At 34.8% G+C, this 72,089-nt stretch overlaps 1 protein-coding gene and 1 long non-coding RNA gene across 4 annotated transcripts; one reads left to right on the plus strand and one right to left on the minus strand.

Annotated features, from left to right (window-relative positions):
• Positions 1-33,710: 33,710 nt before the first annotated feature.
• On the minus strand, positions 33,711-34,659 carry LOC145137914 (22.0 kDa heat shock protein-like). The gene has a single exon (XM_079072054.1). The coding sequence runs from the start codon at positions 34,467-34,469 to the stop codon at positions 33,897-33,899; it is 573 nt and encodes a 190-aa protein (XP_078928180.1). The 5' UTR covers positions 34,470-34,659; the 3' UTR covers positions 33,711-33,896.
• A 5,032-nt stretch (positions 34,660-39,691) lies between these two features.
• LOC145138809 (uncharacterized) lies at positions 39,692-42,067 on the plus strand. 3 transcript variants are annotated; one of them, XR_013721730.1, is made up of 10 exons: positions 39,692-39,880; positions 39,976-40,044; positions 40,135-40,480; positions 40,573-40,644; positions 40,718-40,765; positions 40,895-40,961; positions 41,236-41,435; positions 41,542-41,639; positions 41,765-41,817; positions 41,890-42,067. It is a non-coding gene; the product is annotated as an uncharacterized LOC145138809 (long non-coding RNA). The 3 variants fall into 3 exon arrangements; XR_013721729.1 differs by having other exon boundaries at positions 41,893-42,067; XR_013721731.1 differs by having other exon boundaries at positions 39,692-40,013; positions 41,893-42,067.
• The last annotated feature ends 30,022 nt before the right edge of the window (positions 42,068-72,089 follow it).

The raw sequence follows: 72,089 nt of genomic DNA on the forward strand, positions 1-72,089 counted from the left end.
TAAACTTATTTACTCATTTGCAATATATTTCTATTTATGGAAACTTTATTTCCCATGAGAATATGAACGTTGCATCTCATTTGGGCAACATACTTTATCTCTCATGATGACAATGAACTTTGTTTATACAAACTTATTTACTCATTTTAACAATATACCTTATTTATGGAAACTTCTATTAAAACTTTGATTACGATTCATGAAACCAATATTATTTTTAACCTGTGAGTACTCACCAACTATTTTTATAGTTGACGCTCGTTTTACATGCTTTTTCAGGAATCATCGAGTAAGTGGCACTTAGGGATACATCACTTTTAGGAGCATTGGCATGTGTTGTATTTCAGTTTACATTGTAATTTCTTTTAAAAATTTGTTCAAACCCATTGTAAATTTGTAATGATTTTTAAAATATGGTTGGTGTTGTCTTTTAACTTTTGCTATGAAACCCTTTATACTGCCACGCCTCGTGTTTCCGCTTTAGCGGGGTGTGACATAATTAAGGAAAATTAATGCGAGACTGGAAACGGTTATAGTAGAATTATGTTCAAAACAATTTTCAACTCGAACTTTTGAAAAACAAAATTTTTCGGTGTAGGTATGGGCATTGTATATTATATGCATTCATCTAGGTACACTTAGAAACTAAGTGCACTTTTATCACAATGTCTTTATTTAGAGATATTCTTATTCCTTATCAAGTGCTAGGCTAACCAGTTAGGTTATATCACTAGCCACTCTAGGAGCAATCTACTTAGTACCGAGAATGAGTATTCCTTGGTAGCTATTGAATTTATACGTAAGGTTAGTAGCTAGATAGACACTAGTAATAACCCTATGTCGAAACCAATAGCAATTATACCTCAATACCTCTTTATCGTCTTCGTACTAGAGTTACAAATAGGAAAAGCGTTCCGATACCGACACTGATGAGAATTGGAGCATCGCGTAAGGAGGTAGATGAGTCGCCACTAAGTAATCAATTGGATACCATTGGCAGACATTACGGATTCGACTCAAGAGGAGACACGGAGGTTTAACCCATTATTACTAATATGTGAGACTTTTTTTTCTACGTTACGATTTAGCTCTAGGTTGTTTCCACCGTGAGCTTAAAACTTAACATAGGATATCCCTTTGACCCAAAATCTTTTCTTTACATAGTTCTTACCCTACCATCTTTTATTCGAACATCCTAATTCAAGCACAAACCATTCCCCTTATGGCAAAATTTAAAAGGCTAAGTTCGAGACCCCCAAATACACTAGTGATTATCTCGAATATACCATCATCTTACACTTTCCAAATTAGTAACATGTTTCACACCCAACATCTAACCTTAAATTTTCATTCCCAATAAAACACCACACTACTTCGTTGTACGAATCCTCCCTACAAATTTTGAATCCTCCTTCGGACCTTCTTATTTTCATACATTCGTTTGAGCCTTAGAGACAATACTAACATTTATATCGTTATAAAGGATTACATCCTCTTACGTCGTGAGCCAGACGCCAAAACCATAACTTAACCATTCACCCCTATAAAAGGCCGCAAAACTGTATCTACACCATAAAACGTTTTACAAACAATTTTTTTATTGTCCTTCATTTTGGGGAAAAGCCACCGGTACGCGCCTTATACTCGCATAAGTATTAGGTACGACTACTTACACTAACCCAATTTGTCCTTTCTTCTTAATCTTTCACCAAACCTATTTCACTTCACCAGTTTTATTTATCAACAATACAATAATTTGTAACCACTTCATATAACTAATTAGACCTTTCCTAACAATGTAAGTTATATTTCTCGCTAAATACAACCAACTTTACTTTTGACAACTTGCTTTAACTAAACACTTTTCTTCAAAACTCAATTTAACCACTATTGGTTTTAGCCTTGCTATTTAAATTTCATTTAAATTCCATTTCAATAGATAGATGTGATTTTTAAGGGCATATAAACCATTTTCAACCTTGATTACCATGTTGGCACGTTTTAAAAAAAAATAAAACTTAAAAACATTTTCTTTTATAAAAGTGTTTAAACTCTATTCTATAAAACTTAAACATATGACATCGATGTTCATGACACGGGCAAAAAGCTTCATTGGGCCTTTCAAATCACGTTTGTTTTGACTCTTTTTGACGCCTTTCTCATTTAGGCATTGTACTTTACTTAAATGTGTTTTCTTGAAATCCAATATGATATTTCTACAACTTTCTACTTCAAACATGTTTATAGGACATCTCTATTTCCTAAATTTCCAACATATATCATTTGTTATTTTATTTCAAATTAGTTTTATAATCTATAAAGTTTCTAAAATTTGCAGCATTTCAAAACTTAGTGTTCATTTTTAAATTTCCGGTGATGCACTTTCAACAATGTATAATTACTCTTCTAAATATATTGAGTCTTTACCTTATCCGTTTTAACCGTTGTTTGACTTTAGTCTAAAAGGTCAAAACTGTCAGATTTTCAATTACCAGTTGTAGTGCTTCTTCTTTTTCATAAATGGAGTTTAACCTAATAGATGACACATGAATTTTTAGCAAACCTTAGCAAAACACTTTAAAACTTCTGCATGTCTATGTAACCATCAACATACATCGAGGATTGAAGTTTGAAATATATCTCAACCTAAGTTTTAAATCTACTTACAAATATTGTCCTTAAAAGTTTAGCAATAGCAATCATTGTTGGTGCTACCTTCCATTTCTTTCCCCCGCACTTTATTTATTGCTCTCTATCTGGTTTGAGGTCTTGCACACCCATAATAATAACATAATACATGGTCTAACCTTGTTTTTGTCTATTTTGATTCCCTTAGTACCATATTCATATGCATACAGACTAGAAGTCTACCCTTGTCAACCTAAGCGATTAATACATGTATACTCATAAGGCATTCTTTTAACTTGGTCAACTTTGATATATTTAATTACGTCTTTTATCATATACATTTTTTTTATTTTGAAATCTACTGTATACAAGTAATCCTTATTCGCATTTGCTCTTTCGTTCTAAATTCGGAAACTTGATTTAAAATGTAATTTTCATTGTGTTTTCCTTACAATAAATACACAAGATGAATACCCTTGTGCTTATCATTTTTATAAGACTGGAAAGTATACGTGAATGATATATTTTCTTATTTTTCTTCTTCTTAAAAACATAAAAAGTTTTAAATATTATGATCATTTATCCTTCAAATGATTGTCTCTGGTAGAATCACTGAATTAAGAATGCACTATTTTCAAAGATCGACATGTTTACACCTTTCTTAAAATAACATTCTACTTTGCAATTTGCAGTGAGTTCCTAAACTCTCAAACTTGTTGTCATAAATATTCTGACTCCTAGTAATCTTGAATTTGTCCTGACTTAAACAATTGGACATTAAAGTGTAATTCCAATATTTCTATACAAATTCCCTTAATGACGACTTAAACCTTTAACCTTAATTAGTCTTTATATTATTTTACTACTTCGTTTGATCGTCACTCATGTATCTTCATTCTCTTGGAATTATTACACATTTTGATAATAGTGAGATTACTTATCATTTCTAAACACTCAAAATGCTATCTAGACAATGTGATTTAATTAATCATAAACTTTCGTCGCCTCCATTTGCAACAATGACTCTCTAAATATATATATTAGAATATGTATTTACTGTAGAGAGAGTAACGGTAGTAGTAAAATTAGATTCAGAAATCTTTGGCCATTTTGTAATTTATTTTGTAGACGACACTTAAATAGTCTTTACATTTGAAATGTACCAAAACTTCGTTGCCTACTCTTAGTACGTATCTTTAGGAACTTACCCTCGATCGCTTCTCTTTCATTCGTGTTACCCCTTCTTATTGCAGAATATATATTTCCTAGATTTAGTATCCAACCCAGAAGTAAGCAAATAGTCCCTAATCTCTTCTTTATTAGGCGGTGAATTTACAGTTAGTGCTGATTTAGAACGCGACTTAAGGATCAATGCGGACTTAACGCTCAATGTAGTTGGTGCTTCAGCAAAACTTATAGCATTCTCTTAATTCAGATAATATCTAATTAGATCATCTTTTTCGTCTAGGTCGCCATGGTTGGATCATGATTCCATGAACCAAATTTCCCACAATATAGACTGTAGAACTCGAATTAGGGAAACACTAATTTGATTATAGCTAAAAAGTTGGGCTCTTCCCTTGATAAATAAACCCAAAATAATCAAAGAGTTATTCAAGTCACCACCTATCCAACTATATAATTGTATTTGGATGAGTTCTAATAGAATACATCACGAATTGAATTTCGGGACGAAATTCTTTCAACCGGGGGAGACTGTAACAACCGTCAAAATTCGATTCGGTTATAGATTTCATAAACTTAGTTGCATGTGTAGGGACAACACATACTAGACTTTATAACTAGGAGCTATGTTATAACCTACTAGAAACTTGGAAACAAGTAGAACCGAAGGATAGTGTACTTAGATTACACATTGGTATGTGAATTCTACAACTACTTAATTGTAATGACTATCAATATTCAGGTAATTCCTTGAATTGAACATCTTTGTATGAATCATGTAGACTCATCATGCACTTGACCTAGTAGTAGAAATTAGTTCTGAGTCTCATATAAACTTAAGTCAAAGTTAAAAACCAGGACTAGTATACTTGATTCTTTCATTTTACTTGAATATCAGAATCACTACATAGAATGCTAACAAACTGACAAAAACAAATCCCCAACATTTTCATACCTATAAAAGAGTTATAATACCATAAAATGATTTGAAGTCTCAAAGATTCAGTTTATATTGATGTCCAAAGATTTATTAAACTCCAAAACCCTAAAAGCCATAAAACTCATATTTATAAACTTTAACTTTAAAAATTCTATATAAATAATTATGAACCTTATAATATTGTCTTATAATAATTAAAATTATGAAAATGAATTCAAGGAAAATAAAATTTAACTCATTAACATTGACCCTTAATTAATAAATCAAAAATCAATGTTTTATGAATAAAAACTTAATTAGAGTACATATTTTATAAAAGGATTGAGATTTTTATAAAAGATTTGGATTTTATAAAAATGAAAGAGAGAAAATCTCCCTCATAACTCCAAAATTTCGTTCTCCCTTCCCCAAGTCTACTCTTCCCCAAGATATTAATCATTTTACACCAACTCCACACTCTATCTTCACTTTTCTTACACTCTTTCTCTCTCACACTCCATCACTCCTTTTCTCTCTTCTTCTCTCTCAAACACACGGAAATTCCAGTAAAGTGCAGCCATTTTTACAAAAAAAAAACTTCTCCATTTTGAAGTGTTCATCAAGGTAAACCCGAAATCCTTTATTCTCCCTTCATTTTCCGTCATAACTTTGTGTTTTCATGCATATTTTCTACTTCTACACCATTCTATGGATGAATTATGAATCATATGTTCATAACCACGATTTTTATGATGATGGTGGTAGTATTTCACCGAAAAACCAACATGCATGTGATGATCTTCAAGCTTAGATGCTAGATGATCAAAGTATGTTGTTAAAAGGCTTTCAAATATGTCATAAAAAAATTATTCACAAATAAATATCTAAACCTCCTATTCTGCTCAAATCCGATTTTTCCCAGAATTCAGACAACAAAACAAGATGATCTGGAAATTTTCAGAAAATAAATCATTTTTCTCGATTTATTGTTATTTTTGCAAGAAAATAGGGCAATAATTCATATAAAATATTTTGATTGTCAATAAATTATGGTAAATTCCGGATACGACCTATGCACTTCGTAAAGATTTTCCATGAAGTTGCATGCATTTCTAAGGCAGTTTTCAGTTGATTTCTAATTTATTTTTGTTGAAGGGAAATAAATAGCAAAATACAGTTATGAATGTCCAAAGCCATATTTCATAATTTTCTCATCTTCTAGACATCATAAACACTCTACGAAAAAGTTTCCATATTTTCCCAAGAGAATTTCTTGTTTTTCCCGATTTAATGAATGTTTAAGGGATTAAATTGATGAAAAATAGCTACACTTATCCAAAAATGATGAAACTTTACCAGAACATCTTATATTACATTAGGATGCTATATAAAAAGTTGCATGATTTTTCTCTTCCGTATGTTGTTTTGTTTCTATTTTCCTAAGATTAAATACACCATTAGACTCACATTTCGCCATTCTTTTCGTAATCCCATAACAAAAGTGAGATTAAACTCCATGGTTGACCTGGTTATTCCATTGCGATTGCATTTGTAGATGAGTTCGTTCAAGCGATCATAGTAAAGTTTGATAGATTCACCTTCCTTTTGTTTGAACTCTTTCAATTCCACCAAACAATGCTTCACAGAATTGATTTTCGTCTTTTCACTCCCTTGGAACTTCTCCTTAAGAGTAGTCCAGATTCTTTTGCAGATTTGCAACTATGAACGTAGTTATAGACAGCCGGTGGAAGAGCACCACGAAGCTCTCTGATACACCTCTTCTCATTCTTCTTCAGCCTCGTTGTTTTCTCATTAACACTTTGAGTTGTAGTAGACGAAACAATTGCTTGAAAATTTACTGGAGGAAGAACATTACCAGTAATACAATCCCAAAGCTCTTCATCTAGCCCATTCAAATAATCTTCCATGCGGTTAGCCCATTGATCATAATACTCTGGAATAAGCATAGGAATATTTGTTGAACATCCTAGCAAATGAGAAAAAGACGTCATCGTGTTCATATTGAAATTCATCATTGATGTACGGACGAATTCTCAGAAAAACTTCAGAAATTTGAAAATTAATGGATGAATTGAACAGAAAAAGCAAGCAGAACACTCGATTAAACAAACTAGTTGCAGAATCGAATCACAACTGAAGATCAAAGATGATTTTCAATATCAATGGTGCGGAAACTTTTGAATCCAAGACGAGACTCAAAATACGATTGATACATAATGAAAATCAGATCATTGCAGTATGATTCCTGCTCTGATACCAAATGTAGTTGTGACTTAATCGAGCAGTGAAACGATATCAGAAAACAAACAGAATTAAGAACACTCAGAGTAAATATAATCTTGTTTCAGCTCGTATTATGCTTTTCAGATACAAAGAGAGTTAGACAGAAGTGTTGCCAAAATTTATCTCTAGTCTAAGTATCATTCCCTATTTATAGGAAAGTGAGAGCACAAAAAAAATACAAAGGACTAAACAATACAGTTTCGAAAACAACAATGCCTTTGCAAATAACATTACATTAAATCACGAACATTCCAAAACTTTCGACACCTTACAACTAACTTCGACTCTTAACACCAATACTGGCTTGGAATGTCTACTGAGAAGATAGTACAAATTCGAGAACGACTTAAAGCCTCCAGAGACAGACAGAAAAGCTACGCAAACAAAAGGAGAAAACCCTTGGAATTCTAGGTTGGAGACCGCGTCATGTTGAAGGTTTCACCCTGGAAGGGCATGATACGCCTTGGAAAGCATGGAAAACTAAATCCAAGGTACATTGGACCGTTCGAGATTCTTGCTAGAATCGGTCCAGTAGCTTACAAACTCAAATTACCTCAAGAACTCAGTAACATACATACTATCTTTCACGTGTCTAACCTAAAGTAGTGCTTATCCGACGAGACTATTGTTATCCCACTCGATGAAATCGAGATAAACGAGAACCTTAACTTCATGGAAGAACCAGTAGAAATCCCAGACAGGGAAGTAAAGAGAACCAAAAAAAGTCGTATCCCGATAGTGAAGGTTCGCTGGAATGCAAAACGGGGACCTGAATTCACTTTGGAGCGGGAGGATCAAATGAAACAAAAGTCTCCACATATTTTTCCCTAGTCCTAGTGTATCTATATAGTCTTAACTTCGGGACGAAATTACCTCTAACGGGGGGATAATGTAACAACCCGTAATCTCAAATCAATATAAGTTGAACTTATTTGAATAAAACTTTAAACTACAAACATATGCATGTAAATTCATATCATAACATTAATACCATAGGAACTTGAATGCCTTAAGGACATGTTTATATAATTCATTTTATATACATACCTTGTAAATCAAATTTCTTTATAAGTTATGAACACTTATATTGAAACTATACATTTATAACTCAATATACAAGTCAAGATAAGTTAAGGGATTAAAGTTTAAGGCACAAAATGACACACCACAATGAGTTGAAGGTCCAAGAACATCTAGAAGATGTGTTCACGGTTGGAAAGCAAACCGTGAACCCTCTTAAAGGGTGCCAACCGTGAAATCAAATGAAGCAAAGACCAAACTGTGAACACATTAAGAAGCAAAAGTCAAACCGTGAACAACTTATAAAGTGGAAGTCAAACCGTAAACCCTTCACCATTTGATATTTCTAGACCGTGAACACTTCATTTTAGAAGTGTTCAACCGTAAGCCCTCTTCAAATATCTTCAAATCTTATCTAATTCAACTTGCCAATGTGATAAAATACAGTTACCAACGAACATATCACATCACACCTTATGAGTTTTCTTTCATATATAAGGTGCAAATGAATTCATTTGCACATTCAATAAGTGTAAACACCTTCATTCTCTCTGAAAACTTCAAGCCTTAATTCTTCATTTCCTCTCAAGTATCAAAGCTTATACCCAGTTAAACTTCAAACTTCAACACACATTCAAGAACACATTCGTATCTGCATCCACACATTTCCAATAAATTAGTAAGTTGCTATGAATTAATTTATTCTTTAAAAGACATTTAACATATATATACAACTAATCCATACATAATATTACGTGTATAATATTATTAGGATTCGTTTGTTAACACGTGTTCTAACCCAAAAATCGTCACTACCACTTCGTTATCACCCAAGAACACACATACAAGGTGAGTTAATTCCCCTGCGTTTTTACTATTTTTCACTGTTTTAGGGGGGAATAGAAGTCTAACACAAGGAAATTGTGTTTACAATCAAATGTTTTCTATAAATTTCTAAAACGACTTTAAATTACTGAAACTCTTTTAAATATTGTATAACTCTTTTAAATGTTTTAAAAACTCTTTTAAACTTATATTTTTCCAAAAATCATATATATATATATATATATATATATATATATAAGATTTAAAGGGCTTAGGACTAATAATTCGCTTTATTTCCTTTTCCTTGTTTGGATGTGGGCTTAGGGTAGTATTATTTGTCCGAATGTCGTTTCAATGTTATATATATATGAATATATAAGCTATTTCAATCAAATTCATTACCCTTCGTAACATGTCGAGCAAAGGGGGTACTTTCATGAATATTACATAACAAGCAGAACCTGAATATAAATTATAATAGGTATAATTGATGAAACTCTCAGACAATTTTCACTAGTCAAGTATATAGGGTTTAACTATATATATACTCTTGTACAAAATTCTTTATATATACTTTACATTTTTAATTATATTAAAAATACATCGTACCGGGTCGCATTAATGGGGTAAAAATACAACATACCAGGTTATGCGCGAACGGGGTACAAATACATCGTATCGGGTTCACATTAATGGGGTACAAACACAACGTATCGGGTTATGTATGAACGGGGTACAAATACATCGTACCGGGTTCGCATTAATGGGGTATAAATACAACGTATCGGGTTATGTGCGAACGGGGTACAAATACAACACACTGGTTTAAAACAAAGAAAAACATAACATTATTGAAAACAACTCTTTTATTGTTTTACTGTGAAGTAAATCTGTGTACACTAATACATAGTACAACAACAACACTTCTAAGTTTGGTTTTATGGTATTAAAACTACTTATCAGTTAAAATAGAAAATATTGGATTTTCGGGAACAGTAAACATACTCACTATTTCAAGGAACATAAAACAAGCTTTTAAACATAAATACTTATGCACTCACCAACTTAAATGTTGATACTCTCTTTTTAAAATACTTTCTCAAGGAATCAGTAGACAGGTACATCCCTGGGATTTTGAGAAGACGGAGCAGTATAGAGTCACGTCTTCTATCTTTTGTTATATAACTTTTGATGTCATATATACAATGACTTGAATACATATGTAAAAATTATACTTTATTAATGCAATGGTTGTTGTACTTTGATTACTATGATGCATGTGTTGTGATACTTAACATGAAGTCATCCACCCTGTGGACGTTTCCGCCGCTCCGGTTTAGGGGTGTGATAAATTGGTATCAGAGCCTTCTTTATAGTGAACTCAGTATATCAAATCATAAAAGATATACAACTATAAATACATTGGGGCTAAAGAGCTCTGACTACAAGTATACTTTTAAAATACAAGTATTTTATAAGAAGTATACTAACAATCATACATACAAGAACAACATCACAATCATAACAACATAAAAGTATTTGGATGTTGGACACTGCAGTTAAACTTGGACAGTTATGTAATCATATCTGGGATAAATATAGCCTGGTCAACTATATTTATTTGAGATATGACCAACATGTGTTTGGGAGTGATGGTAGTGTTGTGACAAGTCTAAAACATACCAACTCTACATATACAGAAGAACTCTAGAACAAAACATAAAATTTAAAATACTATAGGAGTATTTTAGGCAATATAATACTAAGAACCAACTATATGAAAAACAAAGGACTCTTGCTGGTAGATCTATAAGTACTAAGTGTATACATTACGGTTATATATAATTAAGGTTTTATAGACTTAGAAGTTGTGGTTTAGCTTCACTTCCTTTTCCTTGTTTGGATGTGGATATAGAGTATGATCATTTATTCGAAGGTCTATTTGACCTGAGTTATATATAATTGGTATACACTTTGTGGTTATAGAAGGACCCAGTATGAGTCATATCATACAGAATACATTAATTGTTAACTGTAAGTTTTCTTATATGGAAACTTGAAAATTGTTTACTTATCTTTACTAAATTTATTAGATGTCTCTTATATCCCTATTCTCGCATACATAACATGGCTGGATTTCATCTACCGGGAGACCCGTACATTCCTAATCAAGGAGACGGTGGTTGGATAGAAGAAGACTTCGAAGAAGATTTTCCAAAAGATTCTAACTCTGAACCAGAAGTCTATAATCCTCCTCAAATTACCCAAAATCTCAATCCCCGTCAGAACTTCCAAGGTCCGACACCACAGTGGGTAGTGAACTTAGATAGGTAGAGTCATGAGCAAGGTCAGGACCGTCCTTAAAATGGAGAGCGAAGCTTATACAACCTTAATGAAGGAGGCTCAGCAGATAGAGCCCTCCCTGTGTTAGTTCGTCGAGTTTCGCGTAACGATAAACAAGGAAGAACTTCCATCGATCGAGTCATGCAGGTTGATGCTACCACTAGAGTCAACATGGTTCGTCTTCACCACCTGATTGAAAAACATGAAAAAACCAGGAATCATATTGAAGCCTTGCGAAGGGAACTGGCTGAAAGCCGAACCAAAGTTAGAGAACTACGAGAATGTCAAGTGACACTAGAAAGGCTTATGTTTGCAACAGAACGCCAGTTGGCTAAATCCAAGGCTAAAACTAGTAGCAAACCAAACAACACTCCTTGTGAGTAGAGCATACTCTACTCACTCTTTGAATGTAGTTTAATTCTACGTATATACACTAGTAATGTTTTCATGTACATAGTACGACCTTGAAATTTCATTTTTCGATAGGTCGGTATGCTGTCAAAGTTTTCTGTTAAGTTGGTATCTTGTAGACCTACTTCAAGGTCAAATTTTCCGAACTCTATATATCTAATATACCAATGAAATTGATAGGCATCTTATTTCCTTTGAAAAATCACTATCCAATTTCTTGTTATCGCTTTGCAAGTTATTCCTTGTGGTAGACTTCTATATAAACTCCTTTCAGAATTCATGCTGAACTAGTGTATTTAATTCAAAGACATCTGATTTATAATCACTATTGATGTCTTACTACCTTTTTATCTATTGATTCTTAAAGCAAAATATGCCTCCAAGAAAAAATCCAAGGCGTATCAATGTCAATGCAGCACCAACAGCACCTCCAACTCTGCCGCCGCCTCCACAGTTTGACGTTGTTATGTTTCAGGCAGTGGCCATTGCAGTTGTGGCAGCCGCCATGTCACACATAAATACCACCGGTACCAGTGGATCTGGGAGTGGTTCTCATCCCTTAAATCATGGTGAAACTCATGGACACCCACGGGAGTGTTCTTATAAGGACTTCAAAAAAGCCAAACCTATGACCTTTAATGGGACTGGGGGAGTCATGGCACTAACTCAATGAATAGAGAAAATTGAAGCAGTCTTTGAAATCTGCTCGTGCCCTGAAGGTAGCAAGGTGAAATTTGCTGCCTGCACCTTTTCTGACCGAGCTCTTACATGGTGGAACGGCCATGTAAAGTCACTAACCCTTGTAGTGGCTAATTCCATGAGCTGGGAAATCTGAAATCGTTAATGATGCAAGAGTATTGTCCTAAGGGTGAGGTACAAAAGCTCGAGTAAGAGCTTTGGGGTCTTACCATGACAGGTACAGACATAGTAACTTACACCAATAGATTCAGTGATCTAGCGATCCTATGTCCTGGAATGGTTCCTCTGGAGTGCAAGAAAATCAAAAGGTATATCTGGGGGCTGTCACCTCAGATCCATGGGAGTGTGTTAGCTTCAAAACCTGTTACATTTGATAGTGCCAAACAACTGGCACATTCTCTAGTAGATCATGGAGTTCGTCAGGGCTTCATGACTATTGCTCCAGAACAACCCAAAACAAACAAACAACAACAACAGCAAGAAAAAGTCCAGGAACAGAAGGAAGGGTCAATCTTCCCATGAGCCTTCCAAGAAACAACAAATAGTGGCAGTTCATGCTGCTACTATTCCTGTTACCCCTATCCCAGCAAAGCAGTATGTTGGTAAATTGCCGAAGTGCAACAAGTGTAATTTCCACCACACTGGAAATTTCTGTGAGATGTAATGTAGAACTACAAAAGAAAAGGGCACACAACCCAATTCTGTAGGTCACCTCCGCAACCGATCTCTCAAGTTCCTGGCGTTGGAGTAAGTCGGGCGTCTTATGAGTGAGGTGAAACTGGACACTTCAAAAAGGATTGTCCAAAGCTGAAGAATGCCGGTGGCGTGGGAAGAATATTAGCTATTGGTCACGAGGAAGCTGTGGCAGATCCTACTATTGTCACGGGTACGTTTCTTCTCAACAATTCATACGCATGCATTCTATTTGATAGTGGTGCAGAGAAAAGCTTCGTGAGCCATAAATTCGAACATCTACTTAAACGAAATTCCCAACCACTAAAATATACCTTCACTGTAGAAATGGCCAACGGGAAAACCGATTGCACTAACAACATATACATAGGATGTACCCTTATTCTAAATAACTTTTACTTCACAATCGACCTGAGTCGGTCTCCATAAAAAATTTTGACGTCATCATTGGTATGGATTTGTTAAGTCCTAATCGTGCCGACATCCTATGTTATGAGAAATCCATTCACGTTACTCTGCCAAGTAACGAAACTCTTATCATTTACGGCGACAAACCCAGTGCGAACCTACAAATCGTCTCCTGTATCAAGGCACAAAAGTATCTTCGCAAGGAGTACTGTGCTTTTCTAGCTCACGTGATAGACAAGAATCAAGAAGTGAAAGACTTCGAGAGCATTCCTGAAGTTTTTAATTTCCCCGACATTTTTCCCGATGATCTTTCAGGAGTCCCTCCTAAAAGGCAAGTCGAATTCAGAATCGACTTAATTCCTGGAGCTACCCCCGTAGCCAAATCACCTTATCGTCTTGCACCGGCAGAAATGCAGGAACTATCCTGCCAGCTGAATGAACTTCTTAGTAAAGGATTCATTAGACCAAGCTTCTCACATTGGGGAGCACCGGTCTTGTTCGTGAAGAAGAAGGATGGATCTTTCCGCATGTGCATAGACTATCGCGAGCTAAACAAACTTACCAACAAAAACTGATACCCTCTACCACGGATAGATGACTTGTTCGACCAACTTCAAGGAGCAAGCTACTTTTCAAAGATTTACTTAAGATCTGGTATCACCAGTTACGAGTTTTAGAGGAAGAGGTTCCCAAAACAGCCTTCCGAACTCGTTATGGTCACTACGAGTTTGTAGTGATGCCTTTCGGATTAACAAATGCACCTGCAGTGTTCATGGACTTGATGAACAGAGTGTGTCGTCCTTATCAGGACAAATTCGTAATAGTCTTCATAGACGATATCCTTATCTACTCACGAAGTGAGGAGGAGCATAGTCAACATCTCCGACAAGTCTTGCAAACATTGAGAGCAGAGAAGCTATATGCGAAGTTCTCAAAGTGCGAATTTTGGATTAGGAAGGTAGGTTTCCTAGGTCACGTGATCAGTGAAGAGGGAATATACATGGAACCATCCAAAATAAAGGCAATCGAGAACTGGTCGGCACCCAAAACGCCTACAGAAATCCGTTAATTCTTAGGCCTTGCTGGCTACTATCGTAGATTCATTCAGAATTTCTCCCGAATTGCTAAGCTACTTACCACCCTGACTCAAAAGGGTGTGACTTTTAGCTGGGGAGAGAAACAAGAAACTGCGTTTCTAACTCTGAAACGAGCCCTGTGCAGTGTACCTATCTTGTCTCTTCCAAAAGAAACATAAGTATTCGTAGTATAATACGATGCGTCTAACAAAGGGCTAGGTTGTGTTCTTATGCAGCCAGGAAAAGGTCATATCCTATGCCTCGAGACAGCTTAAGACACATAAGGTCAGCTATACAACTCACGACCTTGAACTGGGAGCAGTGATATTTGCTCTGAAGATCTGGAGACACTATCTATATGGCACGAAATGTACAATATTCACTGACCATAAAAGTCTTCAGCATATCTTCAACCAGAAATATCTGAACATGAGACAACGACATTGGGTGGAGCTACTAAATGCTTAATAATGCAAAGTTCGTTATCATCCCGGTAAAGCCAATGTAGTAGCTGATGCCCTAAGCAGAAAAGAATACTCGGGACGTCGAGTAAAGTCGTTGACCATGACAATCCATTCACACCTGTCCATACAGATCAAAGAGGCTCAACTTGAGGCCTTGAAACCCGAAAATGTGGCAGGTGAAACTTTAAGAGGAATGGATAAAAACCTCAACATCAAAGGTGATGGAGCCCGATATCTCATGAACCGGATCTGGACACCAAAGATCGGTGGTTACAGAGAGGTTGTCATTAACGAAGCACATAAGACGCGATACTCCATTCACCCAGGTTCAAACAAGATGTATCTGGACCTTAAGAAATTTTATTGGTGGCCAAACATGAAGGCTGAGATTGCTACCTTTGTAGGCAAGTGTCTTACTTGTGCTAAAGTCAAGGTAGAGTACCAAAAGCCTTCAAGTCTACTACAACAACCGGAAATCCCCGAATGGAAGTGGGAGCGTATTACGATGTATTTCATAACTAAGTTACCCAAGACAATGGGTGGTCATGATACCATTTGGGTAATCATCGAAAGATTAACCAAATCCGCACACTTCTTACCAATAAAGGAAACTGACAAGATGGAAAAGCTAACTAGAATATACATCAGAGAGATAGTTAGACTACATGGTGTACCAATTGTTGGATTAATGTCTAAGTCCATAACTATATTTAGTATGTACTTGACCCGACCCGGCATGGTCCATTTGGGCTGCACTTCACCGGCACAATTTATATGGATAGTCTTTTGAGAATAGTATATTTATGATTTATATTAATATATTATAAGTTCTAATATATTAATATGGAATCATATTATTTAATTAGTATTGATCAAGAATTAATTTAGAATTAATTAAGTGATCAAAAAGAACTAATTAAATATGGACTCTTATATATATGGAATGGGCCAAGTTCATTTAGGTTGGGCTAAGCTTTCATGGATGGTCCATGGAGCTTTTAACCCATGGATCCTATGTAAATGAAAGGTCATGGGTATTAGGGTTTACATGGATGTAACCCTAATCCTCCATAATATATAAAGGGGTCCTTGGCTCACAAAATTGGGACAAGTGTGTGAAAATAAGAGTGGGCTGATTTTAGTGTGCATACATATTCTCTCAAGTTCTTCCAAGGTGTTTTGGTGATTTGTGATTCCATTTGAGGCTTCCACACTATTGGGGCTAAGCTCTTAAAGCTTGAAGACATCAAGCTACATCAAAAGGTATGTCATCTAACTAGAACTTTGTAGTATAGGTGCTTCATAATATGCTAGTTAGGATGAAACCTTGGAATAGTTAATATTTGCATGTATAATAGAGAAAACATAGATCCAAGGTTTATAGGGTTGCATGTACACCATAAGAGTGTTAAATGCTCAAAACCCAACAGTGGTATCAGAGCCATGGGTTGTTTTCTGTTATATTGATGCAAATGTTTTATTTTCAAGTTGAAAAAAAAAGAAAAAAAAACATGACGTTTGTCAAATTTTAAGATAATTACTTGTTTTGTGAAAAACGAATTATTTGTAAAATTTGAATCATTTGTTATATGAGTTGAATTAGGTCAAATTTAGTAAAAGATAAAATGATATGATTATTTTATTAGTTTTAAAAGTTTGATCTAAATGTTTTAAGGAGTTACATATTTTGTCATAAAATTTTGGAGCTCAAAAGTTTTTTTTTAAAGTTGTGATCTTAAGGGTTTTTGAAACTTCCATAAGTTATGGATATGAAAGTTTTTTTTAAAAAAAAAAAAAATTTGATTCAAAGTTTTTATGGAGTGACAAAATTTGGTGTTAATGTTTTAAAGAATTTCATAACTTGTTCTTAAGTTATGGAACATTGAAAGTTTCATCATAAAACACCATTAATTCCATAAGTTATGGAATCCAAAGGTTTTCAAGAATTACAAAACTTGCCCTCAAGTTTTGGAATTTGAGAAAAGTTTTTTATGAAAAAAAGAATTGAATTCTAAAACTCTTTGGTTCATAACTTAAACAATTAATTAAATGGTTTTAATTTTGAGTTTAATAATTGGAATTATGATGTTTTGTTGAATAGTTCAAATTAACTCTTATGGACTTCATTAATAGTTAATTAAAGCGTTTAATTAAAAGAGTATTATTAATCCATAAATATATGGTTTGAGTTTAATTAAATTAAAAGTCTAGTTTAATTAATAGATTAAACCACCAAGTATTTTAAATGTCTAAAATACACCCTTATATTATTATAATATTAAAAGTTTAATATATTATATGTATAAGAGCAAGTCGTCTTACCATTAGTAGGCCTCATTCACGAAGCCGGTCTATAAGGGGGGTATAAGGTTACTGCCTATAAAATGGCAGTTTAATGGGTGTCCACTCTCACTCACCGCTTCCTTGACCGGTGGAGGGTCGTTAGCCGAACAGGTAGGACAAGGACTATAATTCTCCCTTCATTATAAGTATAATGATAAATACTAAGTAACTAAACACTTATAAATTCCCAATCTTAGTTACTTAGGAAAATGTGAATAAGGTGCTAATCCATGAAATTACACTTTGCACTTTGTTTAAGCTGTCAGTGGAGCGTGTGTGGTTAACCGGCACACTAACCTGAACTTAACAAGGTAGGCAAAGGGTAACTTAATGTTTATCATAGTATCGTTGGAGCGTGTGTGGTTAACCGGCACATCGATTGAGGGGTAAATATTAAGGGTACCAAGTATATTTGCATGGTTACTTCACACCTTGTTTTGTGATCCTCGACATCCCAGTCACAAAACCAGAAAGGCAACTCGAGATTGAAACATGCCATTGAAAAGTTCAATGAATCTCAAAAGAATCTAGGAGTTTCAAAACCAATTAAAACCTAATAATACATTTCGTTTATCTTGGTGGAAATTGGTGAATCGTCATTCACCTACCTTCAAATATTTTATAGCTTGGATTACGGCATCCCTCTTCCAAGTTATAAAATAGTTTGTTGGGTCCTAGCCTTAATATATCATATTGGGTGTTATATTAAGGACTTAAATCAACTTTACGTGAATTTCTCTCATTGTTGATGTCTGGTTTAGACAACAATGATCTTCCCAAACCAAGCTTTCCTAATGAATATGACTTCCCGAGTTTGGCTCATGGAAGTCATACTTCTCTTCCTCCACCTCCTCCAATTATTCTCCCTAACCCACAAGTTCAAGGTCACTCAAGCCCTAATGGCAAGCAAGGTCTATGTGTGATCACATCTTAGAGATGAAGTCACATATTGACAAGCCGGGAGAGTTGGGTGTCAAAGTCTTGAGAAAGTTGGATGTTCAATCACTTTCTAAGTCACATAGTGAGTTCCTTTGGGACTACTATGAAACAGACTATGACATGAACCTTAATGATCATATCTATTTTCTTGGTGCTGCTGAATCAGCAATGATTTGGAACAATAGTAAAGCAAATTTGATTAGAAGATCAACTTCCCAAAAACTTTGTGGACAGTGACAATGGTGACACTGTAAATCCAGAAAAAGCATTCTCTTCCCAATGGAAAGGGATTGGCCATAGTCAACCCGGTTGACCAAATGGTAAAGAGAAAGGCTAAGTCTAAGATAGTCCCATTACCAAAGGGTCCATATGTTTATTTTGCCAAAGGAAGGGGCGTTGATTGCAAAGCTGCCAAATTTACCTAAGGATGTTAAAGTCAATAAGTTTGACTCTACATCAGGTAAAGCCCATTATCTAACTCTGTTAAGTTCTATTCTGAGATCCTCATTACATGATGTGACTGGGTCACATGTTGATGTTTTAAGAATCAAAGAATAGAGAGAAATCTTAAAGGAAGTATATGCTGATTCTGATCGCGAAGGTGGATTTCGATCGCATCAGAATTTTGAGCAGTTGCTTAAGAAGTTATGATATATTGCTAAGGAATAGATAGCAACAATTTTCCATGTGGATTGTAAAGATAAGTTTTTCCGCAAAGTTTTAAAATAAAAGAAAATTGTTTAATTTTATTTATTTGAAGTATCCTTACAATGGCATTTGTGGAAAATTGTTGCTTATATGATTCCACTGACAGCAATATTAGAAAATAGATTTGATTCTTTCATTTGTGGTAGTGTGTAAATTTACCAAATCAGGAAAGTTCCTCATCACCCAAGTTTCAATTGGACCGAAACTTGGAATCATGCAAGTTGAATAGTATGATGAATGAGAACTTTCAAGCATTGGAAAATCAAGACTAATTACTTGTTCACATGGATGTGTGAGTCAAGTGAAGGACTAAAGGGATCGAGTACACATTCTTGTGCACTGGTCATGTCCACCACAAAGCTCGTTAAGACTATTTGATTTACTAAAGTTTAGTAAATATGGTTATACTTACAAGTTTAAGTATAATTCTAAAACATTGGAAAAGTCTCAATGTATGGCAGAACGAATGGGAAGAATCAAATTAGGCAGAAAGATAAAAGTTTCTCAAATCTGAAAAGATGGGAGAGTACTTTAGTATCATGTTTGTGATCATCTTAATGATTTAGAAATCATATCACAATTAGTCCTCTAAAGGTCATCTTAGTGCATTCTTATGACTAAGAAGAGGAGTCATGAATTGTTGAAATGGTTAGATCAGGAAGATGAGTCATACTTCGTTCCAAAACAATTCTTTGAGTCATACTCCAAGATTGTAACTTGAGTGAAATATCTTAAAGAAAGGTTTAAAACACTTGTCAAATGTAAGAGTAAAAGTGTCCTACTCTTGTACATTTGAAATTGGTAAGTTGTGATGTTTTGGATAAAACAAAGACCAACTAAGGCCAATTGTGTGAAGTGTTTGTCTTGATAAAGAATCTGTACTATCTCTTGAATATTTGGCAAGATAGTCTTATATTTCAAGAGGATAGTGGGAGTCTTAAAGATCCTAAAAAGAATTTCAAGAACTAATAAAGAATAAAACCTGAGGTTCTTCACTAGCACACGACTTGAGGTTTATAACCTATCGTGTTGACATATTATGTGCCCATTCCAGTTAAAGTTGGCTTTGCATAGGAGTTCTGAAAGTTCTCAATTGGTTGCATAACAACTTGGAAGCAATGACAGGCCCTGTACTGCCAGGTGGCAAGAAGTTAAGATTGCATAAGTTCAGTCCATATGAGTTTCGATTTGTCATTATCCTTGTCTTATGACTATGGTTTTGACGATTCACATGGATAAGAACACATACACCATAAAATCTAAGGGTCATAAGGTTTCTCTCCGATTCATGAAAATGATGGTGAGGAAACACTTCCACCAAGTAGATTTGAAGCAGATGGAAAAAGGTCTAAACAATTGAGACTATGATTACGGCATCCCTTTTCATAGTTCTGAAATTGTTTAGACACACATGCATGCTATCTAAGGAAAGGTGTATGATTTTGATAAAGTTTTATCAAAGCATCTCGTATCAGAAATCTGAACTTTGGTAAGAAAGTCAATAAAGTATTGATTTCTAGAAGTCCAGCTGATTTCTGAGTACATGTCAAAGCTAGTGGGAGCATAAGTGTTATGCTAATAATCATCATGTTAGTGGGAGCATGATAATTATTGTTAGTGTTGCAAGTTAGCAATATTAATTATAGAAAACAAAAGTTTCAATTCGTGAGGCTGCAGGGATTGAAAAAGTTGTTTTGCTATAATTAAGGGAGAGGATATACTTCATTTCAGTTCTAAAGGCTTAGATTGAGACCTTAATCATATTTAGTCAAGAATATATATATGAATTTCATGTTGGATTGGTTCAACTTAAGGAAATTCTATATATTGCGTTCTCAAAATTCGATTATGATTACGACATCCCTCTTCATAGTCAAATTTTGAAAACATGGCAAATAAAAATATTGTAGCAAAAGACTGGTCTAGAATCATGTCTTTATGTGAGACATCATGAATCGTGTACCATTTGCTTTGGGTACAGGATCGATTGCATGTGCTATAATATTTGTCATTTCTAAATTTTTCCAAATGCCCAGAAGCATTAAGAAGGGAAAAGGTCTAGAATTGGATATGACTAAAATGATTAAGCAATTGTCGAGGACAATCTGAGGTTTACCAAAGATTGGTTGCTCAGGGACAGTTGGAAGTATAGTGCTAATTTTGGAAGGACCATATTGACATATTCTGAAAAGAGGCATCTCTTATTCAGAAGTGATAGGCAAAATGAGAATATGGAGTTGTCTCCATAGGTGGAAGTTATCTGTGTAAGATTAGAAAACTTAATGCAAGAAGCATGTCCAAAGCAATGTACTTTGAATATGAAACTTAGTTTCCATGGAGTTGATCTCCATTGGAATACCTTATAATGGTTGTTGACAAGTCTTTGTGACTTTGTACATATTCATTACAGGAGGGTCAGTGCATATAAGTTTAAAATCTAAACAGATTTCGATAAATGATAGGAATTTGAAATTCTCACATTTTTCGATAAGGATTTGGGAGTGTGAAATTAGAATCATTGAAATTATGTTCAATTGGTTTATTTCACAAAGTAAGGATCATAGACAAACATAGAGTGCATACTTGGTGTATGGCAAAGCTATTGTTTAAGAAAAACATAGTGTATATGCTTGGAGCATGGGACAACTAGTGTTTTTAATTCAAGTATAAAGTTGATAAAACCGAAACAATGAATAATGAATAATCAGTATGGTGATAAATAAAAGTGTTTATTTATATTCATAGGGTTTGATACCATATTTGATTCATTTATTCTTGTGTTTCACTTTGCATGTTTTGACTTGCAGAATAACTAAGTCGCTCTTCCTGAATGATTAAGTTATTCAAACCATCCACAGTCGGTCATATGTTGGAAGTAGATATGAATCAAGACTGTCATGGGTTGGTTTGTAGAGGTCCAAGTTGGTGGACAAAGTGGTGCTACAACACTCATGAGTGCTCATAAGTTCTGAGTATTGGATTCAACCCACGCTCATTTGAATCACTTCATGGATTTTATCACGAGTGACATGAGACGATAATATCTTATATTCTTAAAACCTAGAGTAATGAGTTGTTACTATGAGTTGGTTATACATTGATTGCACGAAAACGCATTGGTAACTCGATGTTATAAAACGTGCCTTTGTGTATGATTCAACAAGTAGTAGAACAAGCCATATGAGTCGAAGTTTATCCATTCCTTTTACCTTCGGGATAAAAGCAATATCTGTGGGCCCCTCGATGATTTAGCGATGACACATGTGAGTGCTTGGCCAAGCCAGAACTGATTTGATTTGTTCAATCAGTCAGTCATCATAAATCGAAAATCGGGAAACAACAAATGGACAGAGAGAATGATTATAATCCATGTCACAGTCCATATGATATCTAGAATGGAGGAATATATGATCCCTTATCTAATGGACAAGTCATTGACAAGGTCAGAGTTGGACAGCAGCTTTAAGAGCTACGATTGCCAGTTAGGTTTTGAAGTCATACTCAATAATAGTTTTAGACTTATCCAAGTGGGAGACTGTTGGATTAATGTTGAGTCCATAACTATATTTGGTATGTACTTGACCCGACCCGACATGGTCCATTTGGGTTGCACTTCACCGGCACAATTTATATGGATAGTCTTTTGAGAATAGTATATTTATGATTTATATTAATATATTATAAGTTCTAATATATTAATATGGAATCATATTATTTAATTAGTATTGATCAAGAATTAATTTAGAATTAATTAAGCGATCAAAAAGAACTGATTAAATATGGACTTTTATATATATGGAATGGGCCAAGTTCATTTAGGTTGGGTTAAGCTTTCATGGATGGTCCATGGAGCTTTTAACCCATGGATCCTATGTAAATGAAAGGTCATGGGTATTAGGGTTTACATGGATGTAACCCTAATCCTCCATAATATATAAAGGGGTCCTTGGCTCACAAAATTGGGACAAGTGTGTGAAAATAAGAGTGGGCCGATTTTAGTGTGCATACATATTCTCTCAAGTTCTTCCAGATGTTTTGGTGATTTGTGATTCCATTTGAGGCTTCCACACTATTGGGGCTAAGCTCTTAAAGCTTGAAGACATCAAGCTACATCAAAAGGTATGTCATCTAACTAGAACATTGTAGTATAGGTGCTTCATAATATGCTAGTTAGGATGAAACCTTGGAATAGTTAATATTTGCATGTATAATAGAGAAAACATAGATCCAAGGTTTATAGGGTTGCATGTACACCATAAGAGTGTTAGAATGCTCAAAACCCAACACCAATATCTATTATCTCTGATCGAGATAGTAGATTCACTTCACGTTTCTGGCATTCACTACAGAAATATCTAGGAACTAGGCTGGACATGAGTACAGCCTACCATCCACAAACTGATGGACAGAGTGAGAGAACGATTCAAACGTTAGAAGACATGCTGAGAGCGTGTGTGATCGACTTTGGTAAAGCATGGGATACCCATTTACCACTAATCGATTTCTCGTACAATAACAGTTACCATACTAGCATTAAGGTTGCTCCATTCGAAGCTCTCTACGGTCGCAAGTGCAGATCACCTCTGTGTTGGGCCGAAGTGGGTGACATCGCAACTGGCTAGAGGACAAATTCCTGACAGCACTCTCACTGGTCCGGAGATCATTTGAGAAACTACTGAGAAGATAGTACAAATTCGAGAACGACTTAAAGCCTCTAGAGACAGACAGAAAAGCTACACAGACAAAATATGAAAACCCTTGGAATTCCAAGTTGGAGACCATATCATGTTGAAGGTTTCACCCTGTAAGGGCATGATACGCCTTGGAAAGCGTGGCAAACTGAATCCAAGGTACATTGGACCGTTCGAGATTCTTGCTAGAATCGGTCCAGTAGCTTACAAACTCAAATTACCTCAAGAACTCAGTAACATACATCCTATATTTCACGTGTCTAACCTAAAGAAGTGCTTATCCGACGAGACTCTTGTTATCCCACTCGATGAAATCGAGATAAACGAGAACCTCAACTTCGTGGAGGAACCAGTAGAAATCCTAGACAGGGAAGTAAAGAGAACCAAACAAAATCGTATCCCGATAGTGAAGGTTCGCTGGAATGCAAAACGGGGACCTGAATTCACTTTGGAGCGGGAGGATCAAAAGAAACACAAGTATCCACATCTTTTTCCCTAGTCCTAGTGTATCTCTATAGTCTTAATTTCAGGACGATATTCCCTCTAACATGGGGATAATGTAACAACCCGTAATCTCAAATCAATATAAATTGAACTTATTTGAATAAAACTTTAAACTACAAACATATGCATGTAAATTCATATCATAACATTAATACCATAGGAACTTGAATGCCTTAAGCACATGTTTATATAATTCATTTTATATACATACCTTGTAAATCAAATTTATTTATAAGTTATGAACACTTATATTGAAACTATACATTTATAACTCAATATACAAGTCAAGATAAGTTAAGGGATTAAAGTTTAAGGCACAAAATGACACACCACAATGACTTGAAGGTCCAAGAAAATCTAGAAGATGTGTTCACGGTTGGAAAGCAAACAGTGAACCCTCTTAAAGGGTGCCAACCGTGAACTCAAATGAAGCAAAGACCAAACTGTGAACACATTAAGAAGCAAAAGTCAAACCGTGAACAACTTATAAAGTGGAAGTCAAACCGTAAACCCTTCACCATTTGATATTTCTAGACCGTCAACACTTCATTTTAGAAGTGTTTAACCGTAAACCCTCTTCAAATATCTTCAAATCTTATCTAATTCAACTTCCCAATATGATCAAATACAGTTACCAACGAACATATCACATCACACCTCATGAGTTTTCTTTCATATATAAGGTGCAAATGAATTCATTTGCACATTAAACAAGTGTAAGCACCTTCATTCTCTCTCAAAACTTCAAGCCTTAATTCTTCATTTGCTCTCAAGTATCAAAGCTTATACCAAGTTTAACTTCACATTTCAACATACAATCAATAACACATTCGTATTTGCATCCACACATTTCCAATAAATTAGTAAGTTGCTATGAATTAATTTAGTCTTTAAAAGACATTTAACATATATATACAAATAATCCATACATAATATTACGTGTATAATATTATTAGGATTCGTTTGTTAACACCTAAGAACACACATACAAGGTGAGTTCATACCCCTGCGTTTTTACTATTTTTCACTGTTTTAAAGGGGGGGGGGGGATACAAGTCTAACACAAGGATATTGTGTTTACAATCAAATGTATTCTAAATATTTCTAAAACGACTTTAAATTACTGAAACACTTTTAAATATTGTCAAACTCTTTTAAATGTTTTAAAAACTCTTTTAAGCTTATATTTTTCCAAAACTCATATATATATATATATATATATATATATATATATATATATATATATATATATATATATATATATATATATATATATATATATATATATATTTATATATATATAAGATTTAAAGGGCTTAGGACTAATAATTCGCTTTATTTCCTTTTCCTTGTTTGGATGTGAGCTTAGGGTAGTATTATTTGTCCGAATGTCGTTTCAATTTTAGGTATAATTTATGAATATTACGTAACAAGCAGAACTCAAATATAAATTCTAATAGGTATAATTTATGAAACTCTCACACAATTTTCACTAGTAAAGTATACAGGGTTTAACTATATATATACTCTCGTACAAAATTCTTTACATATTAATAGGGTACAAATACAATGTACCGGGTTATGCGCGAATGGGGTACAAATACATCGTACCAGGTTCGCATTAATGGGGTACAAATACAATGTACCGGGTTATACACGAACGGAGTACAGATACATCGTACCGGGTTCGCATTAATGAGGTACAAATACAACATACCGGGTTATGCGTGAACAGGGTATAAATACAACACACCAGTTTAAACAAAGAAAAACATAACATTATTGAAAACAATTCTTTTATTGTTTTATTGTGAAGTAAAACTATGTACACTAATACATAGTACAACAACAACACTTATACAGTTTGGTTTTATGGAATTAAAGCTACTTATCAGTTAAAATAGAAAATATTGGATTTTCTGGAGCAGTAAACATACTCACTATTTCAAGGAACTTGAAAACAAGCTTTTAAACATAAATACTTATGCACTCACCAACTTAAATGTTGATACTCTCTTTTTCAAAATACTTGTATTCTCGGGGAATCAGTAGACATGTACATCCCCGGGATTTTGAGAAGACGGCGCAGTATAAAGTCACGTCTTCTATCTTTTGTTATATAACTTTTGATGTCATATATACAATGACTTGAATACATATGCAAAACTTATACTTTATTAATGCAATGGTTGTTGTACTTTGATTACTATGATGCATGTGTTGTGATACTTAACATTTAGTCATCCACCCCCGGACGTTTCCGCCGCTCCGGTTTGGGGGTGTGACATTGTTTCACAGTTTCTCCCCTTGTTTTGGAAGTGAGCTTGACTGCGAAACACTCTTAATCCTGTTCAGAATTGCGAACACAAGCCTAATTTTCTCATCCATATTCTTCTTAACTGTGATCGTGATTAGAGAGTCACGAGTCTCGATAATGTCGGAGAGCACGGTGTTCACATCTGCAATACAACTCTTCATTACAACCTTTTCAGATAAGAGTTCGTTGTTTTGCTTCTCAGCATGTTCCAGCTTGACAGTTAGAACCTTCACTTTTTCCATTTTCACTACGAGCTGATCCATAAGTTTATTCTCCATAGCCAAGTCTTCAGAAGCTTGTCTATTTTGGAGGAAATGGAGGAGTTGAACTCTGACTTGTTAGAATGGATTCCAGTACAAACCTTTTTTAGAGCGACTTTCTCTGTTTTAAGAGTTGATCCAAGGCTAGAAATTACTTCATTCGCCTTCGCAATATTTGTTTCAAAAGAGCTCTAAAAGGTTCTCATGAAGGATCGAGCATCAGTGATTAGTTTTATCGACTTTATCGGTCGTTTCTTTACACAGAGAAGCAGATGCCTCAACTGCTTGATTGGCCTTGTCAAGGTTCGTAGAATGTTCGTTCATCAATGCTTCAAAGAACGCCTTGACAGTTTCTTGTGAGTAATAACCATGAGAGGATGTCTTGGTGGATTCAATCAAGGAATCCAGCTTTTTAGATAGAGCCTTTAATTTCCCTCGAGTGACTGGAGCTTCATCATCACTCTTAGTCCTAACGTTGAATGGACTGTAAGTGAAACCTCCAAAATATTCTTCATCTTCACCATAAATGGTATTTGGATATTCCTGGAAAATAGGTGAGATGGGTGGTGAGGAATGACCAAAAGTGAAACCTAAAGCACTTGCCCCCGCACAAGATGTGTTGACAGAAACCGAAGGTTCACTGGTGGCAATTGTGGTGGTTGTTGTTGAATCTGTAAACAGTGGGGTTGATTGGGAAACAGTAACCTCGGGTTCCGAAACACCCGTAGAGGACATGGTGCGATGGTAATGGGAGTAGTAATGGTAATAGGAGAGTGAGGAGGAGTAATGTGATGAAAGAAATCATCAGTGATGGGAACAGATTGAGGCATTGTAAGGTTACCTCTGGATTCGTTGGTATTGGTTGTGAAACTTGGGGTTGCGAAGATGCAGCAGTATCATCATGTTCATTGTGAACATCTCCTTGAACAGGAATCTCCGAAACTGTATTGGACTGCGAATCTTCGTGGTCACTTGGCGTGGGAGTACGAGGCCTGCGAGCAGCTCGCTTTATCTTCTTCTTTGGTTCTTGGATGGGTTCAAATGGACCGACCTTCGCGGCTCTTTTCTTTCCTCCCTTCTTTGGTTTGTCTGCCTCGTCAAGGACCTTTCGTACTTCATCGGTCATTGGCCGAAGGCCAGAGTCTGGTAGACTGCGATAGGTTCGCATGACTTCACTCGCTGCGGGTATGTTGCAAAGCATCGCCTTAGGGATTGAGCCAATGAATGAAATTTTGGAAGTATCAGCCAATATTATGTTGTTGGTGTGGAAGATTTGAATAGCATCCATACAAGAATCTTCGAGAACGGGGATGTTAAGCTTATCAATAGCCCGTTGAACCACAATATTCCAGAAACGAGCACAGGAAATCTCACTGTGTCGTGTAGTCGAAAGGGTACTTTGGACCAGTTGAGCCCAAAGCACTGAGCCATTGTCCAGATTGATGCCGGATTAGATACCGTACATAATTGTCATGAAAAGCTTGCTGGCACAGTCGAAGCTGGTAACCCTCTCTGAAAAACTCTTGAAGATGAGGGTGAACAGCCCATTCCACATCAGCGGAAAATTGGGCTTCTGGAAATTTGAGACAGCAGTTAAAACTTCCTTGTACCCTATTTGATAAAACATCTCCAAGATGGAAGAGTTAGAGACGATCTCAGGGTCAACCAGGTCACGACCTTGAGGAAGCCCTAAAAGGCTACATAATCGCGATTTCGTGATTTGGGTTTTCTTGTTAAAGATTTCAAATGTAATCATCTCCTCACCCTTTTGGTAGCTAGCTGTTGAATATGCCTTGGACAGATGAACCAAGGGAACGATCTCTGATTTCGTCAGAGCGATGACCAGTGGAGAGTATCTCAAGCACTCGACGATTGGTTGAAGAAAACCGTCATATTTGGTCGGATCAAGGTTCAGAATGAGGTTCTAGTTTGCCTTGATGTTGAGAAGGGATGATTGCGCCATTTGATCTGCAATAGAGGGGGTTTCTGATGAAGCTGCCATGGAAGCTTGATGAAGGAGATGATGAACAGTAAAATAATAATCCCCAGGAGGATTTTGTTTTCTTTTGAAAGTGGTAAGTAATATCGAATCGTCAAAATCATTTTTTACCGTAGAGTAAGAGAGAGAAATCCGGCGGTTGGTTGCATCGAATACTGAAAAGCGGCCTAAAAAGGCATGAATGACAGCTATGATGTGAGATAAATTGTGTCAGTCGGCGTGATATCAGCGTCAGTTCAAATTTTCACGCGCCCAAATCCTTTCCTTTTAAAATGTCGTTTCAGTTACGCCCTTTTGCCACTGATTCACATGCAAACTTTTGCAATTAATGACCATCAACTGTTCTGTGAAACTGAAAGTAATCATGAGTACCACGAACCAGACTTTGGAAAATCACAAGGATCTTCATGCGAGAGTGTGCCAAAGATAAAGAAATAAATCAACATTATTCTATGGGATTCTAGTGATGTATGTTAAGACATAAAGCAGATGGATTCCGGGCAACGATCTCTTCCTTTGCAGTCAAGAGAGACTTTGAAGTGCTTGTGTGGTGTCCCATTGAATTACGATCATCTGTTTGTTGAGAAACAGTGAAAGACTTCTTTTCATTAGGCTTAAAGGGTGGATTTATCTTCAACCAAACTACGAAACTTGACATAAGTCCGAACGTTCGGATGAAGTACTTGTCTGACTAGTGTAGCCATAAGAACAAGTATGCTTTGGAATTATTTTAAGTGACTAGGATAAGTATAGAAATCTCAAGAAAAATTAAAAACTGGATCTATTGGGAAGAAACGTCTTAGGACTAGAACGTCTCATTAAGATCACACAAAAAGAAAGAGAGATTTAATGGTACTGACCACGAAGGTGGACATTCGTTAATTCCTTGGTGAATAAGCTAGAACATTTAAATTGTTCACCGTACAATTCATAAATATGTGTTGGATTTTGGGTTTCACTCAATTCATGGTAATAACAAATTTAAGATCATAAACACATAATTTGTGTAACCATAAACTTCAGTGGTAATTTTTGAGAGTCTCAAGGATTAGATTTATGAATGCGAAAGTGATGGAGAAGTAGTAGGAGGTGGTTCCAAAGAAATAATGTACCTCTGCTATGCGAAAGTGACCAAGCAGTTAACCCTTAACTCAATGCGAGAAGAGTAAGGTAGCTCATGTCTAATGTGAATAAATAGCCTAATTGCGAAGAAACAATTGGTGTTATCGATTCATTAAGGCTTCAACATAGAGTCTTTGAGGCTTCGGACTACATGCAACAGCATGCTTCTAGGGACACTTAACTAGTGCATAGATTAGAAATTTATACCTGCCCCATCATTCATAATTGAGATCACCAAGATAGAAGCCTTCAAACATGCTCAATTATCTCATATTTTTGGTATTTTTGAATATTTTGTGAAAAGAAATAAGTAAAAAAATATAGAAAATATTTTTGTATTTTTGGTTTTTTGAGAAGAGAAATAAAAATAGAAAGAAATAGAATATTTTTGGATTTTCAATTTTCTGCAACAGAAATAAAAAAAACACGAAATAAACAAAAGTATACAAGAAGCTCCAAAACTTCAAATGAACAGTGCACTGCGAGCCACTATGAGCGTTCGCGGATGAACAGCTGACTGCGAGTCACTGCGAGCATTCACACCAATTCTTAATGCAACCAAAACTTTATGATTGCGAAGGTGGTTTTGGAACAGATTCTGCCTCTATCATTCCTAAGCCTTGAAGAATGCGATTAAAGGTTTGTTCAGGCAAGGCTTTCGTAAAGATGACGGCCAGCTGATCAGCGGATCTAACAAAGTGTATCTCGACATTTCCATCTTCCACATGATCTTTGATGAAGTGATACCTCAGTGCGATGTGTTTGGTCTTTGAATGTTGCACTAGGTTGTAGCAAATGCGAATGGCGCTCTAAGAATCGCAATACAAGGGGATTCGCTTCATATTGATGCCATAGTCACGAAGCTGACTTTGAATCAAGATAACTTGTGAAGTATAGGAGGAAGCGGCTATGTACTCTGCTTCAGCAGTTGAAAGGGAGACGTGAGTTTGGTTTTTAGATTGCCAACTTACGAGTTTGCCATCAAGAAATTGACATCCTCCCGTTATACTTTCCCGATCCAAACCGCAACCTCCGGGATCAGCATCCGAACACGCTTGCACAAAGAAACCTGAACTTGAAGGGTACCATATGCCTAGTGAGGATGTTCGTTTGAGATACCTGAAGATATTCTTAACAGTATTCAGGTGGGGTTCGCAAGTATTTCTTGAAACCTGGCACAATAGCAAACAAAAAACATGATGTATGGACGACTAGCGGTTAGATACATCAATGAACCTATCATTTGACGATAGAGTGTCATATCAGCAGCTGGTTTGTCCAAAGACGATGTTAGTTTCATTTCGAATACCATTGAAACCTTCACCTTTGAATCTCCCACTATTCCAAACTTAGAGAGTAAGGTCTTTGTATAAGCCTCCTGATTGATAAAGACACCTTCCTGACTCTGTCTTATATTCAAACCAAGGAAAAGTTAATCGGACCCATGGAGCTCATCTCAAACTTAGTTTCCATTAACTTTCGGAACTCAGCAGTTAAGCTGGGGTTAGTTGATCCGAAGATGCTGTCATCAACGTAAATTTGAACGATCATTAAGTGGTCACCATCTTTCTTGCGAAAGAAGGTTGGGTTGACCGATCCTTGTTTAAATTTAGCCTGTTTTAAAAAGCGAGTAACAGTTTCGTACCAAGCTCTTGGAGCTTGTTTTAGACCATAAACTACTTTTTCCAGAATGTAACAGTGGTTCGGATAATTTTCGTTTATGAACCTTGGTGGTTTTTCCACATACACTCTTTCTTCTAGTTCCCTGTTTAGAAATGCACACTTGACATCCATCTGATATACTTCAAAGTTCTTGTGCGCTGCATATGCCAAGAAGATGCGAACTGATTCCAGTCTTGCAACTAGTGCGAAGGTTTCTTCGTAGTCAATGCCTTCATCCTGGCAATACCCCTTAACAACGAGTCGCGCCTTGTTTCGGATCACATTTTCATCTTTGTCTAGCTTGTTGCGAAATACCCATTTTAGACCAACAACGGATGCATCCTTTGGTGTGGGAATAAGTCTCCAGACCTTGTTTCGTTCGAATTCATTGAGCTCCTCCTGCATTGCTTTCACCCAATCAGAATGATCAAGAGCAATTTAAACATTTTTAGGTTCAATTTTGGAGATAAACGAGTTGAACATGCAATATTCCACTTTAAAGAATAATGCAGTTCGCTTCGCTTTTTGTTGTGTTCTTGTAAGAACTCCCGAAGACAAATCTCCTGTTACTTGAGTTTTTGGATGATCTCTGGTCCATTTGGCCAACAGAGGGTAATTAGGATCATAGGTTGGATCCAATTCAACATTTACATCCTCAAATTCTGACTGCACATCTGAATCATCATTCGTATTTTCATTCTCCCCCTCGAATGATGTATGTTCTACTTCTTCATGCGGAATAGGATTCTCTCCTGGAGAGAACTTTCATAGGTCACTTGAGGAGTTGAATGCTCCCCCTGAAAAGGTGTATCAGGTGTGGAGGTTGATGTAGAACCTTCCCCATGCGGTGTAGCATTTGCACCTTGTGATTGAGACCGAATTTTAGAGTCTTTCGGAGTAAGGTGCCTTATTAATGTATTGATGTTATTCATATTTTCTTGCCTATGGTTGTATGATGTTTAATGGTAACACCCACGGTTTTAATTGTAAATGCTTTTGTGGGACCGGTTCTTGACCAAATGTGGGTTAACACCCGAAATGATTTTTATAACCATAGCATTTTGAAAAGTTAAAAAAAAATTGGTGTTACAAAAGAATTAGAAAGACGTGTATTATTGATTTCAATTGAGTACATACCAGATGTAGAAACAGTTGCTTTGGATTTTTCTTCTTTCACATCTTGAAAGTATTTTGGGTAACTTATCTTCCAATGCCCATTTTGGCCATAATGAATGAAAACGACCTCTTTTAGATCACTGATAGGAGGGACTTCATAATTAGCTTTCCCGTTTGACCCGCCATTAGACCGTCGAATGTGAGTTTTCCCTTTCCACTTGGGTTGGACAATAGATTTCCTTTTCTTTCCCTGGCCTTGATGAATGGCCATGACAGGAGCTCTACCAACACTAAAGGGATGAGACTTCTTCATTCCTGTTGCAGTTGTCTACAACAAGTTATGGAGTTGCACCAATGTCGTTTCTACGTTGTTCAAATGATATATTAAAATTGAACTGATCATAACAACTTGACAAGTTGTTATGAACCCATATCATGGCCAACTCTTTGTGGCAATTCACATTCAGCTTCTCCAATCTTTCCACATGCCTCTATATTTTTTGTACATGAGCACACAATGATTCTGAGTTTCCACGCCATTAGGGCTTTGACAATCTAATGACATTCTTGCCTAGTTTTCTTCTGAAACATTTCACTAAAAGCTATGTTCATTTCATCTGACCAATAGTCATCATAGGATTTTTGCAAAGCTAGGGCCATGGTAGCAATCATGATGCTAACATCTTTTGAGGCTGTCAATATTTTGTTGTTGGCAACTATTTCATTTGGAGTAGCGGCATTTTGTATCGATCTCAGAAATTAAATACCAAGAACATACTCTTTGTTTTCATACGGAACACTCATATCAATGTCTACCTTTTAAACAAAGACATCTTTGTCATAAATTTATTTGTAAACTTGTCTGATCTACCCGCTAGATCAAGATACATGATTTCTATTTTTCTAGTGGCAACAAACGATCATAACTTGATAATTCTTGTGGAGATAATAGCATAAATTTTTGTTGTCATCCATGTTTAGCGGTAGCACTGGTATGTGTTTTGACATATTATTCCTTATTATAGGTAGTTCACTACGATCATTAATATTCCTCAGGCGTCAGGCAAAAGTCGATAGCCACTGATCCAAAGGTGATTTATAACATGTTACGTTAACAATACATTATCTATTATTAACAATAGATTATCTAATACAGTTTACCTACATCGTCCTTCAACACAACAGGAAAACCAAAACAGACAGTCAGACACATTACTAAAACAGACACACGTTAACCAATATTATATATTATGATAAAATTCACGCAGCAGTCTTCGTTGCCTTAATGTCCCCACCAGAGCTCTCTTGGCCCACGATATCAATAACCCTAGATTGTTTCTTCTCGTTAGCCAACTTCGGAACCTTGATCTTCAACACACCGTCTTCAAGATGTGCCATTATCATCTCCATGTCCACATTCCCGGGCAACCGGAACTGCCTCCAGAACTTACCACTCGTCCTTTCCGCCCTATGCCACTTATCACCGTCGACTTCCTCCTCAGCCTTCCTCTCTCCGCTCACCTTCAAGACTCTGCTCTCTTCCACCTCGATCTTTATGTCCTCTCTCTTCAACCCAGGTACATCCAAGGATATCTCGTGATGTCCGGATGTCTCCTTCCAGTCGGCTCGTGCCAGGTTGATCGTTTCAAGGTTTTTCGGAAGATGAAGTGGGTTATGTTCCAGAATCTTGAATGGGTCTTCGGCGGGGATCATCATGTCCCAAAGAGGTCTGTTGTAGGGGATTAGAGCCTCCATTTTTGTAGGTAAGCTTATTGTAATCAATGCCATTAATGTTGTCAAAGCAAATAATGTGATCGTATGCATTTTCGACATCGGCACTTTTTGTGGTTTCAACTTTTCTAGAATTGGGCTTTGTTGATTGAATCGAGAAATAGCAGATAGTGAATTGAAGTATGTTTGATATGGTGCAACCGTTATTTGATTGTCGAGTTTTGTGTTGAATCAGGATTGTTGGGTTTATATAGGCGATGGGAAAAGGATCTCTGGAGTCTTCCACCAGGAAGAGAAGTATCTATGTTTTTCGAGAGACTGCAAGAAAGAAGACTATATGTAGAAGTCTCGAATTAGCTTTAACTAAAAATAATAAATTAATTTCTTTTATTTATATAAAATAAAGATACAATAAAATCCATTAAACTTTTTTAATCTTATTTTTTTATTTGACACTGATGAATAGGAACCTACACCGGAGACTAATTCTCATTTTTGTTTGGTAAATATTGTGTGTATTAGGGCTGTATATGAGTCGGTTTGGATCGGTTTTGGACCCAAACCCAACACAACCCATAAATGGTTGGTTTTTGGTTTTCAGAAGTCAATAGAATCGATTTCTGGTCGTTTCGGTTTCTCGGGTTTTAAGGTCGGTTTGGATGGTTTTTCGGTTTTTTGGGTTCAACCCATAAACTCACGGGTTCTAGGTTTAAACCCATGAGTTTTGGGTTTTAACCCATTTTCCATAAATGAAATAAGAAACTAAATACTTCAAAAAAACACCAAATTGAAATTAAATATTTCAAAAAACATGTATTTTACAACCAAATAGTATATATTACAAGTTATAACCAAAGTCCGTGGTCGAATACAACCAAAACACAATCAAACCAAAAAAGCTGCATTTTAAAAAAAAAAACTGCATTTTTTTTTAAAAAAAATTGCATTTTTTATAAAACTGCATTTGTTTTTTTAAAAAGTAAATTTTTAATAATCGGTAAATTTAAAAAAAAAAACTAGAATATTTCAAAAAAACTCTAATTTTTTTAACAAAAAAAAATCAACATTTTAGGTGCATATATGCATATTTTTTAAGTACATATATGCATCTTTCTTATACTATAATATTCGTATGTAATCATATAAAAAAATCAATTTTTATTATAATAATCTATAAACACAATAGTACAAGTATTTTATTCGATACAAAATAAAATATAAAAAAAAAAATACTACAAAATTTCAAAGCGTTTTTATGTCTTCGGGTCAAGATTTTCATATTTTGTTAAATTTATCATTTTTCACATCTTCAATATTTTCCACAAATTCTTCCAAATCTACTAGAAAAATAAAAAAAAATTGATTAATGCAAGAAAACTCACAAAAATACATGTGTGCATATAAACGTAATTCATATGTGATTCACTTGTAATTTATATGTGAATCACATGCAATTCATATGAAATTTACTTGTGAGTTACATGTGGTTTACATGCAAATTACATGTGAATCACATGTAATTCATATGTGATTCACTTGTGATTCACATATGAATTACATGTGAACCACATGTACTTCATATGTGAATCACTTGTGATTTACTTGTGAATTACATGTGATTTATATGTAAATTACATATAAATCACATGTAACTCATATGTGATTCACTTCTGATTTACATGTGAATTACATGTGATTTACATATGAATCACATGTAATTCATATGTGAATCACTTGTGATTTACTTGTAAATTACATGTGATTCACTTGTGATATATTGCTAAAATGAAACAAATTAAAATAAACTATATGGTTAGAAAAAATAAATAATTAAGATGATTTACATGTGAATTACATGTGATTCACATGTAAATCACAAATGATTCACATGTGTCACAAGTGATTCACATGTGAATCACAAGTGATTCACATGTAAATCACAAGTGATTCATGAAGTTCAATATAGAAGCAATTAAAATAAACTATATGGTTAGAAAAAATAAATAATTAAGATGATTTACATGCGAATTACACGTGATTCATATGTAAATCACAAATGATTCACATGTGTCACAAGTGATTCACATGTGAATCACAAAGTGATTCACATGTAAATCACAATATCTGATAAATGGACTTTTTCTTCCCCATATTTTGAACCCTGGAGCTGAATTCTGAATTTTAGCAGCATTTGTAGATTCATGTTTGTTAGCAGTATTAGGTTATTGATCCATTGTTGTTCCAATTGTTGTCATCCTTAAACGCCATAAAATGACCTGTATTGTAGTGGCAAAATGTAAAAATGATGCAAAATTTTAGATCACTTAAACGCTTAAATTTGTATTGATAACAACCAAATATCATCATTTCTTATAACAAGCCTATACATCATGATTTGGTGAAAATTAGACCAACTTACGTTTAGTTTAGTGATGTTGTTCATGTTTGTAATGTTGATCGTGTATGTGTATGTCATATGATAGTGAAGAAATAGCAGTGCAGTGTGTGTTCTTAAAGCTTCCTACAACAATCGAATCCATAAACTTGAAGTAGAAGTCACTTAATTTGAAAAAAAAATCATGAGCACAATCAACCCCTCTTAAGTTCAAGCCCACCATGCAAGTTTCAGATATTGATATTATAAAAAACATGAAACAATTTTGTTAAAACATGTATATTGGAATTGAGCAGTGAAAACATGCATCTTATGAAAGTACTACATACATTCCTCTTAGGCATTTGATCAAACAGCTTGTATGCAAGGCCAACAATCCCAAATCAGATCAAAAGACAAAAACCATCACACATATGAGCCTTAAGAACACAAATTCAAACATCTAATTCATGATACATAATAATGTACACAATCAGATATCATACATGATCAGCAAACACATTCCCTATATTACAATTTTCATATATGAACAACAAATAAGTAGCAAATCAGTAGCAGCAAACAAGTAGTTGTGGCTATCGAATGCAGAAAAAAGTTAGAAATCAGACCAACCTCAGTTCATAATAACACTAGAATCAAAAGTACAAACTATATATTCCAATCATCAATGATATACGACTTCAATAAACAGATCTTTACTTGATGATGAATCGATACCTGAATGAATTTCCATGGTCATATTCTTGACTTTCTGATCCCAGGCGAAGATCAATGATGACAAATTGATGTTTACACACACTTGATAAATCAATGTTGATAGATCGTTGTTGATCAATTTTGATAAATCGGCGTTGATGAAGCGGCCTTCTCAGAGCTAGCAAAAGATCTAGACATCAGTTAACTCATGTCCATGGCTTCAAGCGACATGATATTGTGGATTCTGCAACAAGTCATCAACCAAATCAGAATAGTATCAGTTTAGATGAAAGAAGATAGATAACTCTGCAACAATTGAAAATCATGCTCAAGATCACAACAATTTCATGGAAAACAACGAACATAAAGATGCAAAGTGATAATTCCACACTTGTTCATCGGGGATGAGAGAAGAGAGATGATGCCTACTATGTGTTATCGATAATCAGGGCGGTCGACAGAGACAGGAAGGACACGATAAGGAAGGCGATGAATCGATAACGAGACAATTATAGGGCAGTTACACACCAATCTATTTATAGGGCTTTTTAATTATTCAATGAGTTTTGACTAATTTTGATTGGAGGCATCTAGACACATCTTCCGCCTTTTTTTTCCTTTATTAAAGATGGCTTCCGTTTTTTCTTTTTTGAAATTGGGCCTGAATTATTGTTGACCACCAAATGCAAGTGGAGTGATATTTGAGTTTTTGGAATTTGAGGTTTACTCCATAAAACCTATCTTCTCTTTTTATTATTTTATTTCACTTTTTTTATCGGTGTATATTCACAATTTACCCACTTTACTAATTATTTTTTAACTATTTTTCATTCTAAACTTAAGCCTAAAGTTAAAAATAAATAAATTAATTGTTATCTTTTAATATTGATATTATTGTTATTATTATTATTATTATTATTATTATTATTATTATTATCATCATCATCATCTAAAAAAATTCAAATTTTAGTATTATTTTACTTAAACCCTACTACACACCGGTCTATTACTATTGACCTACTGTTTGACTCTGACTTCTTTTTTATTTACCAATTTTCCATATATTCAAGTTTATATTTTCAAGAAAGCTGTCAATTTAAATTTCCAAACAAAAATACAAAATACTATAAAGTTTAAGTTTATATTACACCTATAAATTTTACTGTTCATATTACAAAAGATAAATTGTAAACTTCATATATCGCCAGAAATACTTTAGGAACCGAAATATCTATCGTCGGAGCCATCATTTCTTGCCGGAAATACATTATCAGAGCATTCGCTGTAAGTTCTGTCTCTTTCTCTTAACTTGTCCTAAATATTTACCTTACCTTATTGGAGCATTTATGTTGCCGCCATGGATGAGAGACAAAATCAACCTGTAATTGAGTCTCTAGATTTCATGGATGAGGGCCAAGAAGATCAACTAAGTGCTTTGTCAGACTGTCTGCTTATTGAAAGTGAGTCGGCAGTTGTTCTACTAGACGCTACCGGAAACACTAGAAACTGCCGGAATGATAAACTATATATAAGTCGCGTCTAGAATTTTATAAGCGACTTAGACTTACAGAAAGATCTTTTATGACTATAGATGATTAGTTGTTTATTTTTTTCTCGGAATTTTGTTATGTAATATTTAAAATTAAAAAAAATGATGAAGATTTGTTTCTAGTTTATTTTTCTTATATATTATTTATACTATCAATGATATTATGTTGATGAAAATTTATATAGAATTTTATTTTTTTATAATATTATTTATATTATTATATTCTAAAAATAATATTATTATTGTTATTTATCTTAATAAAAAAACAAATTTAAAGTTATTAATATTAATAAGGTTAATAATAAAATTGTAATTATTAAATAATAATGGTTTTTTGATTAGGTTATAATAAATAATAATAAAAGTAAGTCAAATAGTAATTATATGGTAATGATTACTTAAAAAGTAAAATCAATGATAATTATATGATAATAATAACCTAAAAAAGAAGTCTAATGGTGTATGATGATAATATAGGTTGTGTGTATGAAGTAGGATATATATATATATATATATATATATATATATATATATATATATATAATATTATCTTACTACTTTATAATGTATATCTCTATAACATTTTAAGACAAAGTCTTAAAAACAAGGATAGAAAATCTAGACCATCGAATTTATATTAGAGGGTGAGGATTTAACTATTGGTGATCCATGTGAAATGCAGAGTTTAATCTATACACAGTATCTGCTCGCCTCAACCTCACGATAACTCCATCTAAGCGGGTAATTCAAAAGTTTTTGAAATTGGATGGAACGCAAAAATGCGTCTCTCCGGTAAAAGATGTCACCCCTCTTTCAACGTCCTCAAGATCTAGAGATGGATGCGAAAGGCATCCCACCACCGCCATCCTCCAGGTATTTCTCCTCCATATGCTCTCTAGCTCGATCTATGTGATTTGTTGTTGTTACATTTTCAGTTTTTTATCTTCAGTTAATCTTTCGATGTTAAGTTTTCGTTGCAGCAGCATATGACTTGAATAAGAAGGAGGTGGGATGAGTGCTCTGATTCTCAGTCTTTGGTTCGATCTAATCATTTTATCATTTAGGTTTATAAGTTTTGTTCAATCTTCTTTAGTTTTTATTTTAATAAAAGTTTACGTCTTCTACAGGATAACCCATGAAGTCCCTCTTGGATAAATCTGCTTGATCACCTTATCCACCGTATCACTTCATCTTACCATCGTTCACCACCGTTGCGTCTCTCCGGCCTATACACACACTGAAACCCCTCCAACCTATGCACTCTCCTCTAACCTACTTACTTACCTTCAAAATCCAGGTTCATCACTTGATGCCTCCTTCACCATTCAATGTCGCCTTCATCATATCTGAACAGCCACCAACGTTCTCTATATGCATATGCAACGGATCTGTAAATCACCACAAGTATACAACCGGACCATGCCACAGTACCACTCAATGCCACCTTACCAAATATGAACAACCACCACTGAGGTATCTCTATAGACATCCATACATCATCTCTTCTTTATCATCTATATTTCAATTAAAACACCTCATTTTACAAGTTCTTTTATATTTTAAAGGGGCGATTAATGGAGAGGGCAGATTAAAGGTTTATTGATGAAGGAAATAACATATGGGATACATTCTCGAAGGTTCAAATTTCTTAAACTAAGTAATTTTTTGCTTGTGTGCATGATTGACTTTGTATGTGTGTTTGTGTTACAGCAACTGAAATTGAGGCTTAAAACTTAAGTTAATATCTCTCTCTAAATGGTAGGTTCATTTTCTACCAATAGTTTTTTACTAATAATGTCTTCGAACAATGTTTTTCATTCAGCTACTCAAACCCATTTTCCTACAATCTTTTGCTATTGAGATTGGTTGATTGTTCATGTATGTTAGGTTTTTTATGATGCTTGCTGAATTTGCAATGGGAGCTGATTCACCACAATGGTTTTACAAGGATCCTGTAAGTAAATATACATGTAAATTAAAAGACCAAATTACCCTTGTGTTGAATGTTTTTGGGTGGTCTTAAAGACTTGGTTGATAAAGAAACATGTTTAGGCTGGTCAAAACAATGGCTTAGATGCTTAAATGAATAATCGTGAATTTTACTAATTTGTCATTACCATGTACACTCACCATTTATATCTTCAATGTAAACATTTTTCCCAGAGTCAAGAATCTATAATTTGTTTTGCCTCACTAATCAAGCTCTTGAATGATTAATGTATATTTAGGTTGTATATGTTACACTTGGATTGGGCTAGAGAAGAAAGAATTGAAGTTTTTTGATAGTTTGTAATAACCAGGATTGACAAAGGAGGAATCATAAATAGTTATGCTCCACAAAATGTATGTGTAAGCCATCCTCAGTGAGTAAGCACAAAGAAGGCATTAAGGAACCTGAATATCAAGCAATCCCACTGACGAAAGCAATGTAACCCAAACATAAACTTTCACATAAAATTAAATTTGTCCGACTTCATCTGATGTTTGTTTTGTTTAATTTAGGTTTTAATTTTTCTAGATTTTTTCTGTTTTAGGTATTCATGATGAAGCATTTCAAGTATACTTTAATGAACAATGAATACCATTGTCTGGGTTGAACATTTGACAAAAAGAGCAGAGTATGCATGATATGGTAATTTTGGTTTCTTTTTGCTTAAAAATCATAATGATTTTAGATCTCTTTAATTTGACATGTTTCATGTGTTGTCGGGTTGTCCCATCTTGGCCTAATTTAGTGATGAAATGTTTTTTTTGTAGATGTTAAAATATCATGTATTGCTGATGGTGAGACTTTAAGAGTAGCTAACCATGTAACCACAAAAAACTCTTTATTTGTAAGTTCTTTATGTTATATATTTTAAATATTTTTTGCCTTTGTTTAGCAGGTTGGCACAATGGTGTTGTAGGAGTGCTGGTAGGATGCCATAACCATCTCTATAACAATATATTTGTGGTTCATGATCATTTTGAGAGGTTGTTGAAATATACAGGAGTCAGTTGTTGCACTCTCCATTTGTAAATTAAACTGCCTTACAAGATTCCCAAATATTAAAAAGCTTTACAGGCATTTATAAAATTTGATAATTTCAAACAGTTCATGCTCCAAATGTCCCTGCTAATTCAAGGTATTATGGCTTTAATCATATACCATTTTTACTTTTGTCTTGAATGTCATAGTATAGAACATTATGTCTGACCCTAAAAAGTCAATTATCACTAATTTTTATATGACAACTATGAGGGTCGGATTGTTTTTAGTTTAAAGTATATAAATGAGGTTTGATAAACAAACATATCCAAATTTTTTATTTAATCAAATAATAGATCGATGATTTTTCGATTTTGTTTTTTCATTAACAACATTTATCATTAACACTACAGATCGGAAGCTAACATGTATAGTTGTTAACTAAGACACAATGTAAACAAAATCTTCCATGAACCATCAATTTACATTTAATACTCAATAGTTTTTTTTGAAACGACAAATCTAATCTACTCCTAAACAACACCTTAAATCCACCTATGTCCACAACGAGACTTGAACCCTCAACCTTAAGAAGTGAGAACAACACCGGATACCGCTGGGCTACAAGCCCTTTGGTTAATACTCAATAGTTCATCATATTTTTTTCATAGAAGTTTGTATATAAATACAACGTAAGTTGCAAAGCAATTTAATAATTATCAATAAATAAAATAGTATTTTCAAAATAATCCCATAAGTTTCATAATTATTAATAAATGAATAGTATTTTGCTTTTTTACAAAGTATAATAAATACTAATAATATTTAATTTTAAAAAGAACCTTTAAACAAAATAAAAGTTGTGTAACTTTTAACATATTTATTCGGAATCTAATATTAAATAATACGTACTATACACAATTATCTATTATATTATGTTTGGTGTGGTTCGGTTGTTGGTGGTTATTGGAAAATAAAAAACCCCATCTCAATAAAATTTGCGATTTGAAAAGTCAAAAACCACACCGAAGATTTTTGTCTTGGTTTTGATTTATGTAGTTTTTCCGATCATTTTTAGATATTGTTTTTTGCTCACCCATGTAAAGGGAAATCTTCAGAAAAGTCCCAATATTTACGGAAAAGTTACATTTTAGTCCCAAAAAAAAATTTTGAACGAAAAAATCCTGAAAACCGACAAAAATTTGCAGTTTGACCCTTTTTGACCGGTTGAAACCAGTACCAAATTATTTTGGGACTATTTCGTAAACTAACCCAAAATATTTCGAATTTTCTGTAAACAAAAAATATTAGGACTTTTCTGTAAACAAAAATATTAGGACTTTTTCTACAAACAAAACTCTTATTATTATTATTATTAAAAACATAAATAAGAATACTATTTTTTGAACTTGTTATTATTAATATTGTTACTAATACATATAAATGCATTTAAATAAAAAAAATAATATTAATGACATTGTTTAAGGGTGGAGGTGGAGGAGATGGTGATGCTTTTAGCATTGAAACCATGAATGTCGACTTGTATATTTTTACTTTGTATATGGTCATTTCACATTTGTTATTATTGTTTTCAATTCAGAATATTAATACTTAATAATTCAAAAGAAATTGCATAATTGTAATATTGTTTATAAATAGTTTAAGGTAGAAGAGTTTCTCACTTTGTATATAAAATTATTTAAGGTAGAAGAATTACTTTCCAAATCCAACAAATCCACTACAAACATCTACATAGGTAACCCATATCAAAATTCAAAAGTATTAATTATAATAGCTTGTTTAATAAAAAGTAATAGGAATAATTCAAAAGTATTAATCAAAATTCAAAAGTATTAATCCAAAAAACATGTCATATTATTTTTTATTAAACAAGATATTGTAATTAATACTTTTAAATTTTGATATGTGCTACCTATGTAGATGTTTGTAGTGGATCTGTTAGATTTGGAAAGTAATCCTTCTACCATAAACATTTTTATATACAAAGTGAGAAATCTTTCTACCTTAAACTATTTATAAACAATTTTAAAAATATGCAACGTCTTTTAAATTGTTAAGTATTAGTATTCTGAATTGAAAACAATAATAACAAATGTGAAATGACCATATACAAAGTAAAAATATACAAACAAACATTCATGATTTCAATGCTAAAAGCATCACCATCTCCTCCACCTCCACCCTTAAATAATGTCATTAATATTATTTTTTCATTTAAATGCATTTATATGGATTAGTAACAATATTAATAATAACAAGTTCAAAAAATAGTATTCTTATTTATATTTTTAATAATAATAATAATAATAATAATAATAATAATAATAAGAGTTTTGTTTATAGAAAAAATCCTAATATTTTTGTTTACAGAAAAGTCCTAATATTTTTTGTTTACAGAAAAGTCCAAATATTTTGGGTTAGTTTACGAAATAGTCATAAAATAATTTGGTACCGGTTTCAACCGGTCAAAAAGGGTCAAACTGCAAATTTTTGCTGGTTTTGAGGAATTTTTCGTTAAAAAAAAAATCTTGGGACTAAACTGTAACTTTTCCGTAAATATTAGGACTTTTCTGAAGATTTCTCCCAATGTAAACTAAGGTAGTACCAAACTTAACATATAATAATACAACATTTTTTTATTTTCGAAAACAAACACATATATAGTTTTTTTACAAAATAAAAACACAATTATTTTTTTCATCCAAAACATATATCGAATTTTAGCAAAAAAAAAGTTTTTATTTTTAATCCAAAAAACACAATTTTGTTTTTAATATAAAATATGAAACGTAGATTTGTTGAATTTACCCTCCAAACCTCACCCAATCGCTACAACAAAATTATTTCCCTACAAGAAAAAATTCATCGACTCCGCATTGCATATTTTAAAAAACCCAAAATTAGTAGTAGAATATAAACTCTGCCTATAAATTATTCGCCGAAACGAACTATTCGTCAAAGCAAACTAATCACCGGAACTAATCCATTTGCCATCCTCCAAAAAAAAATTGATCACCGTCGAAACTATTCGCAAAATGAAACTAATCGTCGTCCGCCGCATTGCGCGGGTACCCTACTAATATATATATATATATATATATATATATATATATATATATATATATATATATATATATATATATATATATATATATATAATATGGGTCGGTTTCTTGGGTTGGATGGGCCTGGATAAAAACCGAAACCGAACCCGATTTTTTAATTTTTTAATAACTCAAACTCTAACCGTCTGTATTGCTTCGGTTTTGGTTTTTTTGGTTGCGGTTTCCTCGGTTTTAATCAGTTTCTCAGTTCCTTGGTTCGGGTTTGCTCACCCTAGTGTACCATTCAGTTTATAATTTGTTTCCATCTTTTTGATATTTGAATTCTTTGATAGATTGCGAAGTATTTTTTTTACAAGTTTATTAAATTAAAATTTATATTCTATTAAACATTTTAAAATGTAAAGTTTAATCAATTACCATAATACAATATTATTATTCTTCTATATTTTTGTTCTTATCTTTTTATATTTTTGTAAAATTTACTTAACTAACATTAGTTAAAAATTAAAAATTAGTTTAATTAAAAAAAATATGAAATCTAAAATACAAACCTTAAAATACATTAATTTAGAAAGGATAAATTCTATAAATTTTTTATAAAAACTTGATGATGCATTTTTTTTTCAAATTAGACACTCATTTTACCAATTTATTATAATATCAAAGTAGTCAAGCTTCACACAGTAAGCTCGTACATAAAGACGATATGACAACATCTAAGCATGTTACCTTAACACGGTAAGCTATAGCTTACTAAGCCGGTTCTCCTTATTGAATGTAAATTGACTGTGAAAAACTAAGAAAGCAATATATTATAGTTGTAACACCCCGGTTTTCAGGTATTTTCAACTCCCTCCTTTGGTTTTATTTTATGTCATTTTGGTCCTTGGATTGAAAGGAAGTAGCCTTGGGAAGCCCTAGGGGAAAGGGGGGGGGGGATTGTAATTTTGGGGTAGAAGGTGTATGCTAAGCGTACATGTGGGTACGCTGGGCGTACACATATGTACGCTGGGTGTACTCATGTCCGAAGGAAAACCCTAATTTTTAGGGTTTGTGGGGTATTTAAGTATCTTTATGGACCATTTACCCCCATCTTTTCAGCCTCCAAGCCCTTGAGTCGGTTTTTGGCAAACCCTAACCCCATAAGAGTGCATTTTGAGCTAAAAGTGTGTCCTTTGTGCGCTTAAGGAAGAAAGAGTTGCATCTAGGAGCTTAGAAGTTGAAGCAAGTTTGTGGATCTTAGATCATCACCTTCCTGGGAAGCTCTAGAAGGTAAAAAGTCTTCACCTTAATGTTTTGTTTGCTTGGATCTCATTTTGGTATCTTTTTGTGCTTCTTCTTGTCCCATAAGTCCCATTTCTATGCATGTTTAGTTTTGAACGATTTGGGCAGTCCATTCAGACGCTAGGAAGGGTTCCAAACCCTAAAAACGAGATTCCTTTAGCTAGTTTGACTCCATGTTTCTTGTAGAAGGTCTTAATGGATTAAGACCTTGCATTAATGACTTTATGGACGTGCAAAAAACACAATTTTAGCAAAAAAAAAGTTTTTATTTTTAATCCAAAAAACTCAATTTTGTTTTTAACATAAAATATGAAACGTAGATTTGTTGAATTCACCCTCCAAATCTCACCCAATCGCTAAAAAAAATTATTTCCCTACAAGAAAAAATTCATCGACTTCGCATTGCATATTTTTAAAAACCCAAAATTAGTGGTAGAATATAAACCCTGTCTAGAAATTATTCGCCGAAACGAACTATTCGTCAAAGCAAACTAATCACTGGAACGAATCCATTTGCCATCTTCCAAAAAAAATTGATCACCATCGAAACTATTCACAAAATGTAACTAATCGCCGCCCACCGCATTGTACGGGTACCCTACTAGTATATATATATATATATATATATATATATATATATATATATATATATAATATGGGTCGGTTTCTTGAGTTGGATGGGTCAGTTTCCGGATAAAAACCGAAACCGAACCCGATTTTTCAGTTTTTTAATAGCTCAAACTCTAACCGTCTGTATTGCTTCGGTTTTGGTTTTTTGGTTGCGGTTTCCTCGGTTTTAGTCAGTTTCTCGGTTCCTTGGTTCGGGTTTGCTCACCCTAGTGTGTACCATTCAATTTATAATTTGTTTCCATCTTTTTGATATTTCAATTCTTTGATAGATTGCGAAGTATTTTTTTTTCTTTTACAATTTTATTAAATTGAAATTTATATTCTATTAAACATTTTAAAATGTAAAGTTTAATCAATTACCGTAATACCATATTATTATTAGTGTATATTTTTGTTCTTGTCTTTTTATACTTTTGTAAAATTTATCACCTCTTAGCTAACATTAGTTAAAAATTACAAATTAGTTTAATTAAAAAATTATGAAATCTAAAATAAAAACCTTAAATTACATTAATTTAGAAAGGATAAATTCTATTAAATTTTTATAAAAACTTGATGATGCAATTTTTTTTCAAATTGGACACTCATTTTACCAATTTGTTATAATATCAAAGTAGTCAAGCTTAACACAATAAGCCCATACATAAAGACGATACGACAACATCAAACCATGCTAGCTTAACACGGTAAGCTATAGCTTACTAAGCCGGTTCTCCTTATTGAATGTAAATTGACTGTGAAAAACTAAGAAAGCAATATATTATAGCTGTAACACCCCGGTTTTCAGGTATTTTCAACTCCCTCCTTTGGTTTTATTTTATGTCATTTTGGTCCTTGGATTGAAAAGAAGTAGGCTTGGGAAGCCCTAGGGGAAGGGGTGGGGGGAGATTGTAATTTTGGGGTAGAAGGTGTATGCTAAGCGTACATGTGGGTACGCTGGGCGTACACATATGTACGCGGGGTGTACTCATGTCCGAAGGAAAACCCTAATTTTTAGGGTTTGTGGGGTATTTAAGTATCTTTATGGACCATTTACCCCCATCTTTTCAGCCTCCAAGCCCTTGAGTCGGTTTTTGGCAAACCCTAACCCCATAAGAGTGCATTTTGAGCTAAAAGCGTGTCCTTTGTGTGCTTAAGGAAGAAAGAGTTGCATCTAGGAGCTTAGAAGTTGAAGCAAGCTTGTGGATCTTAGATCATCACCTTCCTGGGAAGCTCTAGAAGGTAAAAAGTTTTCACCTTGATGTTTTGTTTGCTTGGATCTCATTTTGGTAGCTCTTTGTGCTTCTTCTTGTCCCATAAGTCCCATTTCTATGCATGTTTAGTTTTGAACGATTTGGGCAGTCCATTCAGACGCTAGGAAGGGTCCGAAACCCTAAAAACGAGATTCCTTTAGCTAGTTTGACTCCATGTTTCTTGTAGAAGGTCTTAATGGATTAAGACCTTGCATTAATGACTTTATGGACGTGCAAAAAACACAATTTTAGCAAAAAAAAAAGTTTTTATTTTTAATCCAAAAAACTCAATTTTGTTTTTAACATAAAATATGAAACGTAGATTTGTTGAATCCACCCTCCAAACCATACCCAATCGCTAAAAAAATTATTTCCCTACAAGAAAAAATTCAACGACTTCGCATTGCATATTTTTAAAAACCCAAAATTAATGGTAGACTATAAACCCTGTCTAGAAATTATTCGCCGAAACGAACTATCCGTCAAAGCAAACTAATCACTGGAACTAATCCATTTGCCATCTTCCAAAAAAAATTGATCACCATCGAAACTATTCACAAAATGTAACTAATCGCCGCCAGCCGCATTGCGCGGGTACCCTACTAGTATATATATATATATATATATATATATATATATATATATATATATATATATATATATATATATATATATAATATGGGTCGGTTTCTTGGGTTGGATGGGTCAGTTTCCGGATAAAAACCGAAACCGAACCCGATTTTTTAATTTTTTAATAACTCAAACTCCAACCGTCTGTATTGCTTCGGTTTTGGTTTTTTGGTTGCGGTTTCCTCGGTTTTAGTCAGTTTCTGGGTTCCTTGGTTCGGGTTTGCTCACCCTAGTGTGTACCATTCAGTTTATAATTTGTTTCCATCTTTTTGATATTTCAATTCTTTGATAGGTTGCGAAGTATTTTTTTTTTCTTTTACAATTTTATTAAATTGAAATTTATATTCTATTAAACATTTTAAAATGTAAAGTTTAATCAATTACCATAATACCATATTATTATTAGTGTATATTTTTGTTCTTGTCTTTTTATACTTTTGTAAAATTTACCACCTGTTAACTAACATTAGTTAAAAATTACAAATTAGTTTAATTAAAAATTATGAAATCTAAAATAAAAACCTTAAAATACATTAATTTAGAAAGGATAAATTCTATAAAATTTTTATAAAAACTTGATGATGTATTTTTTTTTTCAAATTGGACACTCATTTTACCAATTTGTTATAATATCAAAGTAGTAAAGCTCAACACAGTAAGCTCATACACAAAGACGATACGACAACATCAAAGCATGCTAGCTTAACATGGTAAGCTATAGCTTACTAAGCCGGTTCTCCTTATTGAATGTAAATTGACTGTGAAAAACTAAGAAAGCAATATATTATAGCTGTAACACCCCGGTTTTCAGGTATATTCAACTCCCTCCGTTGGTTTTATTTTATGTCACTTTGGTCCTTGGATTGAAAGGAAGTAGCCTTGGGAAGCGCTAGGGGAGGGGGGAGATTGTAATTTTGGGGTAGGAGGTGTACGCTAAGCGTACTAGGGCGCTCCCTAGTACACTGGGCGTACACATATGTACGTTGGGTGTACTCATGTCCGAAGGAAAACCCTAATTTTTAGGGTTTGTGGGGTATTTAAGTATCTTTATGGACCATTTACCCCCATCTTTTCAGCCTCCAAGCCCCTGACTCCAGAGTGCATTTTGAGCTAAAAGTGTGTCCTTTGTGTGCTTAAGGAAGAAAGAGTTGCATCTAGGAGCTTAGAAGTTGAAGCAAGCTTGTGGATCTTAGATCATCACCTTCTTGGGAAGCTCTAGAAGGTAAAAAGTCTTCACCTTGATGTTTTGTTTGCTTGGATCTCATTTTGATAGCTTTTTGTGCTTCTTCTTGTCCCATAAGTCCCATTTCTATGCGTGTTTGGTTGGGAACGATTTGGGCTGTCCTTTCAGACCCTAGGAAGGGTCCCAAACCCTAAAAACTAGATTACTTAAGCTAGTTTGACTCCATGTTTCTTGTAGAAGGTCTTAATGGATTAAGACCTTGCATTAATGACTTTATGGACGTGCAAAAAACACAATTTTAGCAAAAAAAAGTTTTTATTTTTAATCCAAAAAACACAATTTTGTTTTTAACAAAAAATATGAAACGTAGATTTGTTGAATTCACCCTCCAGACCTCACCCAATCGCTAAAACAAAATTATTTCCCTACAAGAAAGAATTCATCGACTCCGCATTGCATATTTTTAAAATCCCAAATTTAGTGGTAGAATATAAACCCTGTCTAGAAATTATTCGCCGAAACGAACTATTCGTCAAAGCAAACTAATCAATGGAACTAATCCATTTGCCATCCTCCAAAAAAAAAATTGATCACCGTCGAAGCTATTCGCAAAATGAAACTAATTGCCGCCCGCCGCATTGCGCGGGTACCCTACTAGTATATATATATATATATATATATATATATATATATATATATATATATATATATATATATATATATATATATATATATATATATATATATATATGAGTCGGTTTCTTGGGTTGGATGGGTTAGTTTCTGGATAAAACCGAAACCGAACCCGATTTTTCAGTTTTTTAATAACTCAAACTCTAACCGTCTATATTGCTTCGGTTTTGGTTTTTTTGGTTGTGGTTTCCTCGGTTTTACTCGGTTCCTTGGTTCGGGTTTGCTCACCCTAGTGTGTAGCATTCAGTTTATAATTTGTTTCCATCTTTTTGATATTTGAATTCTTTAATAGATTGCGAAGTATTTTTTTTTTTTTACAATTTTATTAAATTGAAATTTATATTCTATTAAACATTTTAAAATGTAAAGTTTAATCAATTACCATAATACCATATTATTATTCGTCTATATTTTTGTTCTTATCTTTTTATACTTTTGTAAAATTTACCACCTGTTAACTAACATTAGTTAAAAATTACAAATTAGTATAATTAAAAGTATATGAATTCTAAAATACAAACCTTAAAATACATTAATTTTGAAAGGATAAATTCAATAAAATATTTATAAAGACTTGATGATGCATTTTTTTTTTCAAATTGGACACTCATTTTACCAATTTGTTATAATATCAAAGTAGTCAAGCTTAACACAATAAGCCCATACATAAAGACGATACGACAACATCAAACCATGCTAGCTTAACAGGGTAAGCTATAGCTTACTAAGCCAGTTCTCCTTATTGAATGTAAATTGACTGTGAAAAACTAAGAAAGCAATATATTATAGCTGTAACACCCCGGTTTTCAGGTATTTTCAACTCCCTCCTTTGGTTTTATTTTATGTCATTTTGGTCCTTGGATTGAAAAGAAGTAGCCTTGGGAAGCCCTAGGGGAAGGGGGGGGGGAGATTGTAATTTTGGGGTAGAAGGTGTACGCTAAGCGTACATGTGGGTACGCTAAGCGTACTAGGGCGCTCCCTAGTACACTAGGCGTACACGTATGTACGTTAGGTGTACTCATGTCCGAAGGAAAACCCTAATTTTTAGGGTTTGTGGGGTATTTAAGTATCTTTATGGACCATTTACCCCCATCTTTTCAGCCTCCAAGCCCCTGACTCGTTTTTTGGCAAACCCTAACCTCATAAGAGTGCATTTTGAGCTAAAAGTGTGTCCTTTGTGTGCTTAAGGAAGAAAGAGTTGCATCAAGGAGCTTAGAAGTTGAAGCAAGCTTGTGGATCTTAGATCATCACCTTCTTGGGAAGCTCTAGAAGATAAAAATTCTTTACCTTGATGTTTTGTTTGCTTGGATCTCATTTTTATAGCTTTTTGTGCTTCTTCTTGTCCCATAAGTCCCATTTCTATGCATGTTTGGTTTTGAGCGATTTGGGCAGTCCTTTCAGACCCTAGGAAGGGTCCCAAACCCTAAAAACGAGATTCCTTTAGCTAGTTTGACTCCATGTTTGTTGTAGAAGGTCTTAATGGATTAAGACCTTGCATTAATGACTTTATGGATGTCCAAGGTCAAAAGGTTGGAGATTTTATGACTTTAGAGTACATTTGTACCGTGGATCTGAAATATGGGCTTAAGTGCTTAAGCCATTAAGCACTTAATGAAGATTTGAGGGTTGTGAAGTTACGCCCAGCGTAGGTGGGAGTATGCCCCGCATACTCGGTCAGCCACTTCCGGAGTACGCCCCTGACACTCATATGGGTCAGCCCATGTTGAGTTAACTCGGTTGGGTTGACTCGGGTGGGTTAAGTTGGTGGGCCTTTTGATTCTGACTAGGGGTGTAAGTGAGTCGAGCTACTCGGGATCGACACGTTAAAAGCTCGACTCGAGATCAAATTAAACGAGCCTTAGCCGAGCTCGAGCCTAAATATGAGACCCGTTCATTAAACGAGCTCGAGCCGAGATAGTAGGCTCGCGAGCCTAAACGAGCCTAAACGAGCCTATATATATACATACATACATACATATATATATATATATATATATATATATATATATATATATATATATAGATATATATTCATATGTATATATATATATATATATATATATATATATATATATATATATATAAACATAGAGGCTTGTTTAGGGTCGATTAGGCTCGCGAGCCCACTAAATTGTTCACGAGCCGAGCTCGAGCTTCATTTTAAGGATCGAATCGAGCTCGAGCTCGAGCTCGAGATTCCTCAAAATTAAACGAGCCGAGCTCGAGCTTAGTCCGGCTCGTTTATACCCCTAAATCTGACCAGTTGACTTTGAGTTTGATCATGTTTGACCAAGTTTGACCATGTTTGACCAAGTTTGACCATGTTTGACAAATTTTGTCTTTTGAGGGGTATTTTTGGTATTGTTGGGATTTTGATGGAATTGGTCACTTGTGTAATACCCTGACTCTTAGGTATAAACTTTTCAGTCTTATACTTCTATTTGAAAGTTTGACTCGACGAGTTGGATGCCCTGACTCGTCGAGTAGGCACGGATTTGGTCGCGTGTTTTAAGTAACCAACTCGACGAGTTGGAGCTAGAGGATGAAACCCTAATTTACAGGGATTTACACCCTATTTAAAGGGTCATTAGCCTCCCTTACAGCCCCCTTTGAGCCCAGAAACCGTAAATTGCGTTTTCTCTCCATATTTGTGTGTTTTTAATCTTGGAAAGTGGATCTTGGTGAAAGGAGCTTGAAGATCAAGAAGCTTTGAGCAAGGAACAGTTGAGGATCTGAACTCTACTCCATTTTAGCATCACTTGAAGGTAAGAAGTCGTTACCTTGAACTTCCTTCTATCTAGATCTCTTCATGCTTGAGATTAGGGCTATTCTAGCATGATTGGTGAGTCATTTAGGGTATTGGCCATGATCTGAAGTTGCAACTTCAGATGTAGGCTCATCTTGGTTCTTATGGTCATAAAGTTTCAGCCTTTAGCAAGATAATGCCTTTCCCTCACTTAGAACCTCTTCTCTAGCTTTATTTTGGCCATTAACACCTTGTATGTACGTAAAGTTTGCAACTTTACGTAGGAAGTATGCTCAAGGAACTCAGATCTACAATATGGAGCTGTGGGGTCGCTTATAAGCAACTGAATGGAGAAAGGACTGAAGAGACTCGACGAGTTGCATGGCCAACTCGGCGAGTCCGATGGTTGTGGGCCGTGAGTATTCCATCCCGAGGATGATTGGAATCGTAGTATGAGGGCATTCCAACCCAATGGTTGTGGGCCTGGGGTATCCCATCCCGAGGATGACTGGACCTATAGTCTGTTGGCATTCCAACCCGATGGTTGAGGGCCTGGGGTATTCCAACCCGATCGTTGATTGGACCCATTGTATGCTGTTTGTGTTATATGAATGTTGATATGCATATGGGCATTTTGGGGGAACTCACTATGCTTCGGGCTTACAGTTGTTGATTTTGTTTCAGGTACTTCTGATGATCGTAGGAAGGCGAAGGCATGATCATACACCTCATGTTGTTTATGATTTGATTTTAGGATATTGTGACACTGAACTATTTTGGAAACAAGTTTTGTGATAATCAATGGTTTTAGAATATTTTTAAAAGTTTAAATTTGGCATGATTTTTATGGATGTTACAAGTTGGTATCAGAGCCTTGGTTTGAGTGAATTGGAGGAACACTTGTCTGAATCCAGTCTCAAACTACGGAAAATATTTTCCAAATGATTTTAAATGGTTTTCAAAATAAGAAAAGGAGGATGCAAGTGTACGATCAGCCAGACCCAGTAAGTAGACCATAAAATACCATGCAGTTATTTGATTATGTGATATGGCAGAACATCATGCTAGTACTAGGCTAGGGATCTTCAGGAATTACATGATATAATTGCCTGATTGTATGATGCCTGATAGCCTAGGGTTTTCATTATATGAAATTGACATCATTATAGTAGTTGCTTAGTGTATGCATCACAAACGTACATAATTAAGATCTTATAGTGTCACACCCCCGAACTAGACGACAAAAACGTCCGGGGGCTTGTGTGTGACTTCATCCTTGTAGTATCATCACATTGTATATAATTGAAACATAACATCATCATCATCATCAAACATGTAATATAACAACGTACATTGTTTACATCGAGTATTGTGTTTGAATATTACATGCTAAAATAATTAAAGTATGATGAAACAAAATATAACAAAACATCCATTAGTTTGTTCAGCCCAACCTGCTTCAACGATTTCCTGAGAATACAAGTTAATTTAAAAATGTCAACATAAAAATGTTGGTGAGTTCATAAGCATGTTTGAGAAAATGATTTGTATAACTTTGTAATCACAAGAAAATCCTATATTTTCTTAAAATAGTTTAATATGTTTGTGTCCGATCTTGTATTAATGCATGTGTGTTATTGTTTACTAGAATGCCAAAAGTGAATGAAGAGAATGTAAAGAGAATGCCCCCAGACAACCCTATGTTGCCTGTAAAAGAGAATGCTGGTATATCAACCCCCGAGATTGAGTACCGGCGTAAGTATGTTCCCGAGTAATCCAAAGAGAAAAGATAATGGTCTTCCGTAAATTTCATAATGTTAATTCCTCTAAGTGAGCCGTTATAACCATACTAGCTAGATAATGACAATTTCGCCTGTCTTGGCGTTTATGGACGCCGACGGAAAATAGAATAAGGTTTTCGTCACCCTAGACTGGTGTAGTCTAATTGTAGCGAATAGCTTAGGTGTGGGGTGTCATCTCCGTATAGATCTATACACAAACCCCCGCTCTCCCTCCAAGAGACTCTGGTTATAACTACAGGCTACGATCGTACACTCAATAGGTGTCAACCGACACGTCTCACTAGATCCTTAATCGAATTTACGCGAAGAGAAACATAAAAAACACATTCCAGGCCCAATGAACCATGTAAGTGAACAACTAAGGCTCACTAAACATGTAAGTCATTTCCAGGCCCGAAAGGAATGAGATTATATAACATGGGCCCGAAATATATGTAAAAGGACAACTAAAGCCCATTTCACATGTAAGGTATTTACAAGCCCAAATAGCACGCAAATAGTATCCAAGGTCCGTCGAGCATGTTAATGGGTTAATGAGGCCCAATAAACATATAAAGAGTATTCAGGACCTATCCAACATATAAATGGGCCACTAAGGCCCAATAACATGAGAATGGCAAAATTAGCCCGTTTGTTATTATATTGCTAGTATTAGCTCAATTATTTACCAAAATGGCATAAAATGCCCACTTTTTGTAAAAATGACATTCTAGGCCCATTAAGCCAAAAATTTACAATTATGGCCCAATTTTAGTAAAAATAACATTTTAGGCCCCTTTTTGGACAAAACTTGCATTTAAGGCTAGTTTTTGTAAAAATAACATTTTTAACTCACTTTTGTCAAAAATATCATTTTTGGCTTGATTTTTTTATAAATATATATATATATATATATATATATATATATATATATATATATATATTCGGCCCATTATAGATAATTTCATCTTTTTGGCCCAAATTTTTATATTTTCACAACTTCAACCCTTCTTATAAAAAATTTACATTTATGCACAACTTTTTTGAAAATGACATTTAAGCCCACAAAAGATCAAAAATTACAATTTTTGGGCCCAAAACCGTGAGAAGCCCAAATAAGGCCCACTTATGAAAATGTTTACATTTTTAGTCCTGGTAAGGTCTCAAATGTCGAGATTAGCCATGTTTAGCAAAAAGATCCTTTTTGAACCCCTTACTAGCCGTGAGTTACATAAATAACCCATACTTTTGTCATTTTGTCGATTTTAACCCCTTTCATGAAGTTTTTCTTAGCTTCAAGTAACCTAAATGTATTTTAAACCTTTTTCTTGTAAGATGAGTTGAAATGAGTGTTATGTCAAACCAATATCATCATATTTTAGTAGATCTTTAAGTCCATGAAGTTTATAACACATAAACACATATATAACTAGAAAAACACACAAAATCATGCATACACACATAGATCTACACAAAACAACTTGTATTCTCCCCTAAAACAAAGTAAAAATCGAAAATAGGAGGTAAGAACTCACATTCCTTTGAAGTTTTCGGTTTTTGGTGAGGGAATGAGAAGATCTCGGCCCTAGATGTGTTCTTCAGAAGATTTTCGAACTTAGGAAGTTCTAAGAAGCATGATTCATGAAAAACATGTGTTTAGGAGGAGTGATTGAGCTTAAAATGAAGTATATCAACTTGAGTTTGTATGATCTTACCACAATGTGAAGCTTGAAGTGATCTTCTTGAAAGCACACCTAATACTCACGAATTTCTTGAGAAATAGAGAGTGGAAGAGTGTTGAAGGTTGAGAGAAAAGGTGTTGAATTTGAAATGGTAAGTGAGGTTGGAGAGGGAGAGAGGCCGAGAGTTAGAGAGAGATAAGAGAGGGGAGGGTTGACTTATAAAGAGAGTGATTTGAGGGTTGCATGGATACATGAACTTTTGCATGGATATGCACTAGGTATTGTTGAGGTGTCCAACTCTCTCCTTCCCTCCCATTTGTTTTTTTTGTTGTTGGGCCGAGTATAAGGGAAAAGGAAGAGAGAATCAAAGAGTTTGGGCCCTTTCTTGATTTAGTTCGAATTTAGGAGGCCCAAGATGAAGATTTTCGGCCCATTGGGCCCTTATGGGGGTTCACGGCCCAAAAGTGATAAGGAAAAAGGGTTTACGGCCCAATAAAGCCCAAGAATATAGTTTACGACCCATTAGGGCTTATGATCATCTTAATGATTATGAAAACCATGTCACAATTGATCATTTAAGGATATTTTAGTGCATTTGTATGGCTAAGAAGAGGAATCGGGATTTGTTGAAATGGTTAAATCAAGAAGATGAGTCATACTTCGTTCCAAAAGAAGTCTTAGAGTCATAATACAAGATTGTGCCTTGAGTGACATAATCCTAGGAAATGTTTATAACACTCATCAAACGTAGAGTTAAATTTTTTTACTCTTGTACATTTGAAATTGGTAAGTTGTGATGTCTTGGTAAGGACAAAGGCCAACTAAGACCAATTGTGTGAAGTGTTTATCTTGATGAGAATCCGCACTAACTCTTGAATATTTGTTTTTTCAAGGAATGGTTCTTGATAGAGAATATTATATCTCAACAGGTTAGTGGGAGTCTTAAAGATCTTGAAAGTTTCAAGAACTAATCAAGGGTAAACCTATTGTTAGACACTAGCACATGACTTGAGGTTTGTAACCTATCGTGTTGACATATTCTTGTTTCTGTGCCCATTCAAGTTAAATTTGACTATGCATGTGAGTTCTATGTGTTCTTAGCTGTTTGCATAACAACTTGGAAGCATTGGTAGGCCCTTGTGCTGCCAAGTGGAAAGAAATTAAGATTGAACAAGTTCAGTCCATATGGGTTTGAATTTGTCACTAACCATGTCTTGTGATTATGGTTGTGACAAATTCACATGGATAGGAACACATACACCATAAAATCTAAGTGTCATAAGGTTTCTCTCCGATTCATGAAAATGATGGTGAGGAGATGCTTTCACTAAGTAGATTTTAAGGAGATAGCAGTTATGATATTTGCATTCTCAAATTTGATTATGATTACGACATACCTTTTCATAATTCGAATTGTGAGGAATGGCAAAAAGTCTCAACATTTGAGACTTATTGTTGTAAGTTATTAAATTGTTTAGAAACACATGTGAGCTATCTAAGGAAAGGTGTATGAGTTTGAGAAACCTAGATTAAGTCTTATCAAATCATCTCGTATCAGAAATCTGAACTTTGGTAATGAAAGTCAATAAGTATTGATTTCTAGAAGTCCAACTGATTTCTGGGTACATGTCAAAGCTAGTGGGAGCATAAATGTTATACTTGAACTTCCTTCTATCTAGATCTCTTCATGCTTGAGATTAGGGCTATTCTAGCATGATTGGTGAGTCATTTAGGGTATTGGCCATGATCTGAAGTTGCAACTTCAGATGTAGGCTCATCTTGGTTCTTATGGTCATAAAGTTTCAACCTTTAGCAAGATAATGCCTTTCCCTCACTTAGAACCTCTTCTCTAGCTTTATTTTGGCCATTAACACCTTGTATGTACGTAAAGTTTGCAACTTTACGTAGGAAGTATGCTCAAGGAACTCAGATCTACAATATGGAGCTGTGGGGTCGCTTATAAGCAACTGAATGGAGAAAGGACTGAAGAGACTCGACGAGTTGCATGGCCAACTCGGCGAGTCCGATGGTTGTGGGCCGTGAGTATTCCATCCCGAGGATGATTGGACTCGTAGTATGAGGGCATTCCAACCCAATGGTTGTGGGCCTGGGGTATCCCATCCCGAGGATGACTGGACCTATAGTCTGTTGGCATTCCAACCCGATGGTTGAGGGCCTGGGGTATTCCAACCCGATCGTTGATTGGACCCATTGTATGCTGTTTGTGTTATATGTATGTTGATATGCATATGGGCATTTTGGGGGAACTCACTATGCTTCGGGCTTACAGTTGTTGATTTTGTTTCAGGTACTTCTGATGATCGTAGGAAGGCGAAGGCATGATCATACACCTCATGTTGTTTATGATTTGATTTTAGGATATTGTGACACTGAACTATTTTGGAAACAAGTTTTGTGATAATCAATGGTTTTAGAATATTTTTAAAAGTTTAAATTTGGCATGATTTTTATGGATGTTACAAGTTGGTATCAGAGCCTTGGTTTGAGTGAATTGGAGGAACACTTGTCTGAATCCAGTCTCAAACTACGGAAAATATTTTCCAAATGATTTTAAATGGTTTTCAAAATAAGAAAAGGAGGATGCAAGTGTACGATCAGCCAGACCCAGTAAGTAGACCATAAAATACCATGCAGTTATTTGATTATGTGATATGGCAGAACATCATGCTAGTACTAGGCTAGGGATCTTCAGGAATTACATGATATAATTGCCTGATTGTATGATGCCTGATAGCCTAGGGTTTTCATTATATGAAATTGACATCATTATAGTAGTTGCTTAGTGTATGCATCACAAACGTACATAATTAAGATCTTATAGTGTCACACCCCCGAACTAGACGGCAAAAACGTCCGGGGGGCTTGTGTGTGACTTCATCCTTGTAGTATCATCACATTGTATATAATTGAAACATAACATCATCATCATCATCAAACATGTAATATAACAACGTACATTGTTTACATCGAGTATTGTGTTTGAATATTACATGCTAAAATAATTAAAGTATGATGAAACAAAATATAACAAAACATCCATTAGTTTGTTCAGCCCAACCTGCTTCAACGATTTCCTGAGAATACAAGTTAATTTAAAAATGTCAACATAAAAATGTTGGTGAGTTCATAAGCATGTTTGAGAAAATGATTTGTATAACTTTGTAATCACAAGAAAATCCTATATTTTCTTAAAATAGTTTAATATGTTTGTGTCCGATCTTGTATTAATGCATGTGTGTTATTGTTTACTAGAATGCCAAAAGTGAATGAAGAGAATGTAAAGAGAATGCCCCCAGACAACCCTATGTTGCCTGTAAAAGAGAATGCTGGTATATCAACCCCCGAGATTGAGTACCGGCGTAAGTATGTTCCCGAGTAATCCAAAGAGAAAAGATAATGGTCTTCCGTAAATTTCATAATGTTAATTCCTCTAAGTGAGCCGTTATAACCATACTAGCTAGATAATGACAATTTCGCCTGTCTTGGCGTTTATGGACGCCGACGGAAAATAGAATAAGGTTTTCGTCACCCTAGACTGGTGTAGTCTAATTGTAGCGAATAGCTTAGGTGTGGGGTGTCATCTCCGTATAGATCTATACACAAACCCCCGCTCTCCCTCCAAGAGACTCTGGTTATAACTACAGGCTACGATCGTACACTCAATAGGTGTCAACCGACACGTCTCACTAGATCCTTAATCGAATTTACGCGAAGAGAAACATAAAAAACACATTCCAGGCCCAATGAACCATGTAAGTGAACAACTAAGGCTCACTAAACATGTAAGTCATTTCCAGGCCCGAAAGGAATGAGATTATATAACATGGGCCCGAAATATATGTAAAAGGACAACTAAAGCCCATTTCACATGTAAGGTATTTACAAGCCCAAATAGCACGCAAATAGTATCCAAGGTCCGTCGAGCATGTTAATGGGTTAATGAGGCCCAATAAACATATAAAGAGTATTCAGGACCTATCCAACATATAAATGGGCCACTAAGGCCCAATAACATGAGAATGGCAAAATTAGCCCGTTTGTTATTATATTGCTAGTATTAGCTCAATTATTTACCAAAATGGCATAAAATGCCCACTTTTTGTAAAAATGACATTCTAGGCCCATTAAGCCAAAAATTTACAATTATGGCCCAATTTTAGTAAAAATAACATTTTAGGCCCCTTTTTGGACAAAACTTGCATTTAAGGCTAGTTTTTGTAAAAATAACATTTTTAACTCACTTTTGTCAAAAATATCATTTTTGGCTTGATTTTTTTATAAATATATATATATATATATATATATATATATATATATATATATATATATATATATATATATATATATATATATATATATATATTCGGCCCATTATAGATAATTTCATCTTTTTGGCCCAAATTTTTATATTTTCACAACTTCAACCCTTCTTATAAAAAATTTACATTTATGCACAACTTTTTTGAAAATGACATTTAAGCCCACAAAAGATCAAAAATTACAATTTTTGGGCCCAAAACCGTGAGAAGCCCAAATAAGGCCCACTTATGAAAATGTTTACATTTTTAGTCCTTGGAAGGTCTCAAATGTCGAGATTAGCCATGTTTAGCAAAAAGATCCTTTTTGAACCCCTTACTAGCCGTGAGTTACATAAATAACCCATACTTTTGTCATTTTGTCGATTTTAACCCCTTTCATGAAGTTTTTCTTAGCTTCAAGTAACCTAAATGTATTTTAAACCTTTTTCTTGTAAGATGAGTTGAAATGAGTGTTATGTCAAACCAATATCATCATATTTTAGTAGATCTTTAAGTCCATGAAGTTTATAACACATAAACACATATATAACTAGAAAAACACACAAAATCATGCATACACACATAGATCTACACAAAACAACTTGTATTCTCCCCTAAAACAAAGTAAAAATCGAAAATAGGAGGTAGGAACTCACATTCCTTTGAAGTTTTCGGTTTTTGGTGAGGGAATGAGAAGATCTCGGCCCTAGATGTGTTCTTCAGAAGATTTTCGAACTTAGGAAGTTCTAAGAAGCATGATTCATGAAAAACATGTGTTTAGGAGGAGTGATTGAGCTTAAAATGAAGTATATCAACTTGAGTTTGTATGATCTTACCACAATGTGAAGCTTGAAGTGATCTTCTTGAAAGCACACCTAATACTCACGAATTTCTTGAGAGATAGAGAGTGGAAGAGTGTTGAAGGTTGAGAGAAAAGGTGTTGAATTTGAAATGGTAAGTGAGGTTGGAGAGGGAGAGAGGCCGAGAGTTAGAGAGAGATAAGAGAGGGGAGGGTTGACTTATAAAGAGAGTGATTTGAGGGTTGCATGGATACATGAACTTTTGCATGGATATGCACTAGGTATTGTTGAGGTGTCCAACTCTCTCCTTCCCTCCCATTTGTTTTTTTTGTTGTTGGGCCGAGTATAAGGGAAAAGGAAGAGAGAATCAAAGAGTTTGGGCCCTTTCTTGATTTAGTTCGAATTTAGGAGGCCCAAGATGAAGATTTTCGGCCCATTGGGCCCTTATGGGGGTTCACGGCCCAAAAGTGATAAGGAAAAAGGGTTTACGGCCCAATAAAGCCCAAGAATATAGTTTACGACCCATTAGGGCTTATGATCATCTTAATGATTATGAAAACCATGTCACAATTGATCATTTAAGGATATTTTAGTGCATTTGTATGGCTAAGAAGAGGAATCGGGATTTGTTGAAATGGTTAAATCAAGAAGATGAGTCATACTTCGTTCCAAAAGAAGTCTTAGAGTCATAATACAAGATTGTGCCTTGAGTGACATAATCCTAGGAAATGTTTATAACACTCATCAAACGTAGAGTTAAATTTTTTTACTCTTGTACATTTGAAATTGGTAAGTTGTGATGTCTTGGTAAGGACAAAGGCCAACTAAGACCAATTGTGTGAAGTGTTTATCTTGATGAGAATCCGCACTAACTCTTGAATATTTGTTTTTTCAAGGAATGGTTCTTGATAGAGAATATTATATCTCAACAGGTTAGTGGGAGTCTTAAAGATCTTGAAAGTTTCAAGAACTAATCAAGGGTAAACCTATTGTTAGACACTAGCACATGACTTGAGGTTTGTAACCTATCGTGTTGACATATTCTTGTTTCTGTGCCCATTCAAGTTAAATTTGACTATGCATGTGAGTTCTATGTGTTCTTAGCTGTTTGCATAACAACTTGGAAGCATTGGTAGGCCCTTGTGCTGCCAAGTGGAAAGAAATTAAGATTGAACAAGTTCAGTCCATATGGGTTTGAATTTGTCACTAACCATGTCTTGTGATTATGGTTGTGACAAATTCACATGGATAGGAACACATACACCATAAAATCTAAGTGTCATAAGGTTTCTCTCCGATTCATGAAAATGATGGTGAGGAGATGCTTTCACTAAGTAGATTTTAAGGAGATAGCAGTTATGATATTTGCATTCTCAAATTTGATTATGATTACGGCATACCTTTTCATAATTCGAATTGTGAGGAATGGCAAAAAGTCTCAACATTTGAGACTTATTGTTGTAAGTTATTAAATTGTTTAGAAACACATGTGAGCTATCTAAGGAAAGGTGTATGAGTTTGAGAAACCTAGATTAAGTCTTATCAAATCATCTCGTATCAGAAATCTGAACTTTGGTAATGAAAGTCAATAAGTATTGATTTCTAGAAGTCCAACTGATTTCTGGGTACATGTCAAAGCTAGTGGGAGCATAAATGTTATACTAGTAAAAGTAATGATTATTATGCTAGTGGGAGCATAATCAATTATGATGAATGTTGCAAGTTAGCAATGTTACTTATAGAAAACAAAAGTTTCAATTTGCAAGTCGCAGGGTTTGAAAAGTTGTTTTACTATACTTAAGGGAGATGAATTCATACTTCATTTCAAATCTAAAAGCTTAGATTGAGATTTTAATCATATTTAGTCAAATATATATATGAATGTTATGTTGGAATGGTTCAACATAAGGAAATTCTATATATGGATGTGTTAATTGTGTTCTCAAAATTCGACTATGATTACGACATCTGTTTTCATTATTCGAATGATAAGAACATGGAAAATAGAAATATTATAGCAAAAGAATGGTCAAGTATCATGTCTTTATGTAATACATCATGAATCGTGTCCTATATGCTTCGATATAGGATCGATTACATGTGCTATAATATTCATCCATTCTAATTTTCCAAATGCCTAAGGCATTAAGAGGGAAAAAGGTCTAGAACCGGATATGACTAAAATGGTTAAGCAATTGTCAAGGACAATCTGAGGTTTACCAAAGATTGGTTGCTCATGGACAGTTGGAAGTATATTTTAAATTTTGGAAAGGACCATATTGACATACTCTGAGAAGAGGTAACTCTTGTTCAGAAGTGATGGTCAAAATGAGAATATGGAAATGTTTCCATAAGTGGAAGTTATTCTTTAAATCTGTGTAAGATTAGAAAACTTAATGCAAGAAGGATGTTCAAAGGAATGTACTTTGAATTTGAGACTTTGTTTCCATGGAATAGCTCTCCATTGGAATACTTTGTAATGTCAGTTGTCAAGTCTCTGTGACTTTTGGTACCTAGACATTACAAAGGAATCATTTCATGATAGTTTAGAATCTAACACATTCTAGAAGTGACAAGAATTTGGAATTCTTAATAAAGATTTGGAATTGTGAAATAAGTTTCATTGAATATGTGTTCAATTGATCTATTTCACAAAGTAAGGACCATAGACAAACATAGTGTGCATGCTTGGAGCATGGAATAACTATTGTTTTAATTCAAGTATTAAGTTGATTATTTGAAACATTATACAATGAATACTGAGTAATCAATATGACTCAAAAGTTTTTGGGCCATGTAGGATTAGTATTATTATTGTGTTTCACTTTGCATGTTTTCACTTCCCGAATAACTAGCTTATTCAAACCATCCACAATCGATCATACTTTGGAAGTAGGTGTTGAGGCAAGACTGTCATGAATGGGTCTGTAGTTTGTCTACGACAAGGTGGCTGCAGTGTTCATGAGTACTCCTGGAATAAGATTCGAGTATTGGATTCAACCCATGCTCATTTGAATCACTTCATGGATTTTATCACGAGTGATTGTGAGATGATAATATCTTATATTCTAGAAACAGAGACATGTGAGTTGTATTTACAAGTCGGTTGCACATTGACATATGTAAACGCACCAGTAATTTGGTGTTATAAAACATATCGTTGTGTGTGATTTGATGATTAGATAGAGCAAGCATATGAGTCGAAGTTTATCCATTCCTTTTACCCTTAGAGGGATAAAAGCGATATCTGTGGGACCCTTGATGATTTAGTGATGACACCCCTAAGCGCTCGGCCGAGCCTAGACTGCTTTGATTTGTTCAATTAGTCAATCGACATAAATCAGAAATCGGGAAACAACAGACGGACAGAGAGAATGATTATAATCCACGTCTCAGTCCATATGATATCTTGTATAATGGAGGAATATATGATCCCTTATCTAATGGACGCGTCATTGGCTAGGTCATAGTTCAACAACGGCTTTTAAGAGCTACGATTGCTAGTCGGGTTGTGGAGTCATATTTGCAATAATAGTTATTAGACTTATCCAAGTGGGAGACTGTTGGATTAGTGTCTAAGCCCATAACTATAATTGGTATGTACTTAACCCGAGAGTAGCACGGTCCATTTAGGTTGCATATCACCAGGATAATTTGATAGGATGGACTTTTGAGAAGAACTTATTTATGATTTATTAATATATTATAAGTTTTAATATATTCATATGAAATTATATTATTTAATTAGTATTGATCAATAATTAATTTGGAATTAATTTTGTGATAAAAAATAGACTAATTAAATATATGGGGATTGATTGTGTAAATCATTCATTCTTATAAGGTGGGCTTATGATCCATAGTTCTTTATGTTGGGCTAAACCCATGTGGTGACCCATGGATACTCCATGGAGGTTAAAACCCATGGAGCGTAAGGAATGTGGAAAGTCATGACCATTAAGGTTTACATGGTGTAACCCTTACATGCCACACTATATCAGAAGTCCCTTAGCCTCCAAAATTGGGGACTAGTTCTTGAAAGATCATTGAGCCGATTTTGGTGTGAGGATATTCTCTCAAAATTCATCCTTTTGTCCAAAGGTGTGTTGTGATTCCATTTGAGGCATTCACAATATTGGTGCTAAATTCTTAAAGGTCCAAGGTTTACAGCTACAACAAAAGGTATGTCATATAACTAGAATTGTTGTAGTAAAGATACTCCATTATATGCTAGTTAGGATGATGCTTTGGAAAATAAAAGTTTGCATGTATATTAGAGAAAACATATGTACACCATAGGAGTGTTAGAATGCTCAAAAACCCATCACAGAGATGCAGGAGTTGTCATCACAGTTGCAGTAACTACTGGGAAAGCAGTTCATTCGTTCGAGCACTTCCCCGTGGGGAGCACCGATACTCTTCGTCAGGAAGAAGGATGGTTCACACCGGATGTGCATTGATTACCAGGAGTTAAACACGTTGACGGTGAAGAACCGTTATCCACTCCCAAGGATAGATGATCTTTTCGATCAGTTGCAGGAAGCATCTTGGTTCTCCAAGATAGACCTGAGGTTTGGGTACTATCAGGTCAGGGTTAGGGAGGAAGACGTGGAGAAGACCGCGTTCTGAACTCGTTAAGGACATTACAGGTTCGTGGTGATGCCGTTTGGGCTCACCAACGCGCCAATAATATTTATGGACCTGATGAATCAGATCTGCAGGCCGATGCTCGATCGCTCGGTAATAGTGTTCATAGATGATATCTTGGTGTACTCCAAGGCATGAGAGCAACACAAGGAGTATTTACGGGAGTTATTGGGAGTTCTGAGGCGAGAACAGATTTATGCCAAGTTCTCGAAATTCAGTTTCTTGGACACCTCGTTAACCAGGAGGGGATTTTGGTCGACCCGGCCAAAATCGAGGCGGTTATTCAGTGGGAGGTTCTGAAATCTCCCTCAGACATCAGGAGCTTTTTGGAATTGGCAGGGTACTACCAGAGATTCATACTGTTGGGTTTTGAGCACTATAACACTCCTATGGTGCATATGTAACCCTAGATGCTTTGGATCTATATTTTCTCTAATTATACATGCATTTTAAATTATCCAAAGCATACATCCTAACTAGCATACAATTGAAGCTATACAACATAAAAACTTGTTTAGATGAATACCTCTTAATGTAATGTGTAGTTCTTTGCCTTTGAAAGCTTAAGCAGCTCAAGTATGATGCCTCTAATGTGTCACAAACGCTAAATGCAAGAGGAGGCTTGAGAGAATAAGTTACTTAGCTCAAAATCGATTATGACTCTCTTAGAATCAATGGTGCAACCGATTTTAGCCATGAGGGGGTCCTTTTATAGTGTTGCAAATGCTAAGGTTACACCTTGCAAACCCTAATGACCTTTCATATTACCTAGGCTCCATGGGTTAAACCTTCATGGACTATCCATGGACTATCTCATTGGTTTAGCCCATCCTAAGTAACCATGGAGCATTGGCCTACACTATAAGAATCTTTGATTTACATAATCAATCCCCATATATTTAATTAGTCTATTTTGATCACAAAATTAATTCAAAATAAATTCTTGATCAATACTAATTAAATAATATGATTTCTCAATTAATATATTATACTTATAATATATTAATAAATCATAAATAACCTTATTCTCAAAAGTCCATCCTATCAAATTACGCTGGTGAAGGCAACCCAAAAGGACCATGGTACAATCAAGTCAAGTACATCCCAGTTATAGTTATGGGCTTTGTAGTTGTTTGATTTATCGAGTAATGAATCGAGATCAAAATTGACATGAAGTAAGAACACCGAGAGTAAATAAGATCTGGTTTCATCTCATATATGCTTTCAAGATACAGAGAGAGTTTAGACAGAATTGTGGAAAAGTTCTATCTAGTCTAAGTATCTTTCCCTATTTATAGGAAATAGAAAGCAAAAAAAAAATACAAAGGACTTCGACATTACAGATTCGAAACTAACGATGCCTTTGTAAATAACATTACAAAACTTTCGACACCTTACAACTAAACTTCGACCCTTACAATCTCCCCCTTTGTAAGTAGTGTCGAAATCAAGTTATCAAAACTTGAGCAACCATATGTAATGTCCTTGAAATCTCCGCATACCATTTCATGACCTTCTTCAACTCTGCCTTATCCCCTTCATTGTTCTTCTTACAACTGTTCATACGTATAATTAAGTTTATATAGTGAGCAGTTGTGTATCTTTCAATATCACTTGATTGGAATAAGAATTTTTTTTGTTTTCCCTTCTTGCTCTTTCCCACGAAAACAAATCCAAAAGACTTCAAACATATTTCACCATCAACATACATCTTCAAATCAGTTTGACTCTTCAACACTAATTTTTGGGAACTGTGATTTCCTTTCCCATTGACAGTGTTAATTCAACATCCGTCAATGCTAGACAATCATAGTAATTGTCTATGAAAAGTTTGATATGGCCCAACCCCAGATGTAATACTTCTTACTTGTTCCCTGAAGTTTCGAAGCATCCATGTCTTTGAGTATATTTTCAACTTGAATCAGATCATTCAAGTTCATTAAGGGAAAATCAGCAATCGAAAAGTCAAGAGCAACGTTGTTTTCCCTCACAACATGGTATCAAAAATTTTGCAACATATTTTCGAACAACACATCGTTTGTTATACTTATCACTCGAACAATCTTCGCAAGTGACCATACCACCTCCTGATCTTTTCCCAACACAACATGAAATCTCAGCTTCATATGGATAAAATCATCTTTATTCTTGAATTGATCAATAATATTGTACTGAGCAGTAAGAAACATCATTTCATTGATTGGAAAATCAAGTTGATTCATATCAGAGTTCTCGATAGAATAACTTTTCCTTGGCTACTTCTCGAACTCATACATCTCATTGTAAGCAACTCCGGCTTCAATATTCTCATACCTGTGTAACTTCTTTGGATCACCTTTGTCCATTGTAGGAGGATCATTTTTATGAAGCATCAAGATACTCTGAATTTGATGCTGCTTCTCCAGCTTTTCTTTCTTCCTTAGACTTTTCTATACAAGTCCTTTTCCTTTCCCTTTATCTGTTTCACTTTGTTTGGCTTTCGAAGAACTCCCTTCACCACTAGACCCAATTACAATCCCTTTAGCAATTGGCCTTGTAATAACTATAGTTGCCATCACCGGTTCAGCCTTCAAAAATATTGGTTTTGATGTAGGAACTTGAGTTTTGAAAACTTTTCCAACAGCCTTTGTTTCTTCATTCGCTTTCCCGAAAACACTTTCTCCTTTACCAACACCTTTCTTTTCTCCCTCTTACACCCCTGTGGCAACAGGCCGGGCATTCGTTGGTAAGAGATTGATAAACTGAGACAATGGAGCCAACACGTTTTGAATTGCAGTCTCGAATGAACGAAACTTCTGATTTAAGAACTCAGGAGTTAAGAGAGATGATGAGCCAGACTTCAAAATAAGCTCCTTCAATTCTACAAGCATGGTATTAAGTTTACCAAAACCGGTAACATCAGCAGTTGCTTTCTCATCAAACTTGGGAACAAAAGATTGATGTGTTTGGACAAACGTAGTAACACCAGAAGCAATAATATGAAATTTCTCAAGGATAGAAGAATACTTTTTATCCAACTCACTCAGCTCTGTAGACACACTCACTTTCATCTCTTCAAGCTTTTGATTCACATTTTCACGAACTGTTTTTACATCTTGCACAAAAAGAACATGACGTTCCTTGGCAACACGTTTCAAATCCTTGAGCTCCTTATTAAAAGTCGAAGATGTAGACTTCACTCTCAACTCATTATTTTTATCCATAATATCCAGCTTTTCTTGAATTCGAGATTCTGAATCTTGTATCAACACATTCAATTTATTCAGAAGACGAACCACTTGTGCTTTGACCATAACATCTACTTCAATACCAGAAACATAATTCCTGCCCCCTGTATCTGCTTGTGATTGCAACAAAGAGTTAAGCTTTCTGTTGAGAATCTTGAATTGTTTCCCCGACATAATCATATGATCTGGAATGTTTTCTTCTTTAGAATCAAATTCTAAATCAGCAAATGATCCTCCAAACCCTCCATCATCAGTATCATCATCATTCATTGGTTTGGGTGGGTCAGTAGATTGAGACGAAAATAAAGAAGTAATGGGTTGATTCATGACGAGATAAAAAGTTGGTGAATGTGTGGTTTTAGAAACAGTGGTGACAAATGGTGGTAAAGAAATATTGGTAGTGATGATTGAGGTTTCGAAAATACCTTGAGTAGAAACTGGATTTTCGTTGTTTGAGACTCCTTCACCCATATTGACATTTACATCCGTATTAGATACGTGTGTAAGAATGCCTGAGGTTCGAACCTCCTCATAATATGATTTGGTTAACGAAACCTCGGGTGGTATGACCGAAGTCTGCGTAGGAGTCGATACTGTTGTGGAGGCACCATGAAGAGTAGATATGTCCACTATCGAAGTTTCCATAGAGCTACTTGAAATTCCTATCTTCTCGAAAGTCAATTTGACAGGTGATTTCTTTTGAGGTGAAAGAGTACCCATTGGAGAATCAGGAACGACTTCGTGTTCTTCGTCTTCCTTAAGAATCAACTTTCTCTTCTTTGTCTTCTTGGAAATATGCTTTGCAACATCCTCAGCCGTTCGCTTCTTCGAGGATGGAGAAACTGGTATAGGAATTTCACGAAGAACAACTCCTTTCCGAGTTATATGTGGCTTACGAATGATTGAAGGTGAGAAGCTGGATGACCTCTCAGGAGATTTCCTTGACCGATGAGACATCTTTTTGAGACGCTTTAACACACCAGACTTAGTAGGAATAAGTTGTTTTGTAGGATCAACTGTTTCAGTCTCTTTAGGCTTTGCTGACTTCTTCCAAACTCTTGCTCCCTCTGCAACCTTTTTCTGTGGAGACTTAGACACATTTTCCTCCTATATTGGTTTCGAAGAACTAATGTCAACAAATCTCTTTGACTTTTGTGACTTCTTGGAAGAACCTTCATCAGTAGGTTTAAGTAATACACCCGTTGTATCATTGGGAATAATTGTCTATAAATATGCCATCAAGACTGGATTCGATGGATCAACCTCCTTGAGCATTCCATCTAGAATTCGAGCAACTGTAGAAAACAAATTGACATCATCTTCAATAACTTTTGGGTAATGATACTTCACGAACTCCGCCCTTGATTCATCAGTAGGAACCTGAATACCTTCCTTGTCATATGCATATTGAAGAATTAAACTCCAATACCTTGCACACGAAACCCCATCCACGTCATTTGTATTTTCCACACTCTTCAAGAATTCTTTCCACACATGAGTTGCATAATTAACTGCTAGGTCGTAATAAATCCCAGCCACCATATCATAGACCTCTAGTCTTCCTTTATCCAAACCAACACTTCGACCAGTGAGACGTCAAAGATAAATCCAAAATAAAAAATTCCATATACAAGGAAGGTCTGATTTCTTGAACTCACTAATCTTGGTAAGAGGAGGTTGATAACCCATCTCATTGAACATGTGTATCACCTGTTCATTAGTGACCTTAAAGAAATGTGGAGAATTTGGGATATCAAAAATCTTAGCAAAAATCTTCTTAGACAGATGAAACTTCTTGTTATTGTTCCAGATTGAATGTAAATGTATCCATCGTTTTGCTGTAAGAAGTAGTGGAACCAGCCATGGACAACCAAGACATTGGTACTTCAAACGAACTGAACATCGCAGTCTATAAAACGAAATGTTTTAAAGCAACGATGAGCATCTTGAGTTCTTCAGGGTACACTGTAACATCACCATCACTTGATAGTTTGTACTCTGAATCTTCATGATTGGTTGAGAAGAGATGTCTTCAGTAGTGTTGGATTGAGGAGCCTTCATAACTAGGGTTTTTCTTGAAATCGTGAAGAACAGAGAGAAAAGATAGCGCAGATCGTCTTAAGAATTTTTAGTACGCGTAAAATTGGAATGAAGACCCAATTGCACCTTTTATA

The sequence above is a fragment of the Lactuca virosa genome, chromosome 9, assembly GCF_052849685.1.
Source record: "Lactuca virosa cultivar CGN04683 chromosome 9, Lactuca_virosa_CGN04683_v6, whole genome shotgun sequence".
In the NCBI taxonomy this organism is placed as follows: Eukaryota; Viridiplantae; Streptophyta; class Magnoliopsida; order Asterales; family Asteraceae; genus Lactuca; species Lactuca virosa.

Bases quoted from the DNA above. Each gene is read 5' to 3' on its own strand.
- LOC145137914 (XM_079072054.1), bottom strand. From the start codon at position 34,469: ATGTCGAAAATGCATACGATCACATTATTTGCTTTGACAACATTAATG.